We start from the raw sequence: 70,979 nt of genomic DNA on the forward strand, positions 1-70,979 counted from the left end.
TGGAGCAAAACTGATTTTACAATTGCCTGAGAATGTAGCACTTCATTTCCACACTATGCAATGGCTAGAAATTGATTTTTTTTTAAATCCAATTAAGCCTCAAGGTTGGTTATCCATTTAAAAGGTCGGCTGAGTTAAACAATGACAGTTACCTTCAGTTCATGCTAATAATTAAATTTACACAGAACTCGAGCACTTCCATCGTGCCTCGCGGAGGTGGACGTCGTGTGTGTGTGTGTGTGTGTGTGTGTGTGTGTTGCACAGAAATGCGCCACGGAAGTCCCCAGCGGGGCTGCCCGCGCGCCAGCTGACCCAGCCGACCGTGACCCCTGCCCGGGGCAGCCCGCAGCCGGGCAGTGCTCCTTCCCCGCGGGGTCCCACAGCCCGCCCTGGAGAGCCCTGGTCCCCACTCACCTCCCATCCTCCCCACCCTCCAGCCCCGGGAGCCTTGGGAGACGGAAAGTAACCTCATTTAAAGAGAAAAAAGAGGGGGCTCTTGGTGTGTGTGTGTGTGTACCCTTGGCGTACGCACGGAACTCCTCGGTTTCACGTGCTGCCGAGTTTATAACGTGGTGAATAAATCATGTTTTAAAAATAGCCCTTTAAAAAAAAAAAGTCCTTTATGGTACGTATTGACTCTATGTTCCCAATGTGTTAAGAAAAAGACTTCAAAATGTCTTTTTATGGTTCTCATAGGTGATGTTTAAGCATTTGAATTTATGAAGATGTTAGGAGAACCGGGAACCCGATTGGAATGCTTTTTATTCTGTTTGGGTTATAATGTCACTCCAGTTTTGTAAATCACTGAGCAGGGATAGTGATCTTATTTCAAATCTAGCATTTTAACCTGCATTGTAATGTAAGGAAGGTCACTCCAATTCAATACTTTCCATCCATAACTATGAACCAGACTGAAAGATAGAACCTTGCAGATTTAGTGGGGGGGGGGGGAATATATATATTGAATTTCCCTCTCAGGGCCCTTAAGAAAATCTAACAATTCCTGCTTAGTGTTTTGTACCCCCACCCTTTCCTCACGCAGCTCAGCTGCCAAAAGCCTCCACAACAGATTTGTGATTCTTTTTTACTTTTTAAAAGATCCGCATTTAGATAATGCAGACAGACGTGTGGCTTTACACGAGGGTGTTCCTGGAGGAAAGAATGTGACCCCGGTTTTTGAAGACCGACTCATTTTTGATGCACTGGAGAAGCAGACTATTTAAGAGGATCCTGTAAGTGAAGGTTTTCCTAAAGAAACTTGATCCATGTAAACATTTACCCCCTCCTTCTGCTTTTCTATACACCTTCACTTCCATAAGCGGAGTTGCCTCAAGGAACGCGGAACCACCTTTGGTGGGTTAGTTACCTCTCTCTCTCTTCCTTCCCTCAGCCACCCCCATCCCAAGGCTCCAGATCTTCCACATTGCCCTTGAAAACTTCTGCAGCTACAGAAGTAATTTTGCTGGTGCTCAGAAGTAAATAAGAATTTCGTCCCCGAGACAGGAGGGTTATTACTGTCCGACAAGGTGGGCTTCCTGTGAAGATAATTTAGGCTGCTAGAACAGCAGGGGACTGCCCAGAGCAACTAGCTCAGCCCCTCATTTTATCGAAAAGTCCTAAAAACCGATGTGGGAAGGAACGCTTTTTGTTGTTAATAAATGGTTCCTCTAGTACATTTTTATTAACACCATTCTCTCATCGTGCCGATATCAGAAGGTAAAAAGCACTGTAGATGAAATCACAGAATGTGCTTTGCAAGCAAAGTGCAAAAGATTATATGCAATATGCTGTTTTTTGTATAGATCCGTGAGTGCGCATAAACGTAGTTTTTAAAAAAGAAACGGGAAAGATAAACCAAAACCTGATAAAAATGGTTACCTCCAGGGATGAGTGGAAAAGGAATGGAAGGGACAGGGGACGCCTTTGAACATTCCTTCCTGCAGTTTCAACTTTTGAGCCACATAAATATACGTATTCAAAAAAAGAAAATGTAAAAAAAAAAAGAAAGAAAACAGCGAGCCCTTTGGTACAAACAGAAACATAGGAATCTAGATAGGTATCAGACGGACAGACCGGACAAAAGCCAAGTAAATGTTGAGTGTATCGGTGGGATCATTCGAAGAACAAGAAGAACGAACGAACTCTGGAACCCGAGGGCAGGTTTGGGGTCGGGAGTGGAGGCTGTCGGGAGTGCTGTGGGAAAGACCAGCCGAGGATCCACAGAAGGGCGATTGGGAACTCGGGTTCTCACTGTGGGAGAAGGAAGAACCACCGTGGGTTAGGGCACGTGAAGAAGAGCCCGGTAACATGGGCTGCGACTCCGAGGAATCCGTGTGCACTCACGATATTCCTCAAAAAGGATCAGAAACAGCCTGAGCGCACTCCACACGCAGAACTGGATTTCCAGATGGAAATCTAAACAGCCATGCCCCCGACCACAGGGAGACCAGGGCTCCTGTGAGGCCCGGCTGACTCTTTTTTTTTTTTTTTAAAGATTTTTTATTTATTTATTTGAGACAGAGAGAATGAGAGAGAGAGAGCACATGAGAGGGGGGAGGGTCAGAGGGAGAAGCAGGCTCCTTGCTGAGCAGGGAGCCCGATGCGGGACTCGATCCAGGGACTCCAGGATCATGACCTGAGCCGAAGGCAGTCGCTTAACCAACTGAGCCACCCAGGCGCCCCCGGCTGACTCTTGATTTGGGGCAAGGAAGGAGCAGAGTGAGCCTGGGGACCACCTTAATGTTCCAAGGGGGACAGGAGTCCTCAGAGACCGATAGGAACATGTGAGAAAGACACGGGTGCCAGCCTGATGGGGCCCTGGCTGGCCCGAGTGGGGCCAGTGACCACGAAAGAGCCAAACACAGGGACAGGACTGGGGCAAGGCCGGCCCCGGAGCCCGCGGCCACTGCCCGCTATGACATGGCCTGTTTTCGGGTTAATCCTCCGCTGCCACCATCGTGAAATTCTCTCTTGAAAACGAGGCTCTGCGCTTTCCTTTTTGCCCCAGACCCCACAGATGATGTGAGCCTGTCCTGGGGCTGAGGGGAGGCAGGGAGGCTCTACTCAGGACTTCAGGTGGTTGAACGGGTGATCCAAGTAGAAAATCACCCTGTTGCAAAAGCAGTATTTGATTCAGGCAGAGGTCATCACTGGCTATGAAACTTTGGGGGAGAGGTCAGGAGACAGAACTCTCTCACGGCCTCCGAGCCTCCGTGCATTTTGAAGAGGAGACTGAGCTGAATGCCATTAATTATGAAAAGGGAAACGGCCCTTTGCTGTGAAGAGATCGGGCCAACCCGGCCTGAACCAAATAGCCCACCTTGGCCAGTAACATGAGACACATGGGTTCTGTGGCTCCTGGTGAGGTCGGTGGCAAACACAATGTGTTTAACCCGAATCTAATCATAAGGAAACAATCCAACAAATCCAGACTTCGGGACCTTCTACGCCACACCTCAGTGTCAGGAAGGACAAAGGCAAGGATTGTTCTGGATTCAAGGAGACCAAAGAGAATTGACAACCAAGCGGAACGCCTGGTCCTTATTTAGATTCTGGATTTTTAAAAGGCAATGAAGGACATTTTGGGGACAATCAAACAAATTTCAATGTGGACTGTGTATTCGATAATAGTATTGTTTTGATGTTAATTTTCCATGGGTATGATCAGGATATTCTTGTGATTTTGTGGGCTAGTGTCCTAAGAGATAGATACACACTGAGGTATTTAAGGTTAAAGTGTATGTAACTAACTTTAAAGTGCGGGAAAAAATATATGGACACACACAGAGACACATCTGACCTAGGTAAAGGGCATACGAGTGTTCATTATAGTGGTTTTTCAACGTTTCAATAAGTTAATGCATTTTTCAAAAAAGTTTCTAGAGAAATGTGATTTTCATGGCAACTGGTTCCTTTTCAACCCTTCAGGGAACATTTAGCCCGAATCTTCTGGGTGGCATGCCTGATGCACTTCACAAAGTGTAACCAAGGCACCCCCCGATGCGCAGGCGAGGGAAGGCGCAGACGCCCGCAGCACGGGCCTCGTCCCGGGAGGTCGTGCAGGGTCTCTCCTGCCTCTTCGCTGGGGGCTCACCTCCAGGCCAGCTGCTCTGTGGAGGGAGGTCGTGGAGCTGAGCCTGCCTCGGCCCCCTCAGGGCAGATGCAGCCGCCGATCACCGTCCACCAGGAACGAACCCTACCTCGATCTCACGTTAGTCTTGACGGCGGCCCTTCCACTGGTTTTGTGACCCACAAGGTCAAGTTCAAACTCCGTGGCTCAGCGTACGTCTCATGCACACTTTATGTGTGCACGTGAGCTTGCCACCAGTCCAAATGGACTATGCCCTTTAGTATTATGAGCCCTTGCGTGGACAACTCCCTTGTCAGGGATCAGACTGCCTGGGACACCGGGACTCGTCCTTGGATAGCTTAATCCAAGCTCAGTCTTCTCCCAGGGACTGGCTTGCTGAGTTTTACTGCTGTATTTCCTCCCACGGCCAATGTATCCCCAAAAGCCTGACCTGGACTGGAGCTCTTAGAAACTGATATTCAACAAATATATATTGAATAAAGGAATGAGTGAAAATCCCAGAAAGAAGCGGCAAGTGCTCCAAGGGAATGAGTGTTTCTCACATCAGAATAATGGAATCTGAGAATCTCGAGGCAATCAGTCTAATAAACAGAGAGTAGAGGAGATGTTTCTCCTGGCATGAAATTAATATATAAATACACACTCCATACACCCAGGGCCATCTCACACGATATGATCTCAGAAATGTGTTCGAGAATGTGAACTGTACCAAAAGCTTCCTAATAAGTCCTGGGGACTTCATTCTGATTCCTTCCAGTTTTTAAAACCTTGTTCTTCAACTACTAAGTCTGAATGTCCGGTTGAATTCGGAATGAGTCGCATCTCATCAAAAACAGAAGTTACTTCTTGGGTTGCGTGAAAGATCTGGTAAGTTATTTTAAATTTTCATTTTTTTTTTAAAGAAAATTAAACTGAGGTGGATTTTTCATTGACAGTGAAATATATACTAAGCTGTGGATTAATACCTTCATAAAAATTTATCTAAACAGAGTGCTGCCTGTCTTATTTATGTTGAGGTCTCTAAAGTCTGCAGTGCAGACAGTGCAGTGCAGGGGAAAGTACTTTCCTGGAATATATTTGTATCTGTCACAAGCTACATCTTGAGGAAATTGGCAGGCATTTGAAGTCGAATAACTCCTTAGCGTTCTGTTTAGTTTGGATTTCTTCGACTCGGGAGCGGAGGGGGGAAGGGGGTGCTTAGAACTAAAATCAGGATTATCTGCTTTTAACAAGCATCTAACATTTTCCTTTGCTTTGTGTATCATAAGTGTTCGATAAATGCTTGTTGAACTGAGTCATCTCATTCATCCTTCCTTGGGGTCGTGGGGGTTATTCGGTCTATTCTTATATATGGAAGAATTCTGAAAGGAAAGAATCTCCAGAATGATCTCTCTACCAACCGTTTCTCTCCCCCCTCCAACTCCCTGTACTCAAAACCGCCAGGCCCGGCTCGCCAAAATGCGTCTTGGATCCTCCCTCAGCAAGCACAAGTCTGTGGAGTGAATCCCCGGTTTGCAGGCCCCCACAGCCCACTCCTTCCCTGTTCTCTGGGGCCCTGGGTTCTTACCCACAGGATGCGGAGCCCCGTGGACACTCTGGGTCTCTGCTCTCCTCCCCGGCTTCTCCCCCTCCCCCCCCAATGCCTTCCCCTGCCCTGTGGGTCTGGGGAAGTCCTCTTCTCACTGGGTAGGGCAACCCTCCAAGAAGATCCCACGCGGCCTCCCCCCACTGCTGGAGTGCCCTGTGCCTGTCTGCAGCGTATTTGCAAACAGGAGAAAGAGTGATAGATCTTCATACATGCTCTTCGTACCCTTTACAAATGTGTGAAAACATTCAGCTGCTGTAAAAATCTTTTGAGGAAAATAAGATCCAATTAGCGTCGACTTTCATGTTGGGAAAGCTGTGGGTTTTCGAAGGAATTCCTTTCACTCATTCAACGACTGTTTTTTTGGCACCTGTCTGTGCTAGGCCCTGCAGAAGAAAGGGGACACGAGCCCTGCCTTCAGAATGCTGAAGCTCTCTGGCCCGGGGGGATGTTGTTGAGCACCTACCCTGCACCAGGGATCGGGGCTCAGAACCCACTACCCTGCACCAGGGACCGGGGCTCAGAACCGACTACCCTGCACCAGGGACCGGGGCTCAGAACCCACTACCCTGCACCAGGGATCGGGGCTCAGAACCGACTACCCTGCACCAGGGACCGGGGCTCAGAACCGACTACCCTGCACCAGGGATCGGGGCTCAGAACCGACTACCCTGCACCAGGGATCGGGGCTCAGAACCGACTACCCTGCACCAGGGACCGGGGCTCAGAACCCACTACCCTGCACCAGGGATCGGGGCTCAGAACCGACTACCCTGCACCAGGGACCGGGGCTCAGAACCGACTACCCTGCACCAGGGATCGGGGCTCAGAACCGACAGGGAGACACAGAAGAGTGGCCAGAGAAGACGAAGCTGCCGCTTGTGGGTGGGTTGCAAATCAGGGAGTGGGGGAGACGTGCTAGGAAATCAGTGGCTTTGCAAAAGCCTTGGATGCCGTGCTCGGGAGTTGGCGCTGCTATTTTTTTAAGGCTGAGAATGAAAAAGAAACTCAAAATGAGAAGGGTGGCACATGGAAGTAGCTAGAGGTAACAGAGGGGAGTACCAACAGGCCCTTGAGCAATCAGGATGTGGGCAGGATCTGTATTTTTAAATGAGTCCTGGTGGGGCTTCCTCAACTGGGTCACGGCTCCCTGAACCGGGCATCTGAGTTACGGCAGGAGCCAGGACCCCTGCCAAGGGCACCCCCGCCGTCCACCAGGTGCCCCCTCTGCCCTCACCCAGGGCCCCTCCACCCACCACATGCCCCCAACACCCTCCAGGTGCCCTTCTCGACTAGCCTTCCCTCCTCAGTGGCAGGTGGCTCGGGTGCTCCCCTTCCTCTTCGCTCTTTGTCTCCGCCCCTCTCCCCAGGCAGGCCGGGAGGCTGTAGGGGGCAGCTTGCTCAGACTGCTGCCAGATGACCCTTCCTGCAAAGGGGTGGCCGGGGGCAGGGCCCTCCACCAGTCCAGGCGATGCCTGAGTTTCTAATTGGCCATCCCAGAAGCAGTAACCTGGGTAGAAACCCACATCCTGACACCTGACTCACGTCCAGGACAGTGCCTGCAAGATAGTGGGGACCCGCTCAGTGGCAGGGAACCCATTAAATGAGGAGGAAGGAACTGTGGACACTGCCCAGCATGCCAGGCAGTGGGGCCTCGTCAGGAGCTGGGACGGATCCAGGCATCACCAAGCCCATCCAAACCTGACAGGCGTCTGGGGGTGTGGTGAGGGCACATCCTGCCCATGCAGGGGTCACCCAGGATCACTGCAGGAAGCTGGGCCTGCTTGGGGCTCATGCACACTGTGGTCTGGTGGGAGCCGCTGTGGGGGACTTCAGGTTGGGCCTGGGTCTGCTCAGGACCTGCTGGAGGTCAGGGCCACCAGGGTCTGGGGGGAGCTGGGGGCCAGGGCCCCTTCCAGGAAAGGTTGCCCGGAGAGCTGTTTCCTGACTCTGGAGGCAGGACCCACTTCGGGACCTGCGGGGCTTGGGGCCCGCCCGGGCTTGGAGCCTGCCGGGCCTGGCCGGGGCCTGCCGGGCTTTGGAGCCTGCCCAGGGATTGGGGCCTGCCGGCTTTGGGGCCTGCCCCGGGGATCGGGGCCTGCCCAGGGCTTGGGGCCTACCGGGGCCTGGGCCGGGCTGCCGCTCGGGGCCTGCCGGCTCGGGCCTGCGGGTGGGGGCGGGGGGAAAGGCCTGCCCCGGGGGGCCCGGGGCCCGCCCGGGGTCAGGGCGGCCCGCTCCGCCCCGCCGGCCCGGCGCCCCCTCGCGCCCCGGGCGGGCCCTGCACGTCTCGCGAGCGGCCCGGAGCGGCGGGGGGAGGCGGGGCCGGGCGGCCGGGCAGGGCCGGGGCGGCGCCGAGGCCGGGCCGGAGCGGAGCCCGAGCGGAGCGGGGCGGCGGCCAGGCGGGGGGCGCGGGCCGGCGGAAGATGGCGAACGTGGGGCTGCAGTTCCAGGCGAGCGCCGGGGACGCGGACCCGCAGAGCCGGCCGCTGCTGCTGCTGGGGCAGCTGCACCACCTGCACCGCGTGCCCTGGAGCCACGTCCGCGGGAAGCTGCAGCCCCGGGTCACCGAGGAGGTGAGCGGGCCGCGCGGCCGCCCGGAGGCCCCGCCCGGCGCCCGCAGGGGCGCGAGGCCAGCCCGGGAGGCGCGGGGGGGGAGCTTCCCCCCCCGGAACCGCCCCCAGGCGCTGCCTTCGAGGGGCCCCGCGGCCCTGCCGGGGGAGCCGGCCGCCCGCTCCCGGAAGCCCTCCCGGTGGCACCTGGCTGGGGCCCACCCCGGTGCGGTGCGGGGTCGCGGCGTTTGAAGCCCGGCGGGCCCAGCCTGGCCTTTTAAATCCCCACGGCTTAATCCCACAAGGGTGGAACCGTGCCAGCAGACACACACACGCTGAGCTGCAGCGAGAGGCCACACATCTTAATTAGGGACCGTGGGTGCCCCGGGAAGCCGCCGCAGCGCCGGTTTAGCCTCGCAAGCGCCGCCCGCAGGGCCCGGCTGCCGGCATGCGGACTGTCTGATGGCTGGCGTCTGTCTCTTGTCTCTCCCCCTCCCGTCCAGCTCTGGCAGACCGCTCTAAGCACGCTCAACCCCAACCCCACGGACAGCTGCCCCCTGTACCTGAACTATGCCACCGTGGCCGCCCTGCCCTCCCGGGTGAGCCGGCACAACAGCCCCTCGGCCGCCCACTTCGTCACCCGCCTGGTGCGCACCTGCCTGCCGCCCGGGACCCATCGGTGCATTCTGGTGAGTGCCCACGGCCATCCTCGGACTCGTGGGGAGCGGGTGTCCCCGTAGCTCCGCCCCGGTGCGGGCAGGGCACCCGGGCTCGCAGGACCCCCGACGTGGACGTGCCGCCACAGCCCAGGACGTCGTCACCCCTGCTTGCAGACAGGGAAACTGAGGTCGAGAGGCTAGGCCATTTGCCCCAGATCAGTTTCGGTGGTCGATCTGAGCCTCAGACCCAGATTTCCTGAGCCCACGCCCCTCCACGTCCCACTTTCCCGCCTCGGAGGCAGTCCGCATCTGGTGGCTGATGTTTTCTTTCTCCCAGGGCTGGACGGTGGCTCCCCGAAGGCCCCCGCATGGCGGCTCTGCTGGGCCCCTCTGTCCCGAGTGTAGCTCCTCCCCGGGCTCGCTCCCGCGGGTCTGTCCCCGCTCACGGCTCTGCCTCTCTGTGCTGCAGGTGGTCTGCGAGCGCTCGGACGCCTTCGCCTCTGCCTGCGCCCTGGCCCGGGCCTTCCCGCTCTTCACCCACCGCTCCGGGGCTGCCCGGCGTGCAGACAAGAAGACGGTGACGGTGGAGTTTTTCCTGGTGGGACAAGACAACGGGCCAGTGGAGGTGTCCACTCTGCAAGTGGGTGTCCGGGCGTTCGCCCTGGGTCCCTGGGCCCGCACGCGCTGGGGCAGCTGGAAGGGGAGGACGGTGGCAGTGGGATGCAGCAGCAACAGCCCCGGGGGGCCCGGAGGCCTTTCCAAACCCGGGCAGCTGGCCCCCTTCCTCGGGGGTGGGGGCTTCCTGGTCAGGACTCAGGCCTCTCGACCGGTATTTCTTGAGCACCTACCCAGCACCAGGCGCTCTCCTGTTTAATCCTGAGAATCCCCTCCCTCTGTGGCGCACTTTTACATATGTTATTTCCTTGGATCATAATCCTTTTGAGGCCAGCAAGGCTGGGAGGGACTCCAGGTTAGGAGTCCTGGTCTGGGCCGACTGGCAGGTTCCATCCCCGTGGCGAGTGTCCCAGACCCCGTGGCCGTGACCTCACCCTCCCCACCCCCACTGAGACCCAGGCTGTCCTTCCTACCCCACCCCTCACTGCTGTCCCAGGCCAGCACCCCTCACCGACTGCCTCCTCCGCCTGGATCCTTTGCTCTAGAAGGAGAGGACATGCTTCTGTCTCTACCATCTTGCAACAGCTCCTTTTTTCCTTCCATTGATTTCCAAACGTTGAAAAAACACGGTCTAATTGTTTTGCCTTTCTTAACTCCCTTTCCCCCTCAGCCTACCCAAATCGAGTTTCCACCCCGCATCCTGACATTGATTTTTTAAGGAGCCTGTCTGCTGGACTTAAATATTGGTCGTCCCATTTGTCATCCCCCCGACCTTGAAGGGTCTGCCCCACCCAGAGCCATGCCTCCTTCCCACGCCCCCTCCCGCCTGCTGCCTCTACATCCCCTTTCCAGAGCATTCCCACATTCCGATCTCACTTCCTCTCATCTGGGTTCTCCGAGCGCCTGTGGGCTCCATCCCACAGACGGGCACCGACGACCACCCCTCCCCTCTAGCGGCAGGGCATTCCTTCTGAGTTCCCGGCCTGAGCAGCACCCTGGACCCCCCACATCCTCCAAGCCCTTCTCCTCCCTCCCCGCTGGCCATGGTGGACTGACTTTCTGTCCTCCTCAGCTTCCCTCTCCAGGTCCTACCTGCTCCGGGTCTGCCCACGTCCCTTTCCACGGGGAGCTGGCTGGCTGACATGGCCTCGCTTGAAGTCGGGCCCTCTGCCCGCTGAGTGCCATCCCACCTGACATGACACATCTCTGCTTAGCTTCTGCGCCCTGCACTGGGGTGGGAGCTTCAGGAGGGCAGGGACCTGGTCTGTGGTCCCAGCAGGGGCCCAACATGTGACGAGGACGGTTGGGTTGGTGGGTCTCCTTGACCCCCACATCCAGTGCATCCTCCTCTGCCCACTGCCACTGTCTTGCGGAGCCCCCACCCACGCCCCATTGCTCTCCTGGGCCATTGTGGCCGCCTCCTCACTGGTCTTGCTGCCTCCAGATGCCCTCCATCCACTTCCCCTTCCCATGGCTGCTCGTAGCTTGTGTAGACGTGGACTGCCTACTGAGTCCTCTCAACAGCCCTAGGAGGTGGGACCGTTGTCCTTTCCACCGTCGGGCTGAGCAGACTGAGGCTCGGAGATGCTAGGTGACTTACTGGGGCCACACCAGCAAGGGGCAGAGCCAGGTCTTAACCACTGCCGCTGTCTGTCAGCTCTCTTTCCCGTCTGTCTTGGATCGTGAGCACAGAAACCTCAGGCACCCCGGGTGGCCTTTTCCATACTATGGAGACCTCCTCAGCACTGCCCCCCGCAAGTCCTCTTCCCCCCCGGTCCCTGTGGTCTCTCATACCCTCCTCCCCTGTTGTGTTTAATGGAGTGAGGTGTGATTCTCTGCTGGGCTGGAGTACCTTGGACATCTTTGAATTCCCCGAGTCTAGTGTGGAGCCTGGCACACAGTAGGTGCTCATAGAAACACGGGTGGAATGAATGAATGAACGAATGAATGATCGATCCTGGGGCACGATGAGGCACAAGTTCTTCCCCAGGGTCACGAGGCTCGGTGGCGGCGGAGGGGCACTGGGAGCCTCCCCCGGGCTCCCCCGCAGATGCTGTGTGCCCTCTCACCCAGCCAGGCTGCAGCGGGGGCTCTGAGCCCACGGAGGGCTGCTAGGCGAGCGCCCGGCCTTCTTAGAGACGAGTCTTAGGGTGCTGACGCACTTCCCAGACAGCGACCACAGGCTGCGTCAGAGATGAGCAATGGTCTCTGCGACGCCCACAGACAGGGACCCTCGGCCTCCCAGAGGAGAGCCCGCTGTCAGGCGGAGGGGACCACACGGTCACATCTCATATCTGAGCTGTCAAGTCCTGTGTCCCTGCCTTTGAGGCTTGGGGGTTTAATTACCTCCGGGAGGCAGAAGCTCTCCGAGCCATTCAGCAGGGCCTGGAAGGCGGCTGGGTTGGCTCAGTGGACCCAGAGCCTGCCCTCCCTGGCGCCGGGGCGCTGGGCAGGTGATGATAAACTCGATGCTCTCTGCACCCCACTGCACCTGCACGGCTTTGCTCTTTCAGTATCACCTCTTCCCAGCACACAGGGAAGAGGCGGCCGGCCAGCCCCGTGGCCGAAGCTCGGGGGTGGGGGTGGGCATGGGGGTGGGGCAGGCGGCGCCGTGGGCAGCAGCTAGGCAGAGATGAACGAGAAGGCAAAGACCTTCCAGAATCAGCGCTGAAGCAAAAGTGGGACAGAAGTTCTTTGCAGAAAGTAGGGGTGGGGCCGGGGAGGGCGGCCAGCATGGGGCCTGGGGCGGCTCCTGTGTTTGAGCACGCAGGGGACGGTGTCAGGTCCCTGCTCCCTTCTGGGCTCTGGGCCAACATATGAGCCGCCTGAGGCCGGGTCTGTGCGTTCTTCCCTCCGCACTCCATACCCAGAGCCGTGCGGCATCGGATGGCCAGGAACACAAGGGCAGGGAGTCTGTGACACACTCCCATGGGGCTCACGTGAGAAAAACGCCACCCTCACGGCCGGAGCGCCCAAGGGGGACCAGCGGGCGCTGGGGTGCAGGACAAAGAGAACTTCTCCTCCTTTGGGAGGATCCAGAGAAGCTTCTGGAAGGCACGGCCTTTAAGAAGTGCCACAAAGGATGGCCAGGATCTTGACAAAAGGAGAAGGGAGGGTGTATCAGTCGGCTCCAGTGGCCATAAGAAAATACCGCCGACGGGGTGGCTTCACCTCTCAGGGTTCTGGAGGCCGTCTGAGATGAGGGAGGGTCTGATGAGGACTCCCTGCCTGGTTTGCGGGTGGTGGCCTTCTGGCCGTGCCCTCCCTCCCTCTTCCCGTGAGGGCGCTAATCCCATCATGGGCCCCATCCTCCTGACCTCACCTAAACCTGACCACTGCGGGGGTAGGGCTTCAACATATGAGTTTAGGGGCGATGCAGACATTCAGCCCCTAGCAAAGGACAACACTTCCCCCAAGAGAGGACATGGGACTGCCAGGCGCCCGAGGCAGGAATGCCCAGCGTGCGTTCAGGGCCGGGCACAGGACCGCCTGCCGCCAGGATGAGGGGAGTAAGCAGCAGATGAGGCCTGGAAGGGGAGGTGGGCCCCACTGACACCAGGTGGGGGTGCCAGGCTGAAGGATTCTCGTGTAACCTGGAGGCGAGGTGCAGAGTCGTGTGGAACTTTCTGTGGACAGCAGGGCGGGTCACAGGCACCGGGAAGACAGCAGCGGCACTGTGAGTCTTGTTTCCCCCGACCTGCCCCTCGACACCCTGTCAGCAGCCCCGAAACCTCCCCCGGGTGGCATGTGCTACTGATGCCTTTGGTCCCTGGGGCAACGGACAGGGAGGGACAGCCCTTCCTAGCTGGTCCTAGGTCCCCAGTGACAGCCTCTGGTTTCTTTCCCCAGTGCTTAGCAAACGCCACGGAAGGCGTGCGGCTGGCTGCCCGTATCGTGGACACTCCCTGCAACGAGATGAACACAGACACCTTCCTCGAGGTTCGTGGCCCCAGGGAGTCATGCCAGGGTGGGGCCAGGGTGGGCGAGACGTTGATAGACCCCAAGGAAGTCAGGGGATACCCAGGGCTGGAGGGGGACAGTGCCTACAGCCTCGGCACCCTACCTGGGGACGCCTGGGGCTGCCACGGACAGAGTCTTGCTGTCCACCCAGCTGCGAGGGGCCCCCAGGCCTCAGTGGAGGGGGGAGGGAGGACAGAGCCTCCTCCTCAAGGCCTTTCTGCAGGACCGCAGCCATGATCTACTGTAGTTTAGAGGGTGAATCTTCTGTCCTGGATTTAATCGTGCTCCAAGCCGAGAGAGTTGAGGCCCTGGCTTCTGAGCCTGCTCCTTTCCGCCACGCGGGCGTCGGTTCATCCCTGGTCCTGAGCCTCGGCCTCGCCTTGACTTAAGCCATCTTCACGTGTCTTTGTGTTGTTTTTTCCATGAACGTGTCCAGGAGATTAAGAAAGTTGGAAAAGATCTGGGGATCACCCCAACGATCATCCGAGATGAGGAGCTAAAGACGAGAGGCTTTGGAGGTGGGTAGGGTTGGGCCTTACGGGCCGTGGCGTCAGGCTGGTCCTGGGTGCTGGGGGTGGCAGGGTGGCTGTGGGTCACGCACTGCGATGCCTCAAGCTTCCCTTGAAAGGAGCCAGCCTTTGTCCAACCCCAAGGCCAGACCTTGGGAAGCGGACCATCTCTGGGGGAGAAAGGAGGCGCTGATTCAGACTCTGGAAGCTGCAGCGTCCAAGTCCTTCCCCAGCCCACTCCCTGTCCGCAAGGGCTGCTGTCCTGGCTGCCTGGGCCAACTCAGCAGGACCTTTCTGCTCCTTGAGCACACAAGCCCACGTTCACATCAGGGCCTCATCATTATGGCTCTCTTTCTCTGGAGTCCTTCCCCAAGATACTCTCACAGAGGGGCCATCAGACCCTGAACATCCTGGGTCGAATCTACCTCCTCAGAGGGCCTTTCCTGATGACCAGACCCATCCTCCCTGGCCCCCAGGCACTGGAGATATGGTGACAAGTATAGGCACTTTCAGTCTGGCTGGGGGAGGGTCACCACACTCCTCATCTATGGCTGCCAAACAAATTACCCCAGAAGGAAGCAACTGAAGGCAACATATGGTCCTATGGGCGGGGAATCAGGCATGGCTGGGCTGGATCCCGGGCCCAGGGTCCCTGCCACGTGGAGACCAGCATGTTGATTAGGTCAGCAGTCATCTGAAGTCTCAACCGGGGCCGGTGATGTGGTCCCAGCCAGGCTCACTCACGGTGCTGTCACCAGGCCTTGGGGCCTTGCTGGCTGTTCCTTGTCATCCGGGCCTCTCCTTGAGCAGCTCACGAGTAGCAGCTGCTTCCCTCAGAGCAAGGTTTCTGGGCGAGGAAGAGTGAGCAAGCAAGAAGGAGGCAAGGTCTTTTTTTGCAACGTAGTCTTGGAAGTGGTATCTCATCATTTCTGCTGTATCCAGAAGCGAGACGCAAGGTTCCAGCCACACTGAGAGAGAGGGGATCCCAGAGGCAGGGATCGGAGGGGGCTATCCTAGAGGTGCCTACCACACAACACATAAACCAGCGACAAGTGGAGGCAGAGGCTGTGAAGGTCAGGGAAATCTTCACAGAGGAGATGGCATTTACGGCGGGTTTTGCAGGATATATGGGAGTTTGTCAGGCAGCCATTATTGGCTCTCATTCAGTTCAGTTGCCGGGGGCCTTGAGGCCTGGTCTCTGCCCACAAGAGGCTTTCTTGAGGAGACAGGGCACGTACACCCCAGGGCAAGGCAGTGGTGGGAGCAGGCTCGGAAAGGGTGGTGCGGCGCCGAGTGCACAGAGGGCTCAGGGAGGGGCGAACGAGCGTGGGCTGGAGTGGCCTTGAAGCATTATCCAAAAATCATTTCATTCTGCAACCCTGTTCATTTCTTTCTGGGAATGATACACTTTTGTTTTGTTTTTTTCTCAGCGGGTTTTCTTGCCTAATGATACTTCGCACGGAATTCGTTTGCAGTCCCAGAGCATTGGAACTAATTTGCCTTCCCCCATCCCATGCTGGCCAGGGGGCAGGACAGGGGGCAGGGAGCTCGGGCTTGGACTGCACACTCTCCAGGAGAAATATTCACACGCCAGTGGGTATTTCCGGGGGAGAGCTGTTGTTTCTGGGGGGCTGCTGGGAGTTCTCTGCGCAGTTCAACCTGAGCCCAGCTGACGCTCTCCCTGTGCTTTCTGTAGGAATCTATGGTGTCGGCAAGGCTGCCGTCCACCCCCCAGCGCTGGCCGTCCTCAGCCACACCCCAGAAGGAGCCACGCAAACCATTGCGTGGGTGGGCAAAGGGATCGTCTATGACACCGGGGGTCTGAGCATCAAAGGGAAGGTGAGGTGCTGGGGCCAGTGCTTGGGCGGGTCCCAGGGTGGGGGGGCTCTCGGGGGCCTCATCAGCTCTCAGAGGCACCGGAGGAAGACAGTGAGCAAGGCTTCTGGGACCTTGGCATTGGGGCGTGCCTCTGGGGAGCCAGGTTCGGGAGGAGTCGGCGGGGCTGATTCCTTTTCTGAGGGGGGGACAGTTTCATGTCCACACTCCAGACAGGGGTCTGGAAACAAAAAGTCTGGACAAGATCCAGAGAAAAGCCACAGAAATGATTAAAAGGCTGGAAAACGAGCCCAAGAAGGCAAGGTTCAAGGACTCGGTGGTTCTGTCTGAAGAGAAGGGCGTGGGGTGGTGCCCATGGTCCCCACGACCAACAAGCTTTCCACGGATAGAATGCTTAGTGCGATCTGCATGAGCCCACTCGGAGAACAGGCACCCTGGTGAAGGCCAGAGGGGTTTGGCCCCACGAGCAAGCCGCCCGCCGGTGTTCCTGTGAGGCCTGGCGGCAGAAGTCTCTCCTATGGGTGGCCTTTAAGTAGGGTCGTCTCAGGAGGCTGGACACTTAAGGGCGCCAGTCGTGGTCGCATCTCTCGGCCACTGAGCTGCCTGCCCTCCTCCACGCCCAGCACGTTCGGGCCTGCTGCGTGCTGGGAGCCGAGATGGCCCCAGGAGGAGGAGGAGGGACACATCTTCATCTGCTCATGTCCCACACTTGGGTTGAGCAACCACTGGGCACCGAGCCTGGGCTGGGCTCTATGGTGCCAGGACTCGGAAGGCCTGGGAAGGAGCAGGTGTGTGAAATCTGTGCCCCAGGAGACCAGGAAGAAGAGAGCCAACCTTCCCAGAGAGAAGGCTCTAGAAGAGAGAGCAGACCTCGAGAGCTGGCAGCCAGTGTGGCTCACAGATACGTCCTGTTGGCCCAAGGGCTGGTCTATAATTTGAATTAGTTACCAACATTTAAAAAACAGGAAAAATTCTCGCAGAACACTGGCTATCTGACCTTTTGTAAACTGAGGAGATCCGGCAGTATGGGCCCTCCATCTCCACCTGGAGGCATCCCGCCGGAGCCAAGAAGCACTGCCCCGTGGATGGAGCCGCACGGTCTGGTTCGCCGCGGCTCCGGCGCTTTCTGACCTGAGCCCTGGTGTTGGTCAATGTTTCGGGGGGAGATCATGCGTTACCATTTGCACTGCTAGCCAGTCTAGTGCATTTGCGACCTAGAGTGGATGGTCTGTTCCTTTTTTTTTGTTTTTAAACATCCCTCCTCCCATAAACATTATTTTCAGGCCTAATCAGGAAATGATCGGAGAATAAAGGTTTAAAAAAGAAACAAACACCAACAGTGAATTCACCTTTATTGAATTCCATACGTATTATCACGCCAGTAAAAAAATGAAAATAAGTATTACAGGGCTGCCCGACCAGCTCAGTCGGTGGAGCATGCGACTCTTGATCTCGGGGTCGTGAGTTCGAGCCCCATGTGGGGTGCAGAGATGACTTAAAAATAGAATCTTTAAATAAGTAAGTAAATAAATATATAAATATTACAGCACACATAAAACAGCAATAGATCAATACTTTTAAATTACATTAATGTGATTTTTTGGATAGAAAGAATGCCTCCCTATTGGTCTGTTGTGGTAAAAGGAGTGTTAGCACTATAGTGTCTGTTCGGAGGCCTTCGCTTCTGTAGATTTGCCAATGACTTTATCAAAATTTTACACATCTCTACACTTACCAGGGACCGAGATTGGTCAGTCCATCGGCACTCATGGTTGATCCCAAAACACTGTTAATTTGAATTAGGAAGAGTTTCTGTCGCACGAAACAATCTGTACACCGATACCCAGGAAAAGTCTTTCACATAAGGATCACTTGGCAGAGACTGCCCCAAACCCCATTTCCCAAGAAACTCCAGAAATCGCGATACTGTCCGTGTCTGCAGTTCTCTGAAACTGATTCTAGCGGCCTTCACAGGTCCGTGGAGTAAAATCGTGTTAAACACAAGCCCAGTGGCTCACATAGACTGAGGGAGGCCGGGAGGCCCAGGCTCCCTGTACCCGTGGGTTTGCTCCGAGTCCACTGTGGAGGCAGGACCGTGAGGAGTCACAGACGCCGGCCCCGCCTCGCTGTCCGCCGGAAGGCACGCTGCCGTCTATCCAGCCAGCCCTGTACCTGGCAAAAGATAAGTAGCTAGAATAGGTGGGTTTGAACGTTTTATCTGTATGATTAGAACTCACTTCGACAGATTTTTCGGGAGAACCATTTTCCCACTGATGACAGCAGGACGACGGACTTTGAGTTGATTACTTACTGTTTGCAGACTCTCCACAGCCAGTGCGCCCCTCTGGTTGCGTCTGGTACTGGCCAGCCCTCTCTCTCACCCGCCATGCTGGCTGGCTCTTGTCCTGGAGGACAAGGTAGGGTAGGGTAGGAGCGGGTAGAATTCCCAGCTCCTTCCTCCTGGGAGTAGATGTTGGCTTGTTGGAGGGCCAGAGTGAGAAGCAGGGGCTCCCGATAATTAGTCCTTTTACTGGGGGCACCAGACCCAATCCTGCAGGAGTCACCGCTCCATCTCCAAAGACTTCAAAGGCAAATCAGGATCAGTGTGAATGCAGGTCTCAAATGTCTTAGTCTCAGGACCCCTTCCTTTCTTAACAAGTATTGATCCCAAGGGGATTTTTTTTTTTTTAATCAGAGTGATATTTAACAGACGTAGATATTTACCCTACTAGAAATAAAGACTGGGAAAGATACTTAGTAATTTCTTTTAATATAACAATATAAATCCATTGCATGTTAATGTAAATAATATAATCTTATGAAAATAACTATATTTTCCAAAATGAAAAGACATGAGTGAGAAGAGTGGCATGGTTTACATTTTGCTGATCTCTCTCCTATCTGCCTTGATAGAAGAGGGCTGTGATCGTGTATCTGCTTCTGCATTGAGTCTCTTGTGATACGTTGTCTGAGTTGAAATATAAAAAGAAAATCGGGCCTCACTTACTTTGTAGTTGGAAAAGGGAGAAATAGTTTAGTGCCCTTTACAAATAACTAAGGACATTCTTCTTTGCTATTACACCAAAACTCGACAAGTGGGAGTCTCGGAAAGGTGAGGGATTGGTGCGGGATCAGAAACCATGTCAGTGAGTCTTTGCACCCTGTTACTTAATATCTACGGTCTACCTTGAACTGTGAAAGCATGATTTTGTAATATCATGCATGGGTCATCCAGAAGACATCGTTCACGGAGTTACACAGACCCTCCAAGTTGTGGCCCAACACAGGATGTTTTTAAAAGTCACACTTGGTACCACCATCCGTCTCATTTTAAAAATCGCTGAGTATGGGGCGCCTGGGTGGCTCAGTCATTAAGCGTCTGCCCTCGGCTCAGGTCATGATCCCAGGGTCCTGGGACCGAGCCCTGCATCGGGTTCCCTGCTCTGCGGGAAGCCTGCTTCTCCCTCTCCCACTCCCCCTGCTTGTGTTCCCTCTCTCGCTGTGTCTCTCTCTGTCAAATAAATAAAATCTTCAAAAAAAAAAAAATCGCTGAGCATTAGAAAGCCGTCACGGAGACAGAAGATACAGGTTTTCCAAAATTGCGATTTTTTTTTGCTTGAAAGCTCAAATTTTCCCACTGGCACCAACTATGGTCAGCTGTTCCCCTGGACGTGAGAGGTTCGCTTCTGCTGGACACCTGAGTCCGAATAACCCGTCATGTGTCAGTTGTTCTTTGAATTAAAACGGTGTTCTGGAGCACAGAGCCCAGCTGAGCTGAGCCCCGGGAGACCGTCCGTGGCTTCTGCTCTGACTGCCCGGCCTGGGGACAGTGGGGGTGCTCGGTGCGTGCACCTTCTGTTCCATCACAGGGAATCTTGCAAACAGCTGTACTCAGCAGTTGAGCTTTTGAAAAATCCATCATTCTACCCCTTCAGCAAGGAGACTCAAGTGGAGTTGGCTGTGCTTTATTTTCCTGGAGGGCGGAGGCGAGTCTGGGAACCGTCCCTGCCGTGGCTGGACGCGCCACCGCTCTGCTGCATTGCACGAGTGTCAACCCCGCAAAACGGGGGTTTCGGAAATCGCCTCTTTCAGAAAAATAGGAGCAACGTGTGGGGAATCTGCAAAGCTCACACAGTCCATTGAGTTACACTTGCAGTTTGGCGTTTGTTCGGTCTGCGGTTGGGAAGCCACCCCAGTGACAGGGAGACACAATTTCAGTGACCATCTTGAGCTATTCTGCATGGGCCGTTTTGCTGGTGGTTTGATTCCGGATCTGAGGCCCCGTTTTTCCATTTAAACAATCCTGTGCTTTCTCACCGATTAGGTCAAAGAGACAGCTTATTTTCAATAGTGCTAGCTGGGTCATTTTCACTCAATTTAATTGTAAAAGCAGCTCGGTTTATGTCTAAAAATACTTTCCATTAAAACTCGAGGCTTGTGTAATCCGATAAGGGTTCGAAAAAATCACTCCGTCCATTTCAAACCCAAATCCTGCATCTGATGACCTGTTGTTAATTTAAAGTATGAACTTGTCAATTAGAGCTGGGAACCTATAAAATGTAAAAATGTGTAACCACTCTCAACCCGTTTGTAGAAAATCACAGCTCCCTCTGCGGCAGGAGGGAGCCTCCGCCACTCACGGCCCTCATTAGACGCCGACAGAGCGGGCGGTGGGGTGGGGTCAGGGACGTGACGGTGACATTGGGGAAGAGTTCACATGAACCTGAGCCGATTGTTCGAGACAGTGACGTCAAGGAGCAGAGCTGAGGCCGAAAGTGTCGCCGAGGCCAGGCGGTGACCTGGGCAGGGTGGTCTGCTGCAGAAAGGTGGTCTGGGTGGTGGCGGGAGCAAGGGAGGCTGGTGCACAGAGGAAGATGGACGGTCCTGGGGGAGGACGCGGTATGAGGGGGAAGGCACGTGGTGCCTGGTTTTAACCTGCTGCGTGGCCACTGCAAGCCCCCCTGGGACTGGGGTGCAGGGGTGCTGGCTGGGAGGTCAGACCTCAGGGCAGTGTGAAGGAGGGCAGTGTGAAGGGGGGCAGGCCTGACGTAAAGCTCTGGGGCTCTTCCTGGGACCGGGCCTGCAGGAGACGAGTAGAAGTGGGAGGGCTAGCAAAGGGAGCAGGGGGTGTGGGAGGGGGCCGTCGTGGGAACCAGATCAAGGCCCCGTCCCTCTGCAGGGTGCAGCCACCCCGGGGCCCTCTGCAGGGTGCACGCCGGCCGGGCACCACGTGCATCACACGCGGGCACAGCCCTCTGCCAGCAAGTGGGGATCAGAGAGCTCCGGAAGCCAGGAGACGCCGCTCCCGTGTGCCCCCCACGTTGAGCGGGAATCATAGGGCCCCCGGGAGCCGGGCTGCTTGCCACTGTACTGCTGACCCAGCAGAGCAGGTGGCCTCAGGGAGCGGGCTCCTGGGAGAGGTGGGTGCGGGTGAGCAGCTGAGGTGTCCGGAGAGCTCAGGGACGGGGGGTTCCTTTGGGGGCCGTCTCAGGGTGAGGGTCTGATTGTACTTGTCGGCTGAGGGCTGAGGAATGGGAACCAGGAAAATGGGAAGGCTGACACCACGGAGGGGAGGAGCAAGGCCACAGCCCACGTGGCAGCTTTGGGCAGCTCCCGGGGTCCCCTTCCCCTCCCACCTCTGGTGCATCAGGAGCCCCCAAAGCTCTGCTCCAGCGGAAAGCGCCCATCACCTTCGCCGTTCTGTCCCATTGCTTCTGGAGACCAGCCACTCGACCAGTGAGAGTTTCGTGGGTTCTGTGTGTGCTCTGGGGACCCGGCAGCGGGTCGCGCAGGTCTGGGGGAGCTGTTCTGGGGCCCTTGCGTGCCGGGCAGGGGTGGGGCACTGTTGCCGGCGGGGCCGACATCCACTCACGCTCACTTCGTGCCCCCTCTGTGCCCCCTCCAGACCACCATGCCTGGGATGAAGAGGGACTGTGGGGGTGCCGCGGCTGTGCTGGGGGCCTTCAGAGCTGCCATCAAGCAGGTGAGTGTGGCCCCGCCCTCTGCAGTCCTCAGGATGGAGGGCTCCCCGGTGTGAGCTGCCCCTCCCTCTCCCCCAGGTCCCACACGGTGCTCCTGAGTCCCCACAGCTCCGTGTCTCTCTCCCTCCTCTGCACTGCCATACTGGACACCCCTGGGCTCCCAGAGCTCCCTGCCTTCCGCCGGGGCTGCTCCACCTGAGTGTGTCTCCTGGGGGTGTCACCTCTCCTGGGGTGTCACCTCTCCTGAGTGTCACCTCTCCTGGGGGTGTCAGCTCTCCTGGGGGTGTCACCTCTCCTGGGGGTGTCACCTCTCCTGAGTGTCACCTCTCCAGAGGGTGTCACCTCTCCTGGGGGTGTCACCTCTCCTGAGTGTCACTTCTCCTGAGTGTCACCTCTCCTGGGGGTGTCACCTCTCCTGGGGGTGTCACCTCTCCTGAGTGTCACCTCTCCTGAGGGTGTCACCTCTACTGAGTGTCACCTCTCCAGAGGGTGTCACCTCTCCTGGGGGTGTCACCTCTCCTGAGTGTCACCTCTCCTGGGGGTGTCACCTCTCCTGGGGGTGTCACCTCTCCTGAGTGTCACCTCTCCTGAGTGTCACCTCTCCAGAGGGTGTCACCTCTCCTGGGGGTGCAGTTGCTGGGTCATAGGGCAGCTCTATTTTCAACTTTCTGAGGAACCTCCATACAGGCTGCACCAGCTTGCCTTCCCACCAACAGTGTAGGAGCGTTCTCCTTTCTCCGCATCCTCACCTGTCCGGGGAGAGGACTGTCCGGACCCCCGCCCCCCTCCACCTCCAAGGGTGCTGCAGCGGGGTGCTGAGGGCCCCCTATCCCCCACTAAGGGCCACGGCCTAGAGGCTGCACTCCTTTTTTTTTTAATTTCAATTAATTAACATATAATGTATTATTGGTTTCAGAGATAGAGTTCAGTGATGTGTCAGTCTTATATCACACCCAGTGCCTGTTACATCATGTGCCCTCCGTAATGCCCATCACCCAGTTACCCCATCCCCCCCACCCCTCCCCTCCAGCAACTCTCAGTTTGTTTCCTAGAGTTAAGAGTTTCTTATGATTTGTCTCCCTCTCTGACTTCATCTTATTTTATTTTTCCCTCCATTCCCCTATGATCCTCTCTTTTCTTAAATTCCACATAACAGTGAGATCCTATGATAATTGTCTTTCTCTGATTGACTTATTTCGCTTAGCATAATATCCTCTAAGTTCCATCCACGTTGTTACAAATGGCAAGATTTCATTTTTTGATGGCTGAGTAATATTCCATTGGGTATATGTGTGTGTGTGTGTGTGTGTGTGTGTGTGTATACACCATATCTTTTTATTTTTAAATATTTTATTTATCTATTTGACAGAGAGAGACACAGCGAGAGAGGGGACACAAGCAGGGGGAGTGGGAGAGGGAGAAGCAGGCCCCCCGTGGAGCAGGGAGCCCAATGCGGGGCTCGATCCCAGAACCCTGGGATCATGACCTGAGCCGAAGGCAGACACTTAACGACTGAGTCACCCAGGCACCCCTACACCACATCTTCTTTATCCATTCATCTGTCGATGGACATCTGGGCTCTTTCCATAGTTTGGCTATTGTGGACATTGCTGCTGTGAACATTGGGGTGCAGGTGCCCCTTCGGATCACTACACTTGTATCTTTGGCGTAAATACCAGTACTGCAATTGCTGGATCGTATGGTAGCTCTATTTTCAACTTTTTGAGGAACCTCCATACTGTTTTCCAGAGTGGCTGCACCAGCTTGCATTCCCACCAACAGTGTAGGAGGGTTCCCCTTTCTCTGCATCCCCGCCAACATCTGTCCTTTCCTGACTTGTTAATTTTAGCCATTCTGACTGGTATGAGGTGGTATCTCATTGTGGTTTTGATTTGTATTTCCCTGATGCCGAGTGATGTTGAGCACTTTTTCATGGGTCTGTTGGCCATTTATATATCTTCTCTACAGAAATGTCTGTTCATGTCTTCTGCCCATTTCTTGATTGGATTCTTTGTTCTTTGGGTGTTGAGCTTGATAAGTTCTTTATAGATTTTGGATACTAGCCCTTTATCTGATAAAACATTTGCAGATATCTTCTTCCATTCTGTCCGTTGTCTTTTGGTTTTGTCGACTGTTTCCTTTGCTGGGCAAAAGCTTTTTATCTTGATGAAGTCCCAATAGTTCATTTTTGCCCTTGCTTCCCTTGCCTTTGGAGACATGTCTAGCAAGAAGTTGCTGCAGCTGAGGTCGAAGAAGTTGCTGCCTGTGTTCTCCTCTAGGATTTTGATGGACTCCTGTCTCACATTTAGATCTTTCATCCATTTTGAGTCTATTTTTGTGTGTGGTGTAAGAGAATGGTCCAGTTTCATTCTTCTGCATGTGGCTGTCCAATTTTCCCAACACCATTTGTTGAAGAGACTGCCTTTTTTCCATTGGACATTCTTTCCTGCTTTGTTGAAGATTAGTTGACCATAGAGTTGAGGGTCCATTTCTGGGCCTCTATTCTGTTCCATTGATCTATGTGTCTGTTTTTGGGCCAGGACCATACTGTCTTGATGATTACAGCTTTGTAATAGAGCTAAAAGTCCGGAATTGTGATGCCACCAGCTTTGCTTTTCTTTTTCAACATTCCTTTGGCTATTCGGGGTCTTTTCTGGTTCCATGCAAATTTTAGGATTATTTGTTCCAGCTCTGTGAAAAAAGTTGATGGTATTTTGATAGGGATTGTATTGAATGTGTAGACTGCTGTGGGTAGCATAGGTATTTTAACAATATTTGTTCTTCCAATCCATGAGCATGGAATATTTTTCCGTTTCTTTGTGTCTTCCTCAATTTCTTTCATGAGTGTTCAATAGTTTTCAGAGTATAGATCCTTTACCTCTTTGGTTAGGTTTATTCCTAGGTATCTTATGGTTTGGGGTGCAGTTGTAAATGGGATCGACTCCTTAATTTCTCTTTCTTCTGTCTCATTGTTAGTGTATAGAAATGCAACTGATTTCTGTGCATTGATTTTATCTCCTGCCACTTTGCTGAATTCCTGTATGACTTCTAGCAATTTTATGGTGGAATCTTTTGGGTTTTCCACATGGAGTATTATGTCATCTGCCAAGAGTGAGAGTTTGACTTCTTCTTTGCCAGTTTGGATGCCTTTTATTTCTTTTTGTTGTCTGATTGCTGTGGCTAGGACTTCTAGTACTATGTTGAATAGCAGTGGTGAGAGTGGGCATCCCTGCCATGTTCCTGACCTTAGGGGAAAAGCTCTCAGTTTTTCCCCTGTTGAGAATGATATTTGCTATGGGCTTTTCATATATGGCTTTTGAGGCATATTCCCTCTATCTGTACACTGTGAAGAGTTTTAATCAAGAAAGGATGCTGTACTTTGTCAAATGCTTTTTCTGCATCTATTGAGAGGATCATATGGTTCTTGTTCTTTCTTTTATTATTGTGGTGTATCACATTGATTGATTTGCGGATGTTGAACCAACCTTGCAGCCCAGGGATAAATCCCACTTGGTGGTGGTGAATAATCCTTTTAATGTGCTGTTGGATCCTATTGGCTAGTATTTGGTGAGAATTTTGGCATCCATGTTCATCAGGGATATTGGTCTGTAATTCTCCTTTTTGGTGGGGTTTTTATCTGGTTTTGGGATCAAGGTAATACTGGCCTCATAGAAAGAGTTTGGAAGTTTTCCTTCCATTTCTGTTCTTTGAAACCGCTTCAGAAGAATAGATATTAATTCTTCTTTAAATGTTTGGTAGAATTCCCCTGGGAAGCCGTCTGGCCCTGGCTCTTGTTTGTTGGGAGATTTTTGATGACTGCTTCAATTTCCTTGCTGGTTATGGGTCTGTTCAGGTTTTCTATTTCTTCCTGGTTCAGTTTTGGTAGTTTATATGTCTCTAGGAATGCATCCATTTCTTCCAGATTGCCTAATTTGTTGGCACATAGTTGCCCATAATATGTTGTTATAATTGTATGTCTTTGGTGTTGGTTGTGATCTCTCCTCTTTCATTCATGATTTTATTTATTTGGGTCCTTTCTCTAGAGTGTAACTGCAATTTTTGTAGGCCTTGATGTGAGCCACACAATAAATAATGGTGGGGATGCTTAGAACCCACAGAGTAAACTAAGAATCTGCACATCCATAAGTAGGAACCAAGCGTTGAATGAATAAGTAGTAGAGGAGAGGAGCACTGTTTCTCCCGAGAACCTCCCCATGCCCACTGCAGAGGAGGGATGGACACAGCACGTCACTGCAGGGCAGACAGCACTCTAGAAGCGAGCAAGAGCTGCTGGAACCCAAGTGCAGAAATGTCGTAGGAGTAGGATGGCTGGCGTGGCCAGGAGTGACTTAGAGGAACTCTGCCCAGTGGGGTCACTGTGTCCTCGCGGCATCACACCTCTGAGACAAAGTCCCAGGAAGAACATGGCGGGTCTCTGGGCGTCCGGCCGAGCACAGGTGGGGAGTGCAGGCCCCAGGAGACAGCGAGGCGTGAGGTCACCAAAGACGGAGGGCGGATCTCAGGAGTCCCAGATTGAGGAAACTGAGGGGACGGCCAAGTCCGTGTGCCCGGACTAGATCCGATCCCCAAGTCAGTGATGACTCCCCAGTGCAGACCAGTGCACGGGGCATGCCAGGTGTTGCCACTGGAGGGCGTGGGGGTCACAGTCAGGGATATCCAAGGATTGTTTGTACCATTTTTGCCAAACTTTAAGTTTGAAATTTTTTCAAAATTAGACGTTCTAACAGTTTTTAAAAGGAGAGGATGTGCGATGCGATGTTGGGCTTGCTGGGAGCAGGGAGCACCTGGTGCTGGGGCGGCCGTGACCCTCCAAGCCTCACATACCTAAAACCTCGGCCGCCTGCAGCTGCTTTTCAGTCCCCCTGGGGATCCCAAGACCTGTGTGTCTCACCCCTGCACCCCAATACCTGCCACATGAGCTCAGAACCACCTGCCCAAGGCTCGCAGCACCCTCTAAGCCGGCCTTCCCAAGGGGGACCCCACACCAGAATCAGCAGCACCCCAGACCTTCTGAATCCAAAATCGGGGGGTGGGCATCTGACAGGGTCAGGGACCGTGGTCTCTCCTCACCGCCCCGCTGTCCTGCCACAACATAATGCTTGCGCGTGCTCCGCAAACTCCTCTCGCCTCCGGGCCCAGACCCGACATGGCTCTCTCTGGGAAGACGTCAGGGCTCCCCGCCTTCCCTGGCAAGGTCCACCTGCCTCTCTAGCTTCAGAGCCCCTGGGGCCACCCTGTTGTTTCAAGGCCACATGTTGTCACAATTCATTTAATCCCAGCCACTCTTGGAGGGGTCTTCAAGCTGATGGGCTGCCCGGTGTCATGTTCCCTGGGAAGCGAGGGGGGCTTTCCCGGGCGCTGGGTGTCGGGCTCAGGCTCAAAGCCGTCCCAGCCCGGGGCCACGGCCCAGCCCATGCTGTGAGCCCGTGTTTACCTTCACTGGGGGCTCTGCACCTGTGGTGGAAGACTCACCTGTTGCAGAGATAAGGCTGCACCTGACAGCTGCGTGTGAGAGCCTGGAGGTGGCGGGAGGGGGCCTGGCGTGCCCCGTACCCAGAGGAGACGCGTCCTGGTTAAGGGCTCGGGTCCCGCAGGGATGGGGTGTGGGACCGCCACTCCCCCCACCACTGCCACCTGGGCAAGGCCGCCTTGGGGTTTTCTTGGGCAGGCTGAGGACCCGTGTGGGGTGGAAACCGCCTCCGCCTGTTTCATGCACATTTCTCAATGTACCAACGTCGTGTTTGGGCATCAGAAAACTAACTTCACACCTAAATTTCTGTGAGGCAAGTTCTCCCCAACCCCCGTGCACCTGTGTGTGTGTGACTTGCTTTGTGCAGCTGTGCTGAGCTCAGAGGGTTTGTGCAGTGGGAGATATTGATCGCTGACCACGTTTTGTGGACAGGAGGCAGGGGCTGAGCTGGCAGCCTGGCTCGTGCCCCGGGTAAGTGGTTGAGCCAGGATTAAAGCCGGGAGCCCAGCCCCACTCCCGGGCTCATTTCTGCATTGTTGGGCTCTGATGGAGGAGGCAAGACTCCCCAGATGGGGTGCTGCCAGAACTGCTGGGGAGTCTGCTCTCTGCTCCCTAGGGCTCTGTCTGTTTGCCCACGGGGGTGGGAGACTCTGGCCTGTCCTCCCTCCTCCGTGCACGGCCACCTGTAACAGGAGCCTCTGCCCATGTTCCCTCCAGGGTTTCAAAGACAACCTCCACGCTGTGTTCTGCTTGGCCGAAAACTCTGTGGGTCCCAACGCTACGAGGCCAGACGATATCCACCTGCTGTACTCAGGAAAGTAAGGCTGGCTCCCCTCACTCATTGGCTGCCTTCTGGGCTAGAACTCTTAGGGGCCCCTCTCCTTCCCAGGGCCAGGCTGGTCAGCCGGGGGGCTGATTTCACCCGGCTCACTCCAGCCAGAGGCACATCCTGTGGGGAGGATGCCCTGTCACAGGGGCCCCTGGGCAGTGGGCTACTTGCTCCCAGGGGCCCAGGGGGTGTCGGCCGCATCACTGGACAAGCTGTTGGGCTCCCTCAAGGTGCCTGGCATAGGATCCACCCTGCCTTAATGGGATGAGCCCTTCCCAACCTTTAGGCTTAAAGTTCTTTGTGCATCTGAAGCCCTGCCCGCCCCCCGCCCCACCGATTCCCTACTTGGGGGCCCTCCCTGCATTTCCCCCTTGAGGTCAGCCCTTGGACTGTTTCTTCTCAGCATAAGGACATGCCTAGAAGTCAGTGGGCAGCAGCTGGAGGAGCAGATGGCCCAGATTCACAATAGGAGAGTCCACTCAGCTCCCCATACAAGGGTGCCTGTCCCCAGGGAGACCCCCAGAGGTGCTTCCCTTTTTGCATTTACCCAGTGCCTGGCATTGGGGGCCAAGGGCTGGCCCAGCGCAGTTTACGCTGCCCACACAACCCTGTTCTCCCATCTTACAGATGAAGAAACCGAGGCACAGGGGCTGGGCGGCTTTCCCTGGCTCCCAGCAGGAGGGCAGTGGGGTGGGATTGACCTGCTGCCCTTTGCTCTGGCCCCTGGCCCTGCACTGCTGCAGGGGATGGGAGGGGCCCCCCGAGACGGTAGCTAGAGGGAAGAGGGCTCTAAATGGAGTCTCCCCAGTTCCAAAGGGACTCGCTCGCAGTGCCCCAGGGAGCACGATCCCTGAGCCGGGGTCTCTGCTGCGCCCCAGGACTGTGGAAATCAACAACACTGACGCGGAGGGCAGGCTGGTGCTGGCGGATGGTGTGTCCTACGCCTGCAAGGACCTGGGTGCCGACATCATCCTGGACGTGGCCACACTGACCGGAGCTCAGGTGGGCCACCTTGACTCTGGGGTGGGGGGTGCTGGTGCGGTCCCCTAATCGTCACGGCCTGGCCGAGGAGCAGGGAGCTCGTCCCTGGTGTCCAGCGTAGTGCAGGTGGCAGAACCCGTGGGCTGGGTCCCAGCGCCCGGACAGCTTAGGAAGCGTCCTCCCTGGTGGCGCGCTCACGCTCTCGTTCCTTCCCTCCCTCGCTTCTCGCTGCCCCTCCCCGCTGCTCCATCTTCCGCCTGCGGCTCCGGCCCTCCCTCCGGCCGGCCACCCTCCCAGGGCATTGCCACGGGCAAGTACCACGCCGCCGTGCTCACCAACAGCGCGGAGTGGGAGGCGGCCTGCGTGAAGGCCGGGAGGAGGTGCGGGGACCTGGTGCACCCCCTGGTCTACTGCCCCGAGCTGCACTTCAGCGAGTTCACCTCGGCCGTGGCCGACATGAAGAACTCCGTGGCGGTAGGTATCAGTGGTGCCCGCGCAGGGCGGAGGGGCAGGCGGAGCCCTGCCCTCGGGGAGCCCGGGGGACCCCAAGACATGGCAGCGGTGTGGATGAGGGTCCCCCCGCAGCGGGGCCCCAGATCCACGCTCAGGCTGGAAGCGTCCAGAGCGGGGACGTGTCTCTCACTGGTCTCCCCGCCAGCGCATCCACCAGGTCGGGCACCGGGGGTCCCCTCCCTGCTCCGGCGTCCGCTCCTTCTCCAGCCCCACCATCGCCCCGGGGAGAAGGCAGACCCCTTAACCCACATGCAAGGTCCTCGGGGCCCCTCTCCACAGTCTCCCGACATGGTCGGACCCTTCTTGTAGCCACCAGGGGAGGCGGTAGCTGAGGCTGGTGTGGTCGAGAGGGCACGGGGGTGCCCACTCAAGTCCAGGGGAAGCAGCCCCAAATGCCCTTAGGTGGAGGCCCTTCCCCACGCCCCCACTGCTGGGAACGGAAAGGTCACCGTGTGCCCTGCTGTCCCCCCAGGACCGGGACAACAGCCCCAGTTCCTGTGCCGGCCTTTTCATCGCCTCACACATCGGCTTTGACTGGCCTGGGGTCTGGGTCCACCTGGACATCGCCGCCCCGGTGCACGCCGTGAGTCCAGGCTCCCCCGTGGCGCTCTCCTCTCCCCCCTGCCCCCGACCCCCCTGCACACCCCGCACACTGGCCGGGCTGCTCCCGCCTCGCATGCATCCACAGCCCCTCTCTGGCTCCAGGCTGAGCTCATCCGAAGCCTTATGGGATGGGGGTCGCACTGCCTGTGGCCTGACCTCCGGCCAGTTGTGCCCCCAGCCTCTGGTCTCCCCGGCCCCGGGCAGAGTGCCTGCTGTGTCCGGCCCTTCTCCAGCCAGCCTGTCCTCAGCTGGAGGCCCAGAGCCCTCAGCTCCCCATTTCCCACCCATGAAGACCTGGGGCTTGGGACCAGAGCGCACAGAACCGTTCCACCACCCTGCCCCCCAGTCAGTCCTGAGTGTGACAGGATAGCAGGAAGGGGGGCCATAGGGCAAGTGGGGGGTGGACCGGGAGCCCCTTCCCGCAGAGATGGGCTTGCTGAGGGGGTCTGGCTCCGCCTGGCAGAGGGTTCCCAGCCTGCTCTTCGCCCACAGGGTGAGCGCGCCACGGGCTTTGGTGTGGCCCTCCTGCTGGCGCTCTTCGGCCGGGCCTCCGAGGACCCTCTGCTGAACCTGGTGTCCCCACTTGGCTGCGACGTGGATGCCCAGGAGGGGGATATGGAGAGGGACTCCAAGAGGCGCAGGCTCGTGTGAGGCCTGCCACTCCCCGGCCCCCCGTGACACAAGGCTCTTTACCTCACTTTGCACTGATTAATTTTAAGCAATCAGAAGATTATACCTTAAGATAGGCTTTGGTTTGTTTTTATTTTTAGTTGTCATGGTGATAGAAACAGCTCCTTCTTCTGTCTTAGAAGACAGCTTAGGGTCTGGAGGATGGCCCAGGGCAGGGGGGAAGCCCTGGGGCTCGCTGCTGTTCCAGTGACCTTCCAGCCTCCCTGCTGGTTTCCGAAGACTCTGCTCCCTCCTGGGGCCTCCGCACGACCTTGAGGCTCCAGGATGCATGGGTGGCCCTGACGCCTTGGCCAGGTGGCCTTTGGGCCTCCTGCCCCTGCTCAGTGCCCACAGTGGGTGCCCATGGCCTTATCTTTGGCCCCAGGCCCCACACATGGCACCCACATGATAGAGAGCTCAGGCCCCTGCTCCCGCCAGGGCAGTGGCAGCCCCCCCCCCCCACCGTGAAAGGGTGGACGTGACTTGTTTCAGGGACCCAATCTTATGGCCCAAGGGGAGTCTCTGGGCCCTTAGGATTCCCTGGAGGTTGAAGTAAATATGGCTGTATCACAGTACACCTTTGCCTCCGTCTCTTTGTCTCCCACCCTGGTTGAGAAACCCACCCTGAGGCCTGCCCGTGGCTCCGAGGCTCCAGCACTCCCACCTTGAAAACCAGCACCCTGCATCGAGAGGCGGCTTGGCAACCTCGCTTTTGCTGCCGCCGAGAGCGCTGGGGCCTGGGAAGGGACGGGAGGGGGGCCCGGGGACTCCGGGCCGTGGCTGCCGGGCCCAGGCTGGCTTGGTTTTCTGAGGTGTCACAGTGCAGACTCCAACCGGAGGCCCCCGGGGCTTTTTGGGGGCCCCCCACGCTCCTGCTGTCTGCAGGGAAGGCCGGCCTCCCCCCTGAGCACATCACGAGGCGAGTGCCCCATGGAGTCAGGTGTCTCCTCAGCACAAAAGGCCCCCGGGGCACAGCCTTGGTGCTGAAGGACACGGATTCAGCAGACTCACCCTCCCCGGGCCCAAGTGTGGCAGGTGAGCAGGGCGCCTGGGAGCTCAGGTGAGAGAGCAGGCAGGGCCTTTGTCCCGTCTTAGGCTCCATCCCAGTGGGCTGCCTGGGCCCAGAGGAAGCTGTTGGGGATGCGGGCACCAGCTGGCGTGGAGGAAGCCACCCACACGTCCTCTGCTGGGGAGAGAGGGGGAGAACGCAGCTGCAGGACACAGGTCACCGGGCTGTGCCCAGGCCCACTGGCCGCCTCAGCCCTGCTCAAGGGTCCCCAGACTCCCAAGTCCCTTCCCCAGCTCTGGAAAGCAAGGTGACTTTCTGGGCCCGATCCCAAGCAAATATTTATTAAGTGCGTGCTGTGCACGGTGCTAGCTGGGCCCGGAAAAGGCGAGGAGCAGCTCTGAGGCCCCAGCCCTGTCTGGGAAAACCATGGCCCGACACGCTAAGTGACAATAATAGCAGTCACAAGGTGGTAGGTGGGCAGCGGGCTCTGTGAGCTGAGGGGAGGCACCGTGGGGGGCCGGAGGGGCCAGGAGCCTTCACGGTTCATTAGCCTGCTTAATGGCCTTGCAATAGGCAGCCCTCTCCAGCTTCCCCGAGATGCCCTGGAGGAGGCAGAGGTCACTGAGGTGGTCTAGCTCCCTTTCCGGGCACTGTCTGCTCCCCCCCACCAGGGGGCTGCAGGATGCAGGGTCAAGGAGCAGGGGATGAACTGAGTCTCCCTTGTGCAGGCACAAAGGCAGCCTCAGGGCCAGGGACCCAGCTGGGGACCAGCTGTAGGCTCGGGGCCTGGCCTGCGTGCCCGGCGTCGGGGACCGTGGGGGGTGGGGTGGGGGGCGCCAAAGGCCTTGCTTTCCCAAGGGCCAAAGGGCTTTAGGACGGGTTGGCTGCTTCCCCGGGCCGCACCAGAGCCCCAGCAACAGGGTCAGGGGGCGGCCAGTGGTGGGGGGCAGGTGGGCACTGGTGGGTCCACTCGATCATGGTTTCCGGCGAGCAGCCCAAGAAGACGAGCCTGTCGAAGATGGGCCGTCGTAGCTTGCAGCTCGCCCAGCTCGTGGGCCCGAAGGTGTGGGTGCAAAGTCCCAGCAGAGTCCACACCGGGCGGCTGGTCGGACCTGCATGCCGAGGAGGTGCTCGCGGATGAACTCACCTGCATGACCCCTGCCTGCACAGAGAGCCTGCCAGTCCTGGAGCCCCGTCCCGGGAGCAGCCCCACTCCGCTGGGGGGGACAGAGGAGCAAACACTGGCCCTCACAGCCCACGAAACCTCCTGCGGGTGGGCCCGGGGGTCCCCAGCGCCTGTCCGGGGGTGAGGGCCATGGTGACACCTGCCTGGAGCAGAGCCCATGTCGCCCTGTGGGCAGGAACGAAGGACGAGACCCTGGAAATGTCTCTTTTGGGAAAACGGTAGCGGCGGTGGAAAGACCACCCAGCTTCCGGCTGAGAGCCAGCCAGCTTCCCCGGGGCTTGGCAAGCAGGTGGGAGGACAGCGAGCCCCCACTCTGCTCCCTATCAGAGGACATAGCCCCCGATCTGGTGGTGAGTGCCTGTGTTCCCAGGGCCTCCGGCACGCAGGCCTCGAGCTCCCCCTCCCAGGGCAGTTCTGGGGAGCAGGGCGAGCAGGACCTGAAAGTTCTGCTGAGCCCAGGGCTCTGGGCTGAGAGAGGCCGACAGGACCCCGCCAGGAAGCCCAGGTGAGAGGGAGGATTTCACGCCCCGCTCCCTCCACAGCGGGCTCCTGAAGTCAGTCTCAAGCAGGGAGAAACCGCAGGCCTTCAGCGTGGCCTTGTGAACACACAGAATGTGGGCCTGGGGCTGTGAGGGCCCCATGTGGCCAAGGTCCCCACAGCCCCCCGGTCTCCGCCTGGTGCAGGTGAGGGGTGGCCGATCAAGCAATCGCACCTCCTGTCCGGCCTGGGTCCCAAGAACCTGCCTGACCCCCGAACTCCCACACGCATGTCCAGCTGTCACTTCCCATTTCTGTGCCCCCCAAAATCGGGGGAATGGACTTATTTCAAAGAAGCAATTCAAACTGGATGAAATCATTTCCATTCAGGGAATGCTGACCATTCAGTCGTTTCAGAAACCCCCCCCCACCCACTGCCCCAGATGAATTACTCCAGCGCTGCTCTGAATGGGGCCTGCAGTCCCCCAGGAAACCTCCAGTGCGCCCCCATAGGCAATGCAGTGTCCCCCCAGGCTCAGCACGGCCCGATGCCCCAAATGCACCCCTTCTTCTTGCCCCGTGCAGGGGCTCCCTCCCCGGCCCCCTCTCTGCAGCCCCTCCTGAGGGCCCCGTGTTTGCAGTCTGCCTAGCCAGGTCAACCTGGTCCCCAGTGCACACTGCCCCCTAAAAGCTCTCGGGCGGGCCCCTCCCGAGCACATCTGTGGCCCCAGCAACCCCTCCCCCAGTACACGTTTGTTGAATTCGGATTTGCTGCGTGATTCTCTGCCCAGAACCTCTGTTCAGACTGTGTTCCCTGGTGAATTGGTGTTCAGCATTTTTGTTTATTTGTTTGTTCTTTAACAAAAGGTTGTTTTGGTTTGAGATTCAGCAAACACACATGCACACACGTTGCATTCGGCTTCCTCTCCACTTGGGATTCAGTAAATCAGTTGTTTTCCAGGCTGCTTCTGAGTCCTTGCCTCAAATGAGCCTCCAACAAGATAATGCATTTAAAAGCCCTTGGAAAAGTACCAGGCCCCACGCACATGTGCGGTATTGTCATCCTGCTCGGCCCCGCACCCCACGCCCCGGAGCCAGGCTCAGCTCCGGAGAACGCACAGCCCACGGGTAGGGCTCAGGAGGGGACTGTCCCCCGAAGCCCAGGCCTGCCCTCCCCTCTGACGGCCCCTGGCCCTCTCTTCCCAACTGGGGGGTGGGGGGTAGCGGGACGGGGATGTGAGGGCAGGAGCATCCAGGAAGCCCGTGCTCCCTCAAGAGGTGGAATAGGTCCTTATAGACTTCCCACCGGTGGGCTATTTTCGCTTCGGTTCCCGCTGTGGTCCTGAGGGCTTTGGGGAGGAGTCCAGAGAGCATTCTTCAGGCAGGAAAACAAAATCAAAAACAAAACCCCCAGGCTGGAAAGCTCTGAGGCCCGCTTCACATGCAGCGGTAGCATGACGGGGACACGCGGTGGCCCAGAGCCGAGGCGATGGACTGGGACAGGCTACGCGGGAGACTCCGCCCCCCGCCCATGGTGGACGTGGCCACTAAGTCCCCAGCTACAGACCTCTCCCGAATGCCAACACTGTCCCTTTCCTCCAACAGGTTGGCTGGCTTTCACTGGTGTCCATGAGCAAGCTCGGTCCAGTGGGGTGATGGACAGCTTCCTCGTCCAGTAGTATTTATTAAATGCCACCTGGATGCAACCCCTGAAAAGCTCATCCCTCTTGTGGGAACCCTGCTTCAGCCAAGCTGGTTTCCAGCAGCCTCAAAGGGGGAGACAGTCCTGCGGGAGGCTGGAAGTAGACCGTGCCCCCAGCACCCAAGGGGTTCGGGCTGAGTGAGGCATGGGTGCTGGCAGGATCCCCCAGGCCCACCTCAAATGCTCACTTTCTGGTACCGACCACGAGGGTTTACTAGCAACCCCTGGAAGAGCTAACATTTCCTAAGCAGTCAGCCCAGTACATGGCCAATGATCTTATTCCCATCCCGGGTGTGGGGTGTGGAGGCTACTATGTGCGTCAGGAGGGGGTCCAGACACTCAACCCAGGAGGCCTGTGCCCCGCACCTGATTTCTGCCTCCGGCCCAGCCCACGCCCGGCGCAGGGCCTCCCACACCTGCGCCTCCTTTAGCGGCGAGGGCAGCAGGGGGCAGGCTCCCAGCTGCCGGAAGGCCGGGGGGCCGCGCTCAGCACCGGGGCGGTCAGAGCCTGGCTTCCCGCTGCCGGCCTGCCTGTCGACCTGCAGCGGCTCGGATGTGAGGGTTCGTGGTGGCTTGACCGTGGTTCGGCCGCCGAGGGCCCTGGGTAACCGGCAGAACTCAGGCACACACACTGGTCACCAGCTGCCCTGGAAAGCGCCGGGGGCGGGGGGTTCTGAGCACAGCCGGGCCACAGAGGGCTTTTTTTTTTTTTCCGGAGTTTTTCAGAGACCAGTTAAACGTGGTCCACCGGTAATGGGCCTCAGGTCAGAAGGGCCCGGTGAACACAGTCCTGCCAGCCTGCTGGGCCCCCAAGGAAGGGCCATTTCCTCCTGTGGATACAAGACAGCACTGTCCCATTTCCTCCTGGCTCCAGTAAGAAAAAGTGCTGTAAATAAACAACCCACAGACGGCAGTTTAATAGAGGGACGGGCATAGCAAGGGAGGGGGCCCACTGGGGAAAGCGTTTCTCAGGGAAATGAGATCGGAACTGAGATTGCAAGGATGAGTGAGTATTAAATGATGCAGAACATGGAAGAATAATTTCAGGCAGAGGGAACTGCGTGTGCAAAGGCCCTGGGGTGGGGGAAGCCATGACTTGCTGGAGGAACAGAAAGGAGGACAGTTGGCGGGAAAGGAGAAAGGGGTGTAGATACAGGCGGGGCGTGGGGCTGGAGGAGGCAGGGCTGGAGCACACACAGTCTTGCAGGCCACTGGGGACTCGTTTCTATTCTAAGAGCAGCGGGAGCCACTGAGGAGTTTGGAGCTTACAAGAAACAGGTGGAATTCACACCTTTCAGAGAGCCCTCTGCCTACAGCTCACCAGGGGCCTGCCCCCTGACACACACCCAACACTCAGTTGTAGCTGGGACCAATTCAAGCCCCAGTGAAGGCCCGAGGCTCTAAGGAGGGCCAGTGAGAGCAACCACCCGAAGGGCCTCGATTCCTAGGTGTCTGACCCTAAAAGCCAAGATCCACCTCTGCGGAGACCGACTGCACGTTCCCATCTGCTCTGCGAGGGGAAGGCATGGCTTTGTGGTCCTGTATGCACCCGCTCTGCTGTTTCCTGGTCATGTGACCTCGTGGCCCAGAGCTTCGGCCCCTTCACCAGGAAAAGGGGAACAGGGTACCAGGGTCCACCTCGCAGGAGGTTTTAAGGGTCAAACGGTGTTCGTGGTCACGGAAAAACCCATGGATGGCAAGTGTGAACTCTTGAAGAATATAAAACACAACTGTTGGGAGATAGTGAGAAGCGGTTAGAAATGGAAGGGATGCAAGCCTTGACATAGGGGAGCGAGCACATGGAGAGATGCATGTTCACATGCCTTCTCGGCAGGGGGGATGCCCCCAGCCCTTAGCGCAGGGTGGCTAGAAGCACCGTTGGGGGGGGGCCTCAGGGCTGCAGGGGCAGAGGAGAGTCACGGTGACAGGGGCGAGGGGGTGTCCTTCAGGGCAAGAAGCAAGGTCCCCACATAACATCCCCTTACAGGTGGTCTGACCGCCGTTTCCAGCCGTGATGGCCTGGAGGCCGGGATTCACCCTGCTGCCCTAAAGAAAACCAGACCTACATAGAAAGCAGTGGTTTTCAGATGCTAGAAAACAGGCAGCACGAGAGAGTTCTGTCTGAGAGAAAGCGAGGGAATGCAGCAAGCCCTCCACTGTCCCTGCTGACTGCCCGGAGGGCTCTGCGGGCCGCAGTCCAGGGAGGAAGTGCCTGCTCGGGACTCAGCGGTCCTCCCGGGTGGAAGGCGGGGAGCTGGAGGTTCAAGACAGAGCACTGCAAAGCAGGGAGCCGGCCGGAGCTCTGCAGAGGCTCTTGGAGTGTCCGCTGGGTTGTGCCCAGCACACTGCCCACGGCTGGGGAGGAAGCGGCCAGGGGAGCGGGGGGTTCGGTGTGTGCTCCCGCATGCAGGGGCACCCCCCTGCTCTCCCACCCCGGCCTCTGAGCCCGCAGGATGTGCACTGGGCGGATGCAGACCTCCCCCGGCCCTGGGGAAACTGAACGGACAGCAAGCAGGAGGTGGTGGTGGGAACATGGCTGGGTACACCGCCTGGTAATACAGAAGGGCGGGGGGTGAGGGGGGACGACAGGGAGAAAGAGAGAGAAAATCAACATCCTCCAGAGCATTTTTAACGGGATCCAGTCTTCTCACATAACAAAAACAAACAAAATGTCCAGGACGAAAATCCACATTACTCAGCATACCAAGAACCAGGAAAATCTGACCAAATCTCCAGGGACAAGGCAATCAAGAGATGACAACCCTGAGATGACCCAGATGTTGGAATTAGCAGACACAGACTCAGCAGCAGCTGTCCTAATTATCCTTCATGAGGTAAAGCTGCACAGCCTTGAAATGAATGGAAAAAATAGAAGTTTTGGCGAAGAAAGACAAACTATAACAAAGAATCACTAAATGCAATGTGGTATCCTGGATGGAATCTTGGAACAAAAAAAGGACATTCGTATAAAAACTGGTGAAAGCTGAAGCAAGTCTGGGGTTTAGTTAATAGTCATGTACCAATGTTGGCATCTTAGTTTTGACAAACGTGGCACGGTCCATGGCCACGTAGGATGCTAGCATTAGGGAAAACTGGGTGAAGGGTATTTGGAAACACTCTGTGTTTTTGCAGCCTTTCTGTAGCTGTAAATATTTATGAAAGAAAACATTAATGTTAATTTTAAAAGAATCAAATCAATATTTTCGAACAGGGAAACACTATAGGATATTAAAAAATCTCACTGGATAGGCTAAGAGCTGAATGAAGGTGACAGGAAACTGGAAAAGACATCAACAGATATCGTTTAATCTGAAGAACTGAGAGAAAAAAAATAGGATTTCAAAAATCGAGTGTCTTGGGGACTTGTCGACACCCTCACCATCGAAACCCCTGAAAGGGAAGGAATTAGTGCAGAAAAAAAAGTTAACCACTTTCTGGAGGTATGATTGACCCAGAAAAAGCTATAGATATTTAGTGCATTGAATGATAGATTTATAATCTATAAATTATATTTTAAATTATAAACTATAGATAATTGGTGTGTTTAGAGCTGAATATAGGCCCATGACCCCATTGTCACGATCAATGCCATCCCTCCACCCCGTCACCTCTAAATTTTCCTGACCCCTCTTCTGTGGTAAGAGCACCTAATACAAGATCTATCCTCTTAGCAAGTCGTTTATACAACACGGTATTGTTAATCATAGGCCCTAGGTATTACAGCGGATCTCCAGAATATATTTATTTTGAATGACCCCAAAATTCTCAGTTTCCAGCAAAATCCAAAAGAAAAAAAAAATGTTTTTGAAAGAATAACGGCCAAACCTTCCCAAATATATCAAAAGACATAAATTTCCAGGTTCAGGAGGCTTACAGAACTCCAAACAGGATAAACTCAAAGAAAACCACACCCAGACACATCAAAATCAAATTAGTGTAAACCAAAGACAAAGAAAAATATTGAAAGCAGAAGAAAGTTATCCCTTACCTGGAGAGAAATAATGACCAAAGATTTGTCATCAGAAACAGTGGTGGTCGAGGGGCGCCTGGGTGGCTCAGTTGGTTAAGCAACTGCCTTCGGCTCAGGTCATGATCCTGGAGTCCCGGGATCGAGTCCCGCATCGGGCTCCCTGCTCGGCAGGGAGTCTGCTTCTCCCTCTGACCCTCCCCCTCTCATGCTCTCTGTCTCTCATTCTCTCTCTCTCAAATAAATAAATAAAAATCTTTAAAAAAAAAAAAAAGAAACAGTGGTGGTCGAAAGATGGGGAAACAAAACATCTTTAAAAATGTGCAACCAAAGAACTGTCAACTCAGAATTCTAAGTCCAGCAGTATTTTTCAAGAATGAAGGCAAAATAAAGACACACTCAGAAGAAAAAACAAGGCATTCATTCATTCACTAGCAGCCCTGCTCTAAAAGAAATATGAAAGTACATTCTCCAGACAAAAGGGAAATGATACAGAATAAAACTTGGAGTATCAGAAATGAAGAAGAACAAGAACAAAGGTAAATATTGGGGCTAATGGACTACTTTTTTTTCCCTCTTAAGTACTTTAAAATATGTATAACTTTAAAAAGCAAACATGACCCTGGGAGATGTGATGTATACAATACATATGACCACTACAACAGAGACAAGGTGAGGGTCTAACCTGGAGAAGGTCAAGGTGACTCTATGATTATATTTTACATGCAGTGGTAAGACGTCAACTCTAAATAGATTGTGAAATGTTAGGTATGTATACTGTCCCTAAAGCAACAATTAAAAAGTAACACAAAGAGATACAGCCAAAAGCCAATAGACAAAATAAATGGAATACTAAAAATACTTTCAAAAAACATTTTCAAAAGGCAGGAAAGGGAACAGAGAAAAAAATGGGAAAGATAGAAAAATAAAATGTCAAGACCTAGACCTAAATTCAACTATAGCAATAATTGCATTAAATGTGAATGGTCTAAACACAGTGATTAAAAACAGACATTACCACATTGGATTAAAGGGGGAAAAAAAAGACCCAGTTAGATGCTGTCTGTAAGAAATGCACCTTAAATATAATTGTATACAGAGCGGCAAACTGGCCCACAGGCCACGTGCAGCCTATGCCCTCCCTGTTCTAAAGAATGGTTTTCACAAGTCTTAAGGGTTGCAAAGAAGAGGAGGAAGAGAAGACAGAAACCATACGTGGCCACAAAACCTAAAATAGTTATTTACTGGCTCTTCACAGAAAAAGTTTGCTGGCTCCTCATGTTGATGGATTAAAAGTAAAAGGATGGAAAACGATCTGCCAAGTTAATAGTGATCAAAATAAAGCAGAAGTGGCTACATTAATAGCAGACAAAAAGACTTCAAAAAAAACTACCAGGTAGGAACAAGGCTGTCACATCATGATACAGGAATCAATTCACAAAGAAGACATAACAGCCCCAAATACGGATGCCCCTGATGGGAGAGCACCAGACTAGGTGAGACAAAAACTAATTGACCCGAAAGAAGAAATAGACAAATCCACAATTATATTTCTCACTAATCGATAGAATAAGACAGAAAATCAGCAAGGCTAGGGGAGACCCGAGCAAACGTCAGTTTTGTCTAGTTGATATTTATAGACCACTGTAGCCGACAGTAACAGAACACTTTTCCCAAGTGCGAATGGGACATTCATGCAAATAAATCATATTCTGGGCCATTAAAAAATTAACCTTAAAGGAGTTAAGATTACACAGTGTATATTCTCTGACCATAAGGGACTTAAACTGGAAATCAATGAAAGACAGACGTCTGGAACATCCACAAATATTTGGAAATTAAACAACATACCTCTAAATAACCCATGGATCACGCAGGAAGTATCAAGTAAATAATCTAGGATTCCACGTAGAAACCAGAAAGAGAGCAAGTTAAACCTAAAGAAAGAAGGAGAGAAATAATAGGAGCAGAGATTAGTATAATTAAAAATAGGAAAATAGAGAAAATAAGTGAAACCAAAAGTTATTTGACAAGATCAGTATACTTGATGACTTTCTAGACAAACTGAACAAAATAAAGACACAAATTGTAAATATCAAAAAAAAAATGAAAGATGGGTTATCACTGCGGGCACTACAGATATTAAAAAGATAGTAAGGTGATCTCTCTATGCCATAAATTCAATTTAGATGAAGCGGACAAATTAATTGAAAGACACAAAACACCAAAACTCACTCAAGACGAAAGAGATAACCTGAATATGCCTATATCTGCTAAAGAAATTGAATTTTTAGATTAAAATCTTCTGACAATGAAAACTCTGGGCCCAGCTTATTTCAAAGGCAACTTCTCCCCAACATTTAATGAAGTAATAACACCAATTCTGCTTCAGCTCTTCCAGAAAATGGAAGAGGCTAGAACACTTTCCAACTCATTTTACGGGGCCAGCATTACCTTGATGTCACCACCAAAGATGTTAGAAGGACACTAAAGATCGATATACCTCATGAACATAGACACGAAAATCACCAACAAAATATTAGTGAATCAAAAGAATATATATTGGTAAGTCACATCCAGCAATATATAAAATGGTGATATACATCATTACCAAATGGGGTTTGTGCTGGGAATGCAAGACGGTTGAACGTTAGAAAATAAATCGACGCAATTGACCATATAGACAGATTATAGAAGGAAAGTCCTATTTCAGTAGATGAGGGGAAAAGTACCTGACAAAACTCAACATCCACTTTTGGTAAAAATTCTCTACACAATGAACAGAAGGGTGCTTTCCTTAACCCGGGAAAGGGCATCTACAAAAGACAAAACAAAACAAAACTACAGCTAACATCATACTTAATGGTGAAAGACAGAGTTTCCATTGTAGCAGATGAAAGGAATCCTGGAGATGGATTGTGGTGATGGTAGCACGTTAGGAATGTATTTAATGCCCCTGAAACTCTGCCCTTAAAAGTGATTAGATGGTAAGTTTTATATTTGTATATTTTACCACAAATTAAAAAAAAAATTGGGGAAAAATACATATTATCCCTGGAACAACATTAAAAACAAAGTATAAGGATGAAAATATTTTAAACAATAACAGGAAGCTAAAATGGGATATTAAAAACTCTTTAAAAACTCTTTAAAAATGTTGTTAACCCAAGAGAAGGCAAAAAGCAGAGAAAGGAGAAAATGACACATTAAAATCAAATTAGCAAAGGGTAGACTTAAACCGACTTTATCAATCATTATATTAAAATACAGATGGACTAAACACTCCAATTAAAATGCAAATCTTGTCCAATTAGATTTAAAAATGCAAGATCCAACTATATTTGGTCTATAAGAAATAGTTAAAGACATGGTGGGTTATAAGTAAAAGGATAGAAAAAAAGAGATTATGCAAACAGCACAATTAAGTTGGTCTGGTCACATTAATATCACACAAGGTAGACTACAAGAAAGATTACCAGAGATAAAAAGGAACATTTCGTAATGATAACGAAAACATTTCACCATCCATCAGGAAAGCGTAACAACCATAAATGCATATGCCCCTGATACCAAAATTTCAATATACATGAAGGAAAACTCAATAGAACCAAAGGGATAGAGAAGTCCACAGTCATAGATGGATTTTTAACGCTTCCTCTCTGAAACTGGTAGTAACACTGGACCCCAAAAATCAACATATTAAAGACTCCAACATTATCAAGCACTTTTCCTAATTGACATCTGTGGAACACCATACCCAGCGACTCTAGAATATACGTTCTTTCATGTAGACATGGAAAGACCTACACAGCAAAGTCTACGCATCAAGATAGACCACATGCGGGGCCAAAATATGTCTCCATAAATGTCAAAAGATGGAATACTCACAGAGGTGTCTTATTTTTCTATGTGCAACTGAACTAGAAATCAATGAAGAAAGATAGAAAAGCTCCCAAATATTTGGAAATGATGCTACACTGATTTAACTAACACATGGATCAAAGATGAAATCACAAAGGAACATTTTAAATTCTAAACTGAATAGTCATGAAAACTCAGCACATCAAAACTTGTCAGGTGCGGTTGGAGCAGGGGCTTCGAGGGATCCCTGTTGTTTTCACTGGTATTGGAAGGAGAGGAAGGTTTAAAAATCAGTGATCTCATTTACCTTTCAAGAAGCTAGAAAAAGAAGAGTGAATTATTCCCAAGTAAGAGGATAAAGGAAGTAATAACAATAAAAGCAGAAAGCAGTCCGGTGAAAGCAAGCCGCACATGAGACGGTGGTCCATGGGTGCCTTACTCTGTGCCCCAAGCATCACAGCATCTTTCCCCCGTGGGTCGTGGCACGTAGCACTCCCTGTGGCAACCGGCCCCGCTTGAGTGGCAGGCACCAGTCTCCCTGTTGCTTTCCCACGGTAGTTTTCCCCGCCGTAATCGCTTCCTTGCACACCAGTGGGGAGGAACACTCAGCTAGATTCCAGGGGGACCCTCTCCCAATGCTCGTGTTTTCTCTGTGTTCGGTTTTCTCTCCTGACTCTGACACAGATTCTCACCACCTGGCCTCCCTGAACCCCAAACTCTGCTCAGCTCACGGAGACCAGGACTCTAGTCTGCATTCCCGCTCCCCGAGCTGTGGCCTTGAAACTCTCCAGCCACAAGAAAAAAAAAGAAAGAAATGGCAAACAGATGGTAGATAGAAAAACGTGCACCAAGATCATTTAAGCTCAACCATATCAATTCTCACATTAAATGCAAATAGTCAATGTTTATAGCAGCAATGTCCACAATAGCCAAACTATGGAAAGAGCCCAGATGTCCATCGACAGATGAATGGATAAAGAAGATGTGATATATATATATATATACACACAGACACACGCACACACACACACACACACACAATGGAATATTACTCAGCCATCAGAAAAATTGAGATCTTGCCATTTGCAACAACGTGGATAGGACTAGAGGGTATTACGCTAAGCGGAATAAGTCAATCAGAGAAAGACAATTATCGTATGATCTCACTCATATGTGGAATTTAAGAAACAAAATAGAGGATCATAGGGGAAGAGAGGAAAAAATAAAACAAGATGAAACCAGAGAGGGAGACAAACCATAAGAGGCTCTTAATCATAGGAAACAAACTGAGGGCTGCTGGAGTGGGGGGGGGGGCGGGTAACTGGGGGATGGACGTTAAGGAGGGCACGTGATGTAATGAGCACTGGGTGTTATATACAACTGATGAATCACAGACCTGTACCTCTAAACCAATAATACATTATATGTTAATAAAAAATAAAATAATAAAATTTAAATTAAAAAAACGCAAATAGTCTGGACACACCAGTTAAAAGACAGAGATTGTAGCAGTGGATATAAAAAGAATACCCAGCTCTGTGCTGTCCCCAAGAAACCTACTGCAAGATTGATGAGGAAGAGCGGAAGGATGGAGAAAAACACAGTTCTAGGACTTACCCAAAGGAAGCTGGAGCTTCTCGTTTAAATATGACGACATGGATTTACAAGCGAGGAATATTACAAGGATAAAGAGGACTGTTTATCCAGAGAAACTAATCGTCCTGAATACGTACACACCAAGGAAGAAAACTTCAAAAACGGACAGATTTCAAGGAAAAATAGGCAAATCCAGAGTTAATTGCAGTTTTCAACAGCCTTCTCTTGGTAATCAGTAAAACAGACGGAAAGTCGGTGAAGATCCAGAACACCTGAACGGTACTGTTAGTAACAACAGTACGATACACGTTCTCTTCAAGGGCACGTGGAACATTTGCCCAAATAGATCACACTGTGGACCGTAAAACAACTTTCAATAAATTTAGAAAGATTGAAATTATACAAATAATATTCTCTGACCACAGTGGACTTCAACTAGAAATCAATATCAAAATACCTGGAAAATTGCAAATACTTAAAACTACAGTGTATACTTCTAAATAATCCAAGGGTTAAAGAAGAAATCACAGTAGAAAGGATAAAATATTTGAACTGAATAAAAATTAAAACGACTTAAAATTTGTGGGCTTATATTTATAATTGAATTTAAATAAAAAAAAGAAGAAAACTTCAAACATATATTAGAAAAGTGGGAAAAAACTTGATTGACCAATTAAAAAAAAAAATCTTATCCTAGGGGCGCCTGGGTGGCTCAGTGGTTAAGCCTCTGCCTTCGGCTCAGGTCATGATCCCAGGGTCCTGGGATCGAGCCCCGCATCAGGTTCCCTGCTCGGCGGGAAGCCTGCTTCTCCCTCTCCCACTCCCCCTGCTTGTGTTCCCTCTCTCACTGTGTCTCTCTCTGTCAAATAAATAAATTAAAAAAAAAAAAAACTTGATTGACCTAAACTTCTACCTTAAAAAAAAATTTTTTTTAAGTAAATTAAACCCAAAGTACAAGAGGAAGGCGAAAAACAATATAGAAAAATCAATAAAATCAAAAGCTTATTCTTTGAGAATGTCAGTAAAATTGATAAACTTCTGTTCAGATTGATCGGGGAGAAAAATCAGATATTAACTACCAATGACAGAATTAGAGATCCTATAGAGATGAAAAGGACATCATCAAGTGAATATTAGGAACAACATTCTGTCGGTAAATTCAGTAACTGAGATCAAATGGACACATTCCTTAAAAGACACAAACCACCAAACTCACTCGAGATGAAACGTATAGCCTGAACTGTCCTACAACTGTTAAAAGAAAATGAATTTGAACTTCAAAACCTTCTCACAAAGACAACTGCAGGCCCAAATAGCTTTGCTAGGGAATTCTATTGAACATTTAAGGAAGAAATAATACCAATTCCATGCAAACTCATCCAGAAAATAGAAGAGGAGCGCACACTCAAACACATTACAAGAACAGAGAACGACAGAATATCCCTCATAAACATAGATGCAAAAGCCCTCCACAAGATCCTTGCAAATTGAATCCATTCATACATGGATGTAATATCTCATAACGAGGGGAAACTTATCCTGGGAACTCAGCCTGGCTTGATGTTAGAAAATAAATCAACATCATTCATATCCATGGACCACAGACGAAAAGCATATGATCATCTCAACAGGTACTCGAAAGGCCTTGGACAAAATTCAATATCCATTCACAGTAAAAACTCTCAGCAAGCTAGGAATTGGAGGGATATTAACCCAATGATGAGCAATTACAGAAATCTTTAGCAAACATCACAATTTACAATAAAAGATGGGATACTTTCTTAAGATTAAAATAGTACTGGATGTTGAAGCTACTGTAATGAGGCAAGGAAAAGAAATAAAAGGCACACAGACTGTAAAGAATGAATAAAACTGTCTCTATTTGCACATGACTTGAGGGGTCTAAGTATCACATTTGAAATCAACGCCAACCCCCCACCCCAAAACCTCCCAATAGTAATAAATGAGTTCAGCAATATTGCAAGATACAATATCGATGTGCAAACATCAATGACATTTGTAACTGCTAACGAAGAACATGAGGAAACCACAACCTAAAACCTAATGCTGGACTTTGGTTTCTAGAGTGGCTGTAAGGGGCTGGGAGTTGCCGTTCTGTCCTTAAGCCAGTACAAAGATGGACAAGCTGACCAATCAACAAGTCTTCTCAGATCAGTCAGAGAAGGGAGGTCACAGGGCAAACTGCAGCCCCCCCAAATTGAAGAGACCAACAGGCAAGTAGGGAGCGTCACAGCTGACTGGAGCAGAAACCCACAACCACGAACCCCTGCGGGAGCCAGCACCCACAGAAGGAAAACCAAACCACGGTTGACAAATTGTGGGAGGCTCAGTGTGGGCAAGTCTTAGAGATAAAAACCCCCAGGGGATCTAGTCACCGGGGGCCCCATGCTTTTGTGGATTTTGCCTTCAGAAGGTCGGCCAGGTCCTCACCGTGGGTATCAGGGAAAAAGTCCCTTATCCTCCTGGCAGGGGTGGGAATCATTTTGAATTAAGACAGAGCATCGTGTTCTTCTAGATAAGGTGTGCCCTCTGAGAAACGATCTAACCAGGGCCTAATGGCTGGTGTTTTACCTGAGAAGGGAAATACCAAACTCCAGCCCACAAGAGCCATCCTGTCCCACCTAAAGAGTGGCGGGGCGGGGGCGGGGGTGGGGGAGGCATGAGAAGCATGTCGGAAGTTCACCAAAGGATGATTCATGGAAAGAAAACTGACAAGCTATATTTCATGAAAATTAAAAATTTCTGCTCTGTGAAAGACACTGCCCAAAGAATGAAAAGATAAGCCACAGGCTGGGAGAAAATATGTGCAAAAGGCATGTCTGATAAAGGAATTGTTCTCTGAAATATACGAGAGACTCCTAAAGCTCAACAATAAGAAAACAAACAACTTGATTTCAAAATGGGCCAAAGACCTTAACCAAAGACACCTCACCCAAGATATATCTATATCTATAATATATCTAGATAGATCTCTATATATCTATGTAGTAATTGTCATATATATATATGGCAAATAAGCAAATGAAGACATGCTCCACAGCATGTCCAGGAAATGCAAATTGAAACACTGAGATACCGAAATCCAGAATACCGAAAATACCAGATGCTGGTGAGGATGTGGAGCCGCAGAAGTGCTCACTCATGGCTGGTGGGAATGCAAAATGGCTCAGCTACTTTGGAAGACAGGTTGGCAGTTCCTTAGAAAAACTAAACGTATTCCTACTATACGCTCCAGCAAACATGCTCCTCAGTATTTACCCAAAGGAGTTGAAGACTTACGTTCACGCAAAACTTGCACGTGGATATTTGTAGCAGCTTTGTTGATAATTACCAAAACTTGGAAACAACCAAGGTGTCCTTCGGCAGGGGAATGGATAAGTAACCTGTTGTGCATCCAAACAATGGGATATTATTCAGGGCCAAAAGGATATGAGCTATCAAGCCATGACGAAGAAATTTAAACGCATATTACTGAGTGAAAGAAGCCAATCTGAAAAGGCTACATCCAACTATATGACATTCTGGAAAAGGCAAAACTATGGAGACAGGAGAAGGATCAAGGGTTGTTGGGGCTTAGGGGCGGGGAGGGATGAGTAGTGGAACACAGAGGATTTGGGGGGCAGTGAAATTACTCTGTATGGTACCAATGATACTAGAATGGTGGATACACTGCATTATACATTGGTCTAAACCCATAGAACATACAACACCGAGGCTGAACCCTACTGTAAGCTTTGGGTTCTGGGTGATAAGGATGTGTCAGTGCAGTTCATCAATTGTGTCAAATGTACTACTCTTGGGGGGAGTAATGAAGGAGGCCATGCTTGTAACTGGGGGACGGGGGGGTGGGGACATATGAGAACTCTCTATACCTTCTGCTCGATTTTGCTGTGCACCTAAAACTGCTCGAGAAAAAAAGTATTTACAATACAGTAGTATTTTACAATTGCTCCAAGGAAAGCCCAATGCTTGGTGGAAACTGGACAAAACCTGTGCGTGATCTGTATGCTGAAAATTATAAAATGCTGAAGAAATAAAGACCTAACTAAATGGAGAAACATACCGTATTTATGGATTGTGAGATTCAATGTAATAAAGATGTCAGCTCACCCCAAACTGATCTATGGGTTTAAAGCAATTCCTATCAAAGTCTACATTTGTTTTATAGACATAAAAAAGCATATTCTAAAATTTACGTAGACACTGGCCCTAGGATAGCTGAAACAACAAAGAAGAGTGAAGTGGGAGGAATTATTTTACCTGATATGAAGGCTTATTCTGTAACCACAGTAATCAAGACAGTGTGGGATCAGTGGAGGGAAAAACACACAGGTGAGTGGAATCAGATGGAGAACATGGAAATAGACCCACACGTATTTCAGCAAGTGCCTGACTGACTTCTGACAAAGGTGAAAAAACAATTTAACAGAGGAAGGGCAATCTTTCCACAAATAGTGCTGGAGAAGCATTTAGATCTCCATAGACAAAATAATGAACATCGAACTAAATACTATACATAAAGCATTTAGAAAATTACATAAAAGAAAATCTCCGGAATCTAGCGCCAGGCAGAGTTCTTCAAATTGATCCCAAAAGCATGATCTGTAAAAGGAAAAACTGATAAAGTGAACCTCATCAAAATTTTAAAATTTTCCTCTGCAAAAGACTCCATTAAGAGGATAAAAAGACAGGCTACAAACTGTAAGAAAATATCTGCAAACTACATATTCAGCAAACGACTTGTATCTAGAATGCATAAGGAATCCTTGAAATTCTAAGAAACAGGGCAATTATAATATGGGCAGAAGACATGAATGGACATTTCACTGGAAAGGGTATATAGATGGCAAATAAGCACATGAAAAGTTGCTCACCATCATTAGCCATTAGGGAAATGCAAATGAAACACCTAATGAGCTATCACAGTGTATCTATCGGAATGGCTTAAAAAATAGTGATAATATCAAATGCTGGCAAGGATGTAGAGAAACCAGGTCACTCGTACATCAACGGTGGGTATGTGAAGTGGTACAGCCAATCTGGAAAACAACGTGGCAGTTTCTTATGAACCACGATTGCAACATGCCCCAGCACTTGCACCCTTGGGCGTTCATCCAGAGAAATGGAAACTTAATGTTTACGCAAAAACCTGTACAAAAATGTTTGTAGCAGCTTTATTCATAGTAGACAAAAAGGAAATAACCCAGGGACGCCTGGGTGGCTCAGTTGGTTAAGCATCCAACTCTTGATCTCAGCTCAGGTCTTGATCTCAGGGTTGTAAGTTTGAGCCCCACATTTGAGCTCAGCGTGGAGCCTACTTAAAAAATAAAGAAAATAGAAAAAAAGAAAACAACACAGATGGGCTTCACTGGCACCATGGTTAAATAAACTGTGGTATATCCATACCATAAAATACTACTCGGCAGTGAAAAGGAACTAGCTGTTGATACATGCAACAGCTTGGATCGTGAGGGAATTAGCTTGAGTGCGCTTCATCACAATATTAAGAATCTGTTTTTCCAAAGACACTGTTAAGAAAAGGCAAAGGCAAGCCATGGCCTGGGAGAAATATTTGCAAAACACATCATTGACAACAGACTTTTATCCATGACACATAAAGACTTCATATAATTCTTCAATGACATGACAAAAAAATTTTTTAAATGGTCTTAAGATTTGAACACATACTTCGGCGAAGAAGATACATAGACCCCACAAGGAAATTCCAGGCCCCAAGTGCTTTACCGGTGAGTACTGTCAAACACACAAAGGAAAAATAACACAACTTTTACATAGATGCCTTTAGAAAACCAAAAGGAAAATATTTATCAAATTATCTTAGGAAGTCAGCATAATCCTGACACCAGAACCTGACAGAGGCATTGTAAGAAAACTATACACAGATATTCTTCATGAAACAGATGCCAGGATCCCTAACGTAATGTTAGCAAACTGAATTCAGTGACATGTAAAATGATAATACATCATAATTAAGTAGAGTTTTTTCAAGGAATGCAAGGGTAGTATAACATTTAAAATCAACCAATATACGGAGCCTGGGTGGCTCAGTCAGTTAAGCATCTGCCTTTGGCTCAGGTCATGATCCCAGGGTCTTGGGATCGAGTCCCACATCGAGCTCCCTGCTCAGTGGGCAGTCTGCTTCTCCCTCTCGCTCATGATCTCTCTCTCTCTCAAGCTCTCTCTCTCTTTCAAATAAAAAAAAACTTAAATAAAACCAACCAATATAATTCACCATATTAACAAAATAAAACCATATGATCATTTCAAAAGAGCATTTCAAAAGAAAAGGTATCTGACAAAATTCAGTGCTTATTCATGACCAAAACTGCTCCCAAACTTGGACACAAAGAGAAATTTTTCTTTCTTTTAAGATTTTATTTATTTATTTGAGAGAGAGAGAATGCGAGACAGAGAGCTTGAGAGGAAGGAGGGTCAGAGGGAGAAGCAGACTCCCTGCTGAGCAGGGGGCCCAATGCAGGACTCGATCCCAGGACTCCAGGATCATGACCTGAGCTGAAGGTAGTCGCTTAACCAACTGAGCCACCCAGGCGCCCGACAAAGAGAAGTTTTTCAATCTGATAAGGGACATACATCTATGAAAATCTTTGTTAACGTCTTAATTATTACTGAAACATTGAAGACTTTTCTCCTAAGATTGGGAACAGGCAAGAATGTCTGCCCTCACCATTGGCTATTCACCATTGTCCTGACATTCCTAGTTGTGTAATAAAGCAAGAAAAATAAAAGTTGTGTAGATTGGAAAGAAAACACAAACCTCACTATGCATATAGATTTTATGACTATGTAAAAAATTTTGAAGAATATATGAAAGTAACCACTAGGACTAATAAGTATTTTTAATAAGGCCATAGGATACAAATATATTATATATATGTATATATATATATATATACACACACACATATAATATCAATAAAATATATCAATTATATTTTTTATTCTAGCAGCAAAGAATTGGAAATGAAATTTTTAAACAATTCCATTTTCAATAGCATCAAAAAACATGAGACACTTAAGAATGACTTTAAAGTTGTGCACAACCTGCATATAAAAAAAGTAGAAAACAATGCTGAGAGAAATTAATGGTCTAAGTGGATAAACCACGTGGATGGCTTGGAGACTCAGTATTGCTAAAGTGCGAGTTCTTTCAAACTGAACGATGGATGTTTATAGTTTCAACAAAATTCCATTCCGAGTATCAGTGAGACATTTTCGTAGAATGCTTCTGACAAATTGTTTCTAAAATTTCAGTGGGAATTCGAAGGACCTAGAATAGCCAAAACAATCTTGAAAATAAACAACCAACCTGGAGAACGCGCACTCTCTGATTTCAAAATGCATCAAAAGCTACCGTAATCAAGATGGTGTGGTATTGATGGAATCACAGAGAAATAGATCGATGGATCATAATGAAGAATCCAGAGAATAGATTTGTATGCATTCAGTCAAGTGATTTTTTACAAAGGTGTCAAGGAAGTGGCACCTTCAATGAGGAAGAAATGTTTTTTTCCGCAAATGGACCGGGAAAAGCAGGAAACATAATAGGAAAAAATAAGCCTTGACCTCCACTTCACATCACACATAAAATTTAATCTGAGGTAGATCAGAGACCTACACACACACGCTAGAACTCTAAAGTTTCTAGCAGAATACGTACAAGAGTATCTTCATGACCTTGAGGCAGGCAGATTTCTTAGAGAGGATCCAAAAAGCACTAACCACCAAAACGAAACATTGGCAAATTGGACTTCTTCACAATTACAAATACCTCTGCTCATCCGAAGTCAACACTGAATATATAAAAAGGCAAGTCATGGATAGGAAGGAAATATTTGCAATACAAATATCTGATAAAGAACTTATATCCAGAATAAAGAAGAATTCCTAAAATTCAACAAGAAACAAAACAAAAGCAGAACAAGACTTGAGTAGACACAAGGAAGACACACAAATGGACCATAAGCCCATATAAAGTCGTTTAGTATCACCAGTCACCAGGCAAACACAAAAGCGCAACGAGATAGCACTCACATTGGTCAGAATGGTCAACATCCGAGAGATTGATCATATCTTTCACTGGTGAGGATGTGGAGCAACTGGAACTCTCGTACATTTGCTGGTGGGAGTGCAAGATGGCCCACCCACTTTGGAGACTGTTTCTAAGTTTCTTAAAAAGGTAAACACACAACCAACCTACCACAAACCAATTTCATTCACTCAAGAGAAAAGAGAACATGTGTCCATAAAAATGGGCACAATGGAAATGTCTATTAATACTAAAATAAATTGTTCATACAATGAAATAATGTAAAAAAAGAATAAACGGATTCATGCAACAATAGGGATGAATCTCGAAAGCAAATGAGCACCTATTGTCTCATGACACATGGATGTGGTCTGTGAGCAGGGAGAATTAGTCTACAGTGATTGAAATTAGAACAATGGTTGTAGTGGGGGTGAACCAGAAGGGCCACGAGGGCACTTTCTGGGACAATAGAAATGTTCTCTGTCTTGCTGGGAGTGGTGGTTGCATGGGCATTTGCATTACTCAAAACTCATTCAATTGTCCACTTATCTGTGAATTTACTGCATGTAAATTTTGCCTCAACGAGAGTTACCACAAATACACGTGCTGTTCAACCTGCAGCTAGCAGCACCACACCCTCATACGCCCCATTCCATGCTCCAAATTCACTCCTCAGAAAATCTGCAACAAAGCACGAAATAGATCATAGAGCAAGGAGATGATAAAAAGCCTATTAACATATCGCCCACATATTTTGAGGACAAGTAACATATCATATGTCCCTCAGAAAGTTCATTTTTAAAACATGTTCTTTCTAACCATATAAATAAAAAGAAAACAAATGGTATTCTGTCTCACAAAATGAAACAAAGCAAAACATAGCGACCGATTTTTTTTTTTTTAAAGCAGGCAACCGTAATCTGTGTTGTTAGAAGTCAGGGCAGTGGGCTCCAGGGTACAGCCAAGGTCTGGGTCTGGGTCTGGGCGTCGGTTACGATGTGGGCTCAGTCTGTGAAAAGACATCAAACTTCACACTTATTTTATATATTTATGTATACATGTATGTATACACACTTTCCTCAATGTTTCTCAACAATACTTTTATAGAATTTAAAACAAAGCAAAGTAATCCTTAAAAGTTAACCATAGTGAAAGGTTGGCAAACAGCAGATAAATTTAAAATAGAAATTGTTTTTTGAAAGAAAGAAGAGAAGGAAAGAGGAGAGAAGAGAGGAGGAGAAACGAAGGAGGGACACCCGGACAGATGGACACAGTGCCTGACCCCTTCACGGCCCCGTTTCAAGGTCAGTGATTATGATTAATGTTGACACGTGGGCTCAGAGCTTCTAATGCTTGCTTGTGACATGCCCCACACGCGCCTGGGCAGCCACAACAGGGCTGAGGGTCTGGGTGATGCCAGGTCTCCTCTGACTGGTCCTGAAGGTGCTGTGGTCGACGGGGGGGCATGGGACACCTGAGCACTGCTGCTCAGTTGGCAGGGCCAATGGCGGGCTGGCGTGACTTGTGATCTGGGCAAGAATGATGTCCTCTGGTCTGTCATTTGCTAGGAACTGCCTGGCAGGCTGGGGAAACTGCCTCAGGACAGGACGCCGCCTCTTTTACTGTCACTTGGGTTCATCTTTGTGCTCTTGTTGCGTTGATGTGACTCCCCTTTCCTGTGCCAAGTCCATTCCACCTGGATAATCGTGGACAATCATAAAGTGTAAATAGCTGGTAAGGATCTAGGAGAAAGAGATGCACAAATGGGAGCTGATGCCTGGAGGCTTCTCCGGGCTTGGCAGACACTCCCGGGAAGGGGGGCGTATGGCCGGCTCAGCTGGTCATAGTCTGCCTCCCAGAAGCGGACCAGGAGCTGTTGCCGAGAGCTCATAGAGAAAGAGAATGGTGGGGTACACTTCAGAAAGTGGGCCCGTGCTGGAGCTGGGAGCCGAGGGCCAAGACTGCTGCATTGCGCTCTGTTCTCTCTGGGGGATGTGTGTCAGAACGAGGTACACAGCTGGAAGGAGCTGAGATGCCAAGAGGCCAGTTGGGAAGAGCGATCTCTTCTTTTCTGAAACCGGCAGGGGGAGAAGAGGGGAAGGGTATAGCTAGGCAAAGGAACAGCAAGAACAAAGGCTCAGAGGCTGGTGTGAGCACTGAATCCACAATCTAGGATCACAGCTGGGGAAGCAAGGGTTTCAGGCTGGGAAGCAGGTGCTGGGCCCCCCAAGCCCCCCTCACCTCCCAGCACAGGCACCTCCCTTCCTCTCCAGCCCACCCCCCACAAGCGTCCATGGTGATGTGGACAGAGGCAGCCAGCGCTGGCCAAGCATACCGCCCACTGTCTTCAACAGGACAATGGCGGCTGGCGGAGCTGGTCGGGGGGGGGGGGCGGCAGGAGGAAAACCAAAGCACACATGCTGACGCCCCGACTCTGCATTTCACATCCTTCTCCTGCTGCTGCCTGGGGAGGCAGGGGGCATTTCTGCAGAAGTGGGCCAGGCAGGTGCGGACTCAAGGGAGGGCAGATTGGCACAGGACTTAAAAGTAGGAGGACGGCGAGCAATTCGGGGCATGTCTGGCAGCCCAGAGTGCTGGGGGCAGGGAGAGGGGGGCCAAGTCCCAACCCCACCGCTTCCTGACTGGGGGTGGGGGGCACAACGCCACTCTGCTCCTCCAGAAAACGGGAAGAGAAGTGCCACCAGCTCCCTCGGGTGGTTGTGAGCGCCCCGGACGGGATGGTGGGGAGGACTCAGCAGGAGGTCTGCCGTTTTGTCCAGGACTCACTACCAACTTGGGCGCCCGCACGAGGGCAGACGGGCCGCAGCGGATGCATTTCATCCGGGGCAGATCTGAGCCACACGGCTGAGATGAAGCCCCTGCAGATGCCCAGGAAAGCTGGTGGTCCCGGCCATCACTGGGCCTTCAGGCCCCACCCGGGACCCAGGAGAGGGGCCTCCGTGCTCAGCTGTCTTGGACACTCAGGTTCCCACATAGCTCACCGGGTTCATCCGAGCTGAGAGGGAAACGGAGGTTTTGCTTTCACCAGTAATTGTTAGTTGGAGGGGAAAGGAAGAAAAAAACATAAAACTGCCTTTTCCCAAATGCTTCGGCCTGCAGATGGCCCCTGGGGACACCTGCGCTCCCTTTGCTTTCCTGAAAAAGGCGAGTTTTTCTTCCCCCTCATCTACCCTTGACAAAGGAGCCGAAGCCGCAGCTGCAGGTGCTAAAACCTCTCCGCTCCCGGGCTGTCTGCTGCTTGGTTGCTGATTTATTATTAAGATAATCCTTAAATCTTCTTCATTGGGCCAATGGACACCATCTGATCCGAGGGGCCCCAGGAAGCTCCTGACGGAACAGGGAGGAAGGAGCCCCCCAGCAAGGTTGCGGCAAATACCTTTTCCCCCCAAGAGCAGTTTAGGGTGAGGCCCCGGGGGTGCCCCCATCAGGGAGGTTCTGTGGTGCCACTGCTCTAAATCCAGGCCCAGGGGCAGCAAGTGCCACCACCTTGTATCCCCCCAACGCTTCTTAGCTGGGACCCGGGGACAGCTCGTTGTGTCCCCAGCCGGCCTGTTTTGTAGGGAGGGAGCCAACGTGCAGCTGGGCCAAGCCAGGGCGGTCCCTGGGGGCATCTCGCGGGGGGAAGTATACGAGGCCTGATAAATATTCCTCGGGCTTATTTACAAACCTGCTTGGGACCCGCACAGACACATCAGCAGCGAGCCTATTGCTCTGCATTCCTTTGGAATTACAAGACGCTTCCTTGGCAGGTGGATCTTTTCTCTTTTCTTCTTCCTGAGGACAGGGAGGAAGGAGGGCCAACAGGCCAGCAGAGATACCTCCCAGGGGCCCCGGGCAGGAGGAAGAGCAGGAAATGGGTGCTGGGGTTGGGGTGGCCTGGAAGGGGCACTTCCCCAGCAAGGGTTTCTGCAGGTGCAGGGCCCGGCCCACCATCATTGTGCCAAACTGGAATGCTTCCGGCACCCTGTCCTTCCTCAAGGGGACCTGGCCACGTCAGGCCGAGTACCTACCAGGGCCAGAAAGATGGCTCAGGAGGAGGGCCGCGCCTTTGCAGCGGACACGTGGCAGAGCGTACCTTCCTGACCCCTGAGCCCTCAGCCCGTCCCTGCCGTTCTCACACCTCTAGCTCTTCACGAGACGTCACCTTCTGAGCCTGGATTCGGGGAGCCCCCACTGCCCTCCAGCGTGAGCTGGGGCATCAGCCTCCCATCCCTGCTGGTCTTGCCCTATTAGTCTCTGCACGTGCCTCCTCCCTTGCCCCTTGAGACCTACTGGGGATCCACTTCTTGCACCCTCTCCTGCTCTTGCGTGCTCTCTTTTTCTTCCGACTTGACGTTGTTCTCAAGGCCTCATTCTAATGTCTCCTGACTCCAGAAAAACCCCTGACCTTTCCTCTCCTGTCCCTAGGCAGAGTAGTCATCCATTGCGTGCCCCAGGACCTTGACTGGCCTCATGGCCCTGGGGCGCTGGACGCTCTCCAGCTTCGACTATTGGCTTGTTGTTCCCAGACATGTGTCCCGTTTCCTCAGTTCAGTGCTCAGTCCCTTGAGGACCAGACTGCCTTTGACACTTCCCTGAACCTCATGACACAAACAGGACATAGCACCTGAGATCCGAAGCTGGAGGGGACTCTGTCTGCTCCCACAGCCACTGCGCCTTTGCCCTCTGGCCACTGAGCACGGCGGAACAGAGGGTGCTGCCAGTGGTCCGACCTCTTCCACCAGCCCCACGGAATGTCCCCGGTTCTCGGGGTGAGGGCCCAGGCTTTGATGGACTCTGACGGGATGCCAGAAGACCTGGACAAAGAGGAGGTGACAGTTGCAGGGCCCCTAAAGAACAGCTCAGTCCAGGTGCCTCAGAACGCAGTGCAGCCTGATTTGTGTCTGGCTCTCACCTTAATTAATAAGAGCTTTTCTGAGAAACAATAAAAGAACGACATAGCAACTTGGACAGGGTTGGCAAGAGCCATTTCGGTAATGGAGTCAGTGGAATTGCTATTCGAAAGAGAGAGAGATGGAAAGAGAGAGACCACTCTCTGCTATTAAGAAAGCCAATGGCAAAGCTATACTGTCGTTCTCTCGGTTATTAAACACAATTGATGGCCACCCCACCCCCCAACAACAGAGGGGAATTGCAGCTCCACGAACCCAGAGTTCTGGACAGTTGTTCCCAGAAAACTAAAGTGCTGAGCTCAGCAGTCTGGGGAGAGATGCGTGGGCCCAGCACTTGCTGGCTTACCCCAAAGGCCCAGTAGCCAAAGAGGATGATGGCAAAGTTGAGTGCCTCCACCAGGTACATGAGGACATACACATTGCACACCAGGCTGGTTGACAGATGGGAAAGCTGAGGACAACACACAGATTCATTTTCCCAAAACCTGTATTTGCAAAGAACACAGAAGGAAGCTGCTCTGGCATGCAGGGACCAACCTCTGAGCAAATGCTATGCTTCTTTCTCTTAACTCCTTTATTTCCATGAGGACTGGTTGCTCATGGTCAAACCTCATAACTAACCCACCCACAAATTCTCAAGGGTCTCACCCAAATGCAAGTCAGATGCAGATTGGTGTGGTAGAATGGTACCAGATTCTAACTTTTACTGTTTGAAACTAAGCAAGTTGTTCTATTTCCAAGCTAAATGGGGATGATGAGCCCTGGCCTGACTATGCCATGGGGTGGCTGTGAGGATAATATGCTGGATTAAAATTCAAAACAGCACTGGAAATGAGAAAATACAGTGTACATGTGTGATTATCTGCCATATACAGGGAATCCTATGGATGAGCAAGAGGATGGCAGACAGGGAAGCAGGGGGGTGGGTGGATGGATGAGTGGGTGGATGGATGGATGAATGGATGAGTGGATGAGTGGATGGATGGTTGGATAGATGAGTGGGTGGATGGATGGATGGATGGATGGATGGATTGATGAGTTGGTGGAGGGATGGATGAGTGGATGGAGGGATGGATGGTTGGGTAGATGAGTGGGTGGATGGATGGATGGATGGATGGATGAGTGGATGGATGGAGGGATGGATGAGTGGGTGGGTGGATGGATGGAAGGATGGATGGATAGATGGGTAGATGAGTGGATGGAGGGATAGATAGTTGGAGGGATGGATAGTTGGAGGGATGGATGAATGGGTGGATGGATGGATTGGTGGGCAGGTGTAAGGGCAGGGGGGTGGGCCAATGGTTGGGGAGATGGATAGATAGATGGGTGGATGGGAAAAAGGAAGAAAGGGTAATTAGAAATAGAGATGATAGATCAGTGGAAGACAGGAAGCATGGAAAGATGGAAGGAGGGTGGTTGGCCAGATCAAAGATGGTTAGATGATGAATGATTGGACAGACAGGAGGAGACACGTATGAATTGACAAAGGCCTGGACAAAAGCAAGGATCAACACATGGCCTCCTGCAGCCCTACAGAGGGACCAGTGAGACAAAAGGATGGGTGTTTTCAGTAACAGCAGATACAAGCCTAGCACCTGTTTCCCACGTGTGCTCTCCCTTGTGGCCCGGCTCCAGTTCCCAAGACCTGAGGGCCCAGGTCTTCCTCCTGTGGGCACAGGGCTCCATAGTAAGTGTGGACCCCTGCTTTTCAGGCCAGTTCTACCTACAGCCAGGGGTTTGTGGGGAGACTCCCACCTCATTGGCTTCCTCTTAACCTCGGCTCTCCCACTGCTCCTGAGTGAGCTTCCCTAATCACCTTTTAATGACCAGCTTCCTGGCTTTCTCCAGTGGCTTCTAGATCAGCATCCTTCTGCTGAGTTGCTTTTGTCTGAATGGGAACTTCCTGATGAGGCTCCATCTCTTCCTGGATCCTGGGTCTTGGGGAACCCCTGGCAAGACACAATGATACAGGCCTTCCCCCTGACCTTTTCTTTCAGAAGCTATTTTAGCTGGGACCACCCTGCTCTCCACCCCCAGGCTGGGAGAGAGGGAACCGGCACCACATGGCTTCCACCAGCGTCTGGGCTTGGGCCAGGGGCTTGCTCTATTGCTTCCTCTGATCCCAAGGGGTCAGGTCTGGACCCCAGGCTGGAGAGAGGAAAGCTTGGTGGGGTGGGGAATCTGGCAGGGAGGCACGAGCATGGGGTGCAGGGGAAGTCTGTGGTGGCCCTGGGAACAATGACCAACAGACCCTCTCTCAGCCCAGGGACTTGGGGGTCCCAATGGCCCATACTTTTCCAGACTCTGCAGTTGGGTTGAGACTAATGCGTGTTCCTTGTTGGGCCAGACCTTGAAGGGCTGGGGCCCAGGGCAAGCCTGCATCTGCTTCCCGCTGCCTGCCATCCCCTCCAGAAGGTCCGGCGGTGGGCTGACAGTGGCCATGGCAGCTTCCGGGATGAGGGGTCCAGCTTGGCTTGTCTCTGGAGGCGGCCACCACCTGGAGCCCCTCTTCCAGCTTTTCTTCTCTTCCTCCTGCCCTTTTCTGTTCTTTGCAATGAGCCTGGCCAGACAGCTGCTGGTCCCATAGCACCAAGCCCTGAAGGGGTGAGGCAGGCCATGGGGACTTAGCACGGCTTGGAGGCATCACGTGCCTGCTCCCAAAGCCGGCTGGAGGCCAGGAGCATGTAAGGGACGCAGGGGAATCTGCCGAAGGGAGGGAGAAAGGACCAGGAGGAAGTGGACCCTGCCTCCCAGGGGCAAGGGCAGCTCTAAGGCCCTGAGTCCCTTGCTGAGGCCAACCTTGCGAGGCAGAGGGGCCAGCGTGCAGGGCCTCAGGGCTCGGGGGCCACGGATCCCAGCCACCTCTCTGCTCTAGCCACCCACAGAGCAGCGATCAATCAGTCTGATGGGCAGCAGAGGCTCTAACAGTCTCCTAAAAATGTTCATCTGGGGGCTGCTTCAAAACCAGACAGACTCGGGATGTGGCCACAGGAGGGTCCCTGGGAAATGAGCAGGGATCCCACTCCTGGGACCTGACATGGGGCTTCCAGCAGCCTAAGAGCAGCGGTTGAACTGTGTTCCCCACACCCAGAATGGCCCCTGCACAGAGGAGCTGGCCAGGGGGTGCCTGGGAAGAACAGGAAGATGATAAGGCCAGCCAAGAAGGAGGAGGACCCAGCAGCAGGAGGACCCTTCTCTGGGGGGCTTCAGAAAAGGGAGGCACACAGCCTTCTGGGAAATAGGGTGACCTCCAGACCAGCCTCGTTCACGGTCCCTTGCAGCCTTCCATGGGGAGGATGCAGAGGAGAGAGGCAAAGGGGCAAGAAAAAAGTCCCTGGCAGGAAGGCGGCCAAGAGGCCTCCAGGGAAGGACAGGAAGGGGGCTGGGGCAAAAGGCCTCAGCACATGGGCAGGGAGCAGGGGGCTCGGAGGCCCTTGGGGCAGGCAACCCCGGGGTGCAAGGACGGCTCCCAGGGTTGGGCCCTGAGCAAGGGCCACACGAGGTGAGATGCTCGGACTCTTGCAGGCGTATGCCAGGGAACAGGAGGGCCTCCAACTAAATGATTTAAAGCTCCCCTGAAGAGAGAAGACCCTGGAACAGGGAACAGCGCAGCAGCGCGACCAGAGGCCAAACCAGGCACTCAGAGCGCTGTGTCTGTGGCCGTGGCTCTGGGGCCGGGGCGGCTACGGCAGCTCAGAGTCGGGGCTTCCTCATCTGCAGCGCGGGGACCGTCACTCTGACCTTGGCCGGTCCGCCTCGCCCCTTGGTGACCAGCAGACAACGGCCTGTGAAGCAAGGAGCCCCATGCCGTGGCCCCATGGCCCCTTCTCTGAGGCTGCCGCGCCTTCCTGGGCCGGGCAGGGGCACGGCGGGAGCAGGCCGGGTGACCGCAGCCATCCCCCCTCCAATCCCAATCAGATCTGGCAGGGAGAATAGCTTTTCCCCAGTGATGCCAGCATATCGTTCTGTGGGCCGGGGAAAGAGTCCAAACTGCAAAAACTCTCTGACCACAGCAATGGCCGAACAAAGGCAAGAAGAAAGAGATAAACTGGTGGCAAGCAGCCGGGTGCCAGCGCGCGCGCACCCGTCCCCTGGAACCAGTGAGCGCCCGGGAAAGCACCTGGTGTGTGTGAACGGGCCTCATAAACGTAAGGGATTGCTCTGGTCGCCAGCAGAGGCGAGAGATTAAAAGGAAATAAAAAACCAGAAACCACCGTGAATATACAAGTCGGCCCCATGCCACACTGCTGAAGGCTGGTCAGCCTTCTTTCATTTCTTTGAGCTATTACCCCCTTTCTAATTTCTCCTGACATTTGTTGCCTGCTAAATCAATTTGATGCATGGCAGGCAGATTAAGTCGGTTCTCCCAGCCCGTCCCCTCTCCCAAGCGGGTCTCGGGGTAGTGATTTTAAGAGATTGTCTTTTTATGCTGAAAATGCTCAAAAGTGGCTCTGTTTCTTTTGGCAAGAGGAAAAGGTCACCCCAAGTTCCCAACCTTGTAATGCTGCTGGATTATCAAGCATCGCAGGGAGGGAAGCCGTTCTTTATCCCAAACCAGGGAAGGGAAAAGCCGCACGCACAGTGTCCCGGGATTTCTTGAATGCCTCAGTTTACAAACTTCTAAAACTATAGGTTCTTCAGCCAGGTAAACCGCCTCATGCCAAGGGGGCCCCCTCAGAGGGTGGGGGTGGACAGCCGCCTCCAGCCCCGCTGTGAGCGGGCAGGGGGTGGCCACTGTAGAGCTGCGTGGGGTCCGTGGCACCAGCAGCGGGGGGGCGGGACTGTGGGTGGGGTCGCGCCCTCACCTTACCTGCTGCCTGGGACCCGGTGCGCTGTTGGTCTCCTTGTCTGTAAGATGAGAGAGAGGGTGGGGCTGGATGGTCCCATAAGGCACCTGCCAACGTGACCCTCTCTGTCACTCTTCAAGCAGAAACACACATTTTTGCTGCTCAGTCTGAACAGGGAAGGACAGTCGGCCCCCGAGGAGGACGTATGACCCTAGAAGGTACAGCCGTCTCCGGGCCCAGAAGCCCCGGAAAGGCTCACCGTCCAGACTTTGGCATCTGGGCTTCCCTCGCCACAGAACACTGCTAGGTGCTCGGCCCTCCGCAGCCGGGCCCTGCAGACGGCGGCTGGAGCTTCACGGGTCTCGGGCAGGAGCAGGTGGGTTTCACCCTGAGAACCACCTCGGATTCGGCAGGACTTGGGGCGATGGGGACGCTGCCATGGGGCCCCATGGGGGGTTAGGAGGAGGCCTCACGTGCGTCAGAGAGCACTGTCCTCTCCTGGTCTGGAGCTGCTGTCGACACACGTGGAGGCGGGGGTGTGGACCCCAGTTGGTGGCCTCGGCCATGTTGCAGTAGGCCTGCTGTCCCCTCCCTTTACAACCTGGGACAAGGCCTGGATTTCAAGTTTCTTATCAAGATATGGCTCATTTAAATTGAAACCTTACATTATTTATTTTCTAAATAGTATAAATATCTATATAGACATCGCCATTTTATCTTAATAAACCAAATTTATGATAAAGGGGGGCAAGACAGTAGAAATAGCATACAGAGAATTTCAGAAATATCTGATGCCTTCAGGCTCCTGTCTCTAACATTCCCGCTCCCGAGATCATTCCTGCATTACCCTCAGGGCAAGGGTCCCGCGGGAATATGGTGACGATAGAGCCCGGGACTGACAACCAGTGCTGGTACCAAAATATCTATGGCTACGAGGCTCCAGAGCTTAGAAACAAACAAGGATCACCTACTCGACTTCCTCGGGGTTACCATTTTGACCGGCTTGAACTAGATGACCCGGCATTGGGTGTGCAAGAAGATGATTCTGGGACCAGGTAGGTCCAGAGTATATTTTAATTCTAACTGAGAAACATGATCTAGATTTCCCAAAGGGATTCAGTCCTTTGAGGTAGATTCAAGCCTTTAGGCTATGTCTGGATGACTCTAGAATCACTTCAAGTTGAAGAACTCCAGGGTCCTCTCTTCAGAGAATTATAAAATTCTTTCCAAACTCCTGGGTTAGATTATTTTTATTTTTATTTTTATTTTTTTTAAAGATTTTATTTATTTATTTGAGAGAGAGAGAGAATGAGAGACAGAGAGCATGAGAGGGAGGAGGGTCAGAGGGAGAAGCAGACTCCCTGCCGAGCAGGGAGCCTGATGCGGGACTCGATCCTGGGACTCCAGGATCATGACCTGAGCCGAAGGCAGTCGCTTAACCAACTGAGCCACCCAGGCACCCAAGTTAGATTATTTTTAATTAAAGACTGGTCCCCAGTATAAATCCTCTGAAGAAGGGGATATTTCTGAAGTTACTTCCCTCTAACATCAGAGGGTTTGGCATTCTTAAGATTCAATCAGTGAGCCCTCTGCAGCCAAATGCACAAAACCGGTGACTGGAAAGGCTTCAACCGTACCCTAGAATTTGGGACAAGGCTTGGCTTACCTTCCAAACCCCCTGTCCAGAGACCCCCAATGGGACAAAGGATGGAAAGGGAGGTGAAACCAGCAGATTTGCCAGACCAAGCCCTTCAAGGGCGAGATGGTATGAACTTAAAGTCAAAATTATAGGAGTACTTTTAGGTGAGTTAAATATTATTGGCATCGGCTTTAAGCAGTAAATCAAGATAGATCTGTTTCATTTGTAATTAGGAGCATCTATTTATATACAAAAAATGTAGCATGGACTTTTAAAAGCATAGTCCTTCCAGTGGGTTAAAATATTCTTTATGATGGCATTTACTAGTTTTTTTAAACACAAATCTTGCTTCTTACCTCATTCCATGCTAGGATATTGGAGCATAAGGAGCCTGACGGGACAGAGCCCAGGCTAGTGGCTGCCTCCCACAGGGGTGTTTTCAGTGACTCCCAAGGAGGGGACCCCGATCCAGGAGGCTCCCCTCCCTCCCTGTCCAGGACTCTTGGGGGCAGGGGAGCAATAGTTCATTCAGACAGGCTTATAAAAATGATGTGATGGGAGGGACGCCTGGGTGGCTCAGTCGGTTAAGCGGCTGCCTTCGGCCCAGGTCATGATCCCGGGGTCCTGGGATCGAGTCCCGCATCGGGCTCCTTGCTCGGCAGGGAATCTGCTTCTCCCTCTCTCTCCCTCTGCTTGTACTCTCTCTGTCAAATAAATAAAATCTTTAAAAAAAAAAAAAATGATGTGATGGGAGAAACAACCTAATGACTGGTACTTAACTTTTGCTCTAATTAATTTCGCGGACAGGCTGTCTTCAAGTTTACAAATGTTGCATCTGAGTCAGAAAGTACACCAGAGAGAAAGAGCTGGTGGTGAATTATGTCCAAGATGCCAAAAAGTGAAATTAAATTAAAATAATAGAAGCATGCACTGCCAGAGCCCACTGGGAAGAATCCACAAGTGTTCGCGGTGCACCTACTATGTGCAGGGCGCCTTGGGAGCACGTGAATCACTTCTTTCTGACTCTGGAGAGCGTGAGCCCCAGAAGGGAGAGCCTGGGGGCCTCCATTCTTTGGGTCTCCCCTCCGCACATCACTAGCTTGATTCCAGCACTAGATGCGCAACTGTGAAAGCACATCACAGGTGTGTAGGGTGTTTGGGACAGTGGTAGGTGGGGTGCTTTGTTGGCAGGAGCTGCGTCTGCGAGGAGGCCTCCCCTTGGCACCTGCCTCTCTACCTCCAAAAGCATCTGAGGGCCTTGGGCCTGGAAGCATGGGCCACAGGGAAGACAAGTGGGGAGAGACAGAGGACAGACACCTGGAGCGTGTGACTCTTAAGGGTCACAAGATAGCACAGCGGGATGCATGGTGTCTCAGGCTCGGACGCAGCCTCCTGGCAAGGAATCCCCGGCAAAGACAGGTCCAGCGTCCGAGATGAGGCAGGCATGGCCCCCTCTTGAGAGAGCCCAACATGTAAACAGAACTCCATTTTCCCAAACTCTACACGGGGAGCAATTTTTTACTTTCCCGGAGCACTCAGCCATCAAGTTTTCTATTTAACAGGCACTCCCCAGATGCATTTAAAAAAAAAAATATATATATATATATATGATTTGCAAAAAAGCTCAACTGCTCACAATTTCTCTATTGAGTAAAGTATTTTCAAACAAGTAATCAAGTTCAAAGAGCCACTCGCTTTGCCGGCTAGAGGGTCTCCTTAACACCTCCAGCTTAAGTTGCTAACCCAAGAACAGCAGCTGGGGCAGTTGGCCTGAACAAGAAAAATGGGCTGGTTCCAGACTTGGGCCACAGTAAATCTTGACTCTCCAGTCACTGATCACTAGCTGGCAACATCCTGAAAGGAGTGTTTCTGCTGGTGCTGCTGGTCTTCCATGGGTTAGATATAACAGGAAGGTCGTCGGTTATCAGGGGGCCTCTTGGACTTGCTGGCCCACTGTCTGCAAGGGACATCCTGCCCAGGGCAGCGTCCTCCTCATCTTCCTGCTTGCACCTTCCCTCCCCTCCCCCCACCATCCCGGCTGGACCCCCACAACTGTGCATCACCATCTCTGTGGCCTCTCTAGACCCTGGAGACATCATTTTTAAAAACCTTTGATGACCCATCAATTGCATTCCCATCAAAGGGCATTCTAAATGTTTTAAATGATTCCAGACTCTCTCATCTGGAGTTTGCAATCTCTTGGGATGGTCTGAGGTTTACTCCTGCATTATCCACGGAGACTGCCTTGCTTGGTTTAATGAGTCTATCAGCTGACGCGGACAGGCTGTTGTGTTCTAGACCCGGAACCACACAGCAGAGGCACGGACATGAACACAGCAAGCCCCTGTACTCACGGGCTCTCGTCGTAGAGAGCAGAAGCGTCCTGAGGACGTGCGCAGGTCTGGGGCCCAGGGTCCAGATGAGAGCCACTTCTGAGATGGCACGGAATTTCAAAGGAAGACAGAGAGCCAGGAGGGTTCCTGGGGCGAGGGCTGGGTTGGTCTTGAAGGGCAGGTGGAAACCCCACCAGGCAGGGAGGCCTGGGAAAGGGACATGCGAGGCACAAGTTAAATCATGCCCAATTCTAAGATCTCAGAGGGAAGAAGACACGCATCAGATCACCAAGGGCTCAGGAGCCAGCAGGGGTTGGGTTCACTCTGCAGGAGACAGGAAGGCCACTGAAGGGTTGGGGAAGGGGGTGACAAGAGCGGGCTAGGGATGAGTTGGGGTGAGTGCAGAAAAGGCATCAGATTGAGGAGCTGGTGGCAGGGAGAATTTGCTGATAGATCAGGCAAGCAATAAGGACAGTCTGATTCAGGGCAGTGGGCCCAGGATGGGAGCGATAGGGCTGGAACCAGGAGACATTTCCAAAATAGAGTCCATGGGAGCTCCCAGTCCTCCCCGCCGCCCCTGACATGATGGGTGAGGAAGAGAAAGAACTGTCACCCATCACCAGGACCCTACACCGGGAGCCAGCTGGCTGGCTGGTGAAGGCGTCGCATGAGACCTGGGATGGGACTTCCATTGGCCAGGACCACGTCGGGAGCATGGAGGGAACCAGTTCGCAGGGAAAGGGGAGTCACGAACTTCGTTTCTGCAAGGTGAGGGATGGCGCCTAAGCAGGTAGGCACCCTGGCAGAAGCTCAGGACACACACTGAAGGAGAGCCACCAGGAAGAGACGCAGAGGACCCAGGGAGCTCAGGGGCAGGAACGGAAGGGGAGTCGGAGCAGGCCGGCCCATCACAAGTGTGCGGCGGGCAGCTGGGCGGGGAGGAGCCGAGGGTTACCTGGGCCTCAACACCTGCTCCCGGAAGACACGCAATCGCCTGACAACATGGAAAAATAAAGGGCCATAGCGGATCAGCACAGAAGCCCACGTGGCTTGAGGCTGACCCCCCAGCGAGCAGCCGGAGGGCCCCTGATGGGGGCAGCAGGGTGCCCGCAGCCCCAGGGAGCTTCCCTGTTTCAGGAGGATCTCAGGTGAGGGGCCCCCTGTGAAATGTCTGTCTCTCTGAAGGTCAAGACAGTTTTGTGGGCCAAGGACGTTTATAGAGCTGTAAAAGGGATCATTTTTGCTAATGCCATGAAATTATACTCTGAGTCGAATAACAGTGGCCACGGCAGGTACAGAAGTAATTTTCCTCGAATGTGAAATCTGGCTTTTAGAGAAGTTGGAGGCCGCTCCAGCTGAGGTTCACGGGGTCCCTTGTTCTGTGCACTTTCAGTGATGCAAACGGGAGCTGTAACTTTGTAAATGGGCCGCTTTGAAAGAGTCACCTGGGAGGGCTGGATGGAGCAGGTGCCCCCTCCCGCCTCTCCTCCCGCCCTGGGCTGCCCATGGGCTCTCTTGCAAGGGGAAGCCGCGGTACCCCAGGGGGCTCTCCGTCGCGGCCTTTTGCCCTTCAGAGAGATTTCAGACCTTTGTTACCTTAAGGAAAAACACGGAGAGAAGCCAGTGAGGATCAGGAGGGGAAGGAAGGGACCTCACTCCCACAGAGAGGCCCCCAGGACGGGTCCAGGAGGTCTGGCGGTGGGTGGGGGGTCCCTGGGACCACAGGCCGCACACGGGGAGGGCGCACAGAGCGGGCAGGGCGGGGGCCCCGGCCTTCGGCGGTCATCACCAGGAGCTAATGCGAGGCATAAATCATCTGTCAGCTTACCGAGTGACTTTTGAAGTTGTTGGAATGGAATAATTAAAAGAAATTGATATCGTAAGAGAAAGCCATGCCTGCTGTTGCAAGGCTTGCCTTCCTGGCAGCTCGCCACCACACACGTCGCTTTCCCCGCAAGGTGGCCGCGACACGGCGCACGCTCTGCTCGGAGCGCCCGCGGGCCCCGGCGACACCCTCCCGCCGCACCCTCCCCGGCACCCACCCGGGAGCGCCGCGCCTCGGGGATCGGCCTGTGGGCCCCCCTTTCTGCCGGCAGACGGCAAGAAAGACCCAAGGGAGCCTCTCATGGCTCATCAACTTGCCACGGCCGGTGACAGAACCAGCCGGGCCCAGGTGATCAATGACAAACACCGATGCCCATCCCTAGTCCTTTTTGTCGGCTTGCCTCACAGAGACAAAGAAATGAAGTCCGTCCGGTCCACCAGCTACGTGCCGGGGGGCTGCTGGGGGGGAGCCCCGGGGCTGGGAAGAATTTCCCCAGACGGAACAGGCTGCAGTCCGAAGTGGGAGCTGAGGCGGAGCCATCGGGCACCAGGGTAGAACGGAGAGAGGCCTTGTCGGTCTGCGGGCCCTCGGCCGGCTGCACCCCTCCTTCCACGTGAGGAGAGGGTGGCCGTGTTAAGGTCTGGGTCATAAATAACATTTGTTGGCCACGGACTATACCGGGCACGGGTGTGGTTTTGTTTTGACCCTTTAATCGTACAGCAACCCCCTCTGACTTAGCTTCTCTCATTAAGCCTCCTTGTGCAGATGGGGAAACTGAGGTGCAGAGAATTAAGTAGTTAGGCTGAGATGACGCCAGCCAAGCCCAAACTTGCTCTGAAGGAAGGGTCCTAGGAGATCATGAAGGGGGAATAGAATACTCTGGAAAAGCTGACCCGAGATGGGTAGGGATGAGCCAGAAGAGTGTGTGCAGTAGGACGCCCACCATGGTGCTGAGGTCGTCCCGGGTCTGAGCCTGGATCTGGCACTTTACAGCTGAGGGGCCCTGAGCCAGTTACTTAACCTCTCGGTCACTCTCCTTACCTGTGCATAGGATCAAGGGTTGTCCAGATCACGCCTGGCACCCAGTCAGCCCATGGTGAGGCCAGCTGTTGGGATGAGTGTGGCCATCTTGGCATGAAGATGCGCCCATCTTCCCCGAGCCCGGGGACACAGGTGTCTTCAGCCTTCTCTCCCATGGGTTTGCAAGTGGGACAAGCACTTTGAGGGATCCAGGATCCACCTGGCCCCTGAAGACCACCTCTCCCAGAAATGAAGGCCCACCTCATGCTGGGAAGGGCTGGGGTGCCCTTCCTTCCCTTACTTTGCTCATGCTGTGCCGCGCTCAGCTAAACGCCTTCTGGAAAGCTCAATAGTTTCTTATTTAGGGTCAGGTTTTACTTGGTTCTTGTGTCTCTGAACTCTGTCTACCTAGTTTCATCCCTGAGTGAGCTTGTCAGAGGTCTGCACGGGCTCAGTGACATGCTTTTTCTTCTGTAGTTATTTCTGTTTTGAACATGGCTACCAGGTTCATCTGAATTCTCTGCTCCAGCCTCCACTTTGGCCTCAAGAGTTACCAGTCCCTCGCCTCCTGAATCACACCAAAGAAAAACAAAATAGGTGGCCACTGGGGATTCTCATCTGTTTTCAGTTTGCGTTTTTACAAATGTTTGTTCCATCCAAATAGGGGTATCTGTGTGTCCAAGGCAGGCGTGTTGATGGGCCATGGAAATTATGGTCCACCTTAAACATAAAACACGCCGTGGGCACTTTCTGGGATCGTTGGTACGCCACAGGCGTTAATGTTGAATCACCTGGTCTTCACTGCAGATGCCAGGAAAAGCAGGTCCGTCTAAAGAGGAAAGCCTTTCAAATTTGTATTGACTCCTGTCTATTACTTGTCAGGGCCCAGGGTTGAACTCCAGTGAATGCCTCACTTAGGAAAGATTGGACACTCGACAGACCACATATTTATCTCTCTCTGGGTCTGGTCAGTGCATTCCAAAGCTCAAGCCATTATGGAAAACAGGCTTGGAAAAATGCATATTCACCCCAACATCTCAGACGAACAAGTTGGCCCTTCAGCAAATATCCCATTGTCCCAGCTGCGTGGACACCTCCATAATGCCCCCCCTTCATCGGCGCGTATAAAAGATTCCCTATGCTTCCTATATGCGCCCATGACCTCATCTTTCCTGCTCAGTCCACTTGCTCTCAATAGACCCAGTCACAAGCCAGATCTGTTTGACGCCACTGTTTCCTAGTGGACCATCTGTTGATCGGAGTTAGCACACAAGCCGCCGCGGGCCGCCCTCTTCCTCCTGCACCTCTCCCCTTCCCTCCTTCGCCCTCCTCATCCTGGGAGCAGACTCGGCTGCCCGTGGAGTGCCCTGTGGGAGCTGTCGGGAGACAGTCATAAACCCGGCTCTGTTCTCCGGCAGTTTCAGGCACAGCCGGGCCCAGACCCGCCTTTTCTTCCTTAAAGGTCACAAAATCTAATTAGAACCATTGCTAACTGTATATTCTCGTTGTCGGTAAGCCTTAAATAATAAAAATCAGACCAAATGAGACTAATCAAGGGAGATGGAAAATCGATGTCATATTTGTTGCAAGTAATTTCCTTTTAGAAGAGAAAAGGCTCTTAGGAGTGGTCTGTGAATTTAAAAGATGTTTACAGTTGCATCTAGACGTCGGAACATCAAAGTCAACGCCAAACGGAATTTCGCTG

The 70,979-nt window shown here is 52.3% G+C and overlaps 1 protein-coding gene across 1 annotated transcript; it reads left to right on the plus strand.

Annotated features, from left to right (window-relative positions):
• Positions 1–8,029: 8,029 nt before the first annotated feature.
• NPEPL1 (aminopeptidase like 1) lies at positions 8,030–31,445 on the plus strand. Its single transcript, XM_036094424.2, has 12 exons — positions 8,030–8,248; positions 8,728–8,913; positions 9,353–9,523; positions 13,348–13,437; positions 13,895–13,976; positions 15,664–15,806; positions 21,709–21,786; positions 27,993–28,093; positions 28,983–29,106; positions 29,383–29,559; positions 30,071–30,181; positions 30,694–31,445. The coding sequence occupies exons 1-12, from the start codon at positions 8,099–8,101 to the stop codon at positions 30,850–30,852; spliced, it is 1,572 nt and encodes a 523-aa protein (XP_035950317.1). The 5' UTR covers positions 8,030–8,098; the 3' UTR covers positions 30,853–31,445.
• The last annotated feature ends 39,534 nt before the right edge of the window (positions 31,446–70,979 follow it).

Source organism: Halichoerus grypus, chromosome 10 (genome assembly GCF_964656455.1).
Source record: "Halichoerus grypus chromosome 10, mHalGry1.hap1.1, whole genome shotgun sequence".
In the NCBI taxonomy this organism is placed as follows: Eukaryota; Metazoa; Chordata; class Mammalia; order Carnivora; family Phocidae; genus Halichoerus; species Halichoerus grypus.

Excerpts from the sequence above, each read along its gene's own strand:
- NPEPL1 (XM_036094424.2), top strand. The coding sequence starts at position 8,099 with ATGGCGAACGTGGGGCTGCAGTTCCAGGCGAGCGCCGGGGACGCGGAC. Across the intron at positions 15,807-21,708 it reads GTCTGAGCATCAAAGGGAAG|ACCACCATGCCTGGGATGAA; the intron begins GTGAGGTGCTGG and ends TGCCCCCTCCAG. Across the intron at positions 28,094-28,982 it reads CACCTGCTGTACTCAGGAAA|GACTGTGGAAATCAACAACA; the intron begins GTAAGGCTGGCT and ends GCTGCGCCCCAG.